Source organism: Canis lupus, chromosome 1 (genome assembly GCF_011100685.1).
Source record: "Canis lupus familiaris isolate Mischka breed German Shepherd chromosome 1, alternate assembly UU_Cfam_GSD_1.0, whole genome shotgun sequence".
NCBI classification, from domain to species: domain Eukaryota; kingdom Metazoa; phylum Chordata; class Mammalia; order Carnivora; family Canidae; genus Canis; species Canis lupus.
The window spans coordinates 25,764,494-25,836,582 of record NC_049222.1 but is presented as its reverse complement, the minus strand read 5'-3'; the positions used below and the strand labels follow the sequence as shown (position 1 = coordinate 25,836,582).

Below are 72,089 nucleotides of genomic sequence, written 5' to 3'. Positions count from 1 at the left end.
GAGGAGGTAGTAAGAGTATGATCACAACAACCTTGAGGATTTGATGTTTGGGCTAAACAGAAAGAGATTTGAGCTCAAAATGGATAGTCAGGGATGTATCTTTAAATTTTCTCTGCAGTATGTAGGTGCCTGGGTGGCTCAGTCAGTTAAGCATTTACCTTTGGTTCAGGTCATGATCCCAGGGTCTTGGGACTGGGCCCTGCTGAGTAGGGAGGCTGCTTCTCCCTCTCTTATTGTGTGCTTCTCTCCTTGTTTGTGTTATCTCCCTGTCAAATAAAATCTTTTAAAAACATTTCTCTGGGGATCCCTGGGTGGCGCAGCGGTTTGGCGCCTGCCTTTGGCCCGGGGCACGATCCTGGAGACCCGGGATCGAATCCCACGTCGGGCTCCCAGTGCATGGAGCCTGCTTCTCCCTCTGCCTGTGTCTCTGCCTGTGTCTCTGCCTCTCTCTCTCTCTCTCTGTGACTATCATAAATAATAAATAAAAGTTAAAAAAAAATTAAAAACATTTCTCTGCAATATGGACTAAGTTGGAAATGCCTAAATGAATTCTACATCATAATCATAGCCATAGCTACTTTGTTGACTACGTGCTATGAACTATATACTGTACATCAAGCAAAATGTGATAAAATATCATCTCATTTCATTTCCAAAAGCTTAGTTTTATTTTCGTAAAAATTCCAGAGGGAGAGGGAACATGTTGGCCTTGTTCCTGTTTGTACCCTTAGCATGTATCTAACAGATATATATATACTATATATATATCTGTTATATATATATATATATATATACTATATATATATACTATAACAGATGCTCAATAAATACTTGCTATATGAATGAATAAGTGATTTAAGGAATGAACAAATCTTCACAACACACTGGAAGTTACATATTGTCCACTTTACAAATGAGAAAACTGAAATTTAAAGAGGTTTAATAAATTTCTTTCTGCTACTAAACATTGCCAAACAGCAAATAATCAACAGTACTTTAATATAAACTCAGGCCTATATGTTTCTAGTGTGCATCACAAGCAATGATTCCAAGTCTCTTTTGCTTATGGTTTTATTTGGTGGTGGCAACAGGAGTCATGAGGAAGAGTTTAGATGACTCACCCAGGTAATGACCACATTTTTCACTTCACTTTTTTATATAGAACTAACCTGTCACCTAGCTGTACATGACCAAATTTAGCATTGTGGTAATCCTACATCTAGTCTACTATGTGGTAGAAAACAGGTGTTACTGCATGTTGTTTTGTTGTGTTTTAAAGGTTTTTTTTTTATAAAAAGATTTTATTTATTTATTCATGTGAGACACAAAGTGACACAGAGAGAGAGGCAGAGGAAGAAGCAGACTCAATGTGGGGAGCCCAATGTGGAACTCGATCCCGGGACTCCAGGATCACGCCCTGAGCCAAAGGCAGACAACACTCAACAGCTGAGCTATCCAGGTGCCCCTCTTTTGTTGTGTTTTATTTTATTGTTCCTTGTAATATGAACCATGGAAGGATGGTCTATGTGTTTTTCCTTATTCCTCAAACTTTTATAATTTTCCAAGCTTAGGGCAATTTACAGACAAGAGAAAAACTAAGCCATTTAAAAATAAAGTTAATGTATTTCAAATATATGATATCACTGTTTACAGACTCTTCTGTTTGTTCAAAGCCTTGTGAGAATCGCTAATAACAGTAATTAAATGTGTTGATTGGATATTTACCAATGTCCACTGTAATTCATTTACACTTTGACACATTGAAGGTGCAATTTGAATCCACATTCCAGAGGGACAAGTATAAGCACCTATCTCTTTCACTTTGTTCTCATTTGCAAAACTTCCAAGTAGAGACCAGAGGGCATCATTAACACATCTGCTGTTCTGCCTTGATCATGATGGGAAATAACTTCATGCTGTAAGTCATTAGGGAAGCAGTTGTACTTAGTGGAGCTAGGAAAACATTTGTCACAGAACTTTATTTGAGGAATTAAATGTTTGGGGAATTCTCAGACTACTAAGCAAAGGCAAAGTGTAAATCCGAGGAAGAAACCTTCAGCTGATGCAAGAGAAGCAAAACAGTAACTTCTACTTTAGTCTCCCTTCTTATATGATGAAACTGTTTACAAAGCTGGTATCATGAGCAAAGAAACAGAGTCAGCTATCTGGAAGATTTTAGAAGTCTCAGAAAAGTCATCCAACTAACATCACAACTTAGTCCTGAGTTGGCTGAAACAAGAGACTTCTTAACCAGATACTTATTTTCTCTGTCCCTTGAGTAATTTCAGATTTTAAGCTTATAGGTGAGTAAGACAGGTGGAATAAATTAAGATCTGTGGCAAAAAGGAGAATAAGACGGGAAAAGGCCAATTTTTGTCTTAGCAAGAATTATTTTGCATGTGCTTGGCTGTTGCCTTTGTCATCTGTTACCACTGATTGTGGCTGTGGTTTATTAGCAGTCCTTAGGACATTCATTTCTTCTGTGATTAGAGCTGACCAGATGCCACCCTGGTATATTTTAGGCCTACCATAAGATCTTGTTGCCAAAAACACCTTTCTTGCCATTAGAGTTAGTAACAGGGTAGAAGAGTGGATTTGGGAATTTCATAAAAATTAAAAAAAAAAATTTTTTTTAAACATGGGTGGTAAATGTAAGTTTGTCAGATAGTCATTTTAAAAAACCTTCCATCTATTATTACCATATTTTCCTAAAAGAAAAGAACATCTTAGTCCTGAACATTGAGCAAGGTCATGATCTTAGATAAAAGAAAATTTATTAGGGGCACCTGGATGGCTCAGTCAGTTGAGTGTCTGACTCTTGATCTCAGCTCAGGTCTTGATCTCAGGATGGTGAGATCAAACCCTGTGTTGGGCTCCATGTGGAGCCTACTTCATAAAAAAATAAAAATAAAAAAATAAAAATAAATCTATCTATTAAGTTGAGTAAGTATTCCAAAATGAAAAACTCACTACCTTGTTTTTATCTTATTTCATAATGATCTGTAAAATGTTTGTCACATCCAGCACTAATCCACAGACTGAGAGCGTTTCAGAAACTCTGAGTGGGACTCTGTCAAGTCGCCATTGATTTGAGAAAATGACATTAAAATGCCTAAATTTCAGGAGATAACTTGAGAAATAATATTTTTCTTGCTAATTTAAAAACATCACGTTTTAACTACTATCTTTCCCCTCTCCCTTCCCTGGACACACTTTCCTGGAGCAACCCCCCTGTATTGGGCAGGCCCTATGGTAGGTGCTGGAGATTCATGTGCCAGGGCTTCTGAGCTCCTTTATAAATGTGCTATAGTTATTTAGTATCTTCTTAAGTTTTCACCATACTATGCAAACTGAAAATTTTTGAATTCCTTTTTCTTAAGGAGCGAAGTCAATGGTTGTCAGAAGAAATGTCCAAAGAACCTGGATTGTGGGTTGAAATTAAAGACTTCTGAGTCTCAGTCCAAACATCCCAAAAAATTCCAAGCAATTTGGGCTTCAAATGTTGGCTTAGGCAGTAGACATAAGCTAAACCTAGATATGTTTTAGTAACTTAACTCTTGGGGCACGTTGGTGGCTCTCAGGTGGTTAAGTGTCTGCTTCTGACTCAGGGTCCTGGGATAGAACCCCATGTGGGGCTCTCTGCCCAGTGGGAAGTCTGCTGCTCCCTCTCCTTCTGCCACTGTCCCTGCTTGTGCTCTCTTGCTCTTTCTCTCTCAAATAAATAAATAAAATCTTTTAAAAATTAAAAAATAACTTTTAAAATCACTTCTATTCATAACAAATACACATTTATTGCCAAAATTAAACCCATATAGGCATATCAGCTTAGACTTGGCTGGGGATCAAACTGTGAATCCCTATAGTTTCCCCATTGTTAGTTCAGTGAGGCAGAAGACATCTGAGCACAATTAATAAATGCACCAGCAAGGATGTGCATAGGATATTTTGGGAGTTCAGAGAAAAACACCTACCTGATCTGGGGTGATTATAGATTCCTAGAGAAATAACCCTTAAGATGAGTCCTTTAAAATGAGTAAATGTCAGCCAGTTAAGGGAGGTGGAGTTAGGGAAGAGGCATTTCAGTATTTCAGGCATGGGGGCATATGGGAGCAAAGGCACAAAGGAAAGAAAGCACATTAACTACAAAGAGAACTGGGATTTGAACTCAGGTTTGCCTGGTTTTAAAGCCTGAGGACGTCCCTGTGTGTGGGTGCTGCAGGAACCTGCTCTACACCACTGTGCTTCTGGGCTTACAGAGTATCTGTTCAAACTCATTAGATAGGTAGATAATAGTTACTTTGCAAATAGATAGCAGTATTATATATATGCATATATAAATATATAGTTATTATATATATACATTTTATATAAATTATTTTTTAAATAAATAAAAATTCCCACAGCCTCTCAAACATACTGTATGCCAGACACTGACACATCATAGACCAGTGGCAAAAAAATGTGGCACCAGGTTAAATTTCTTTTTGTGTAGACCTTGGAATAAATCTTCTCTGTTATTCTTTTGCATAATTGTAATTTTGAAACTTATTAGGGAAGAGGATGAAATAATTCTGCATCACCTTTAAGGAAAAAAAAAAACAGTATGTAATGTTTGCCTGTATCAAATTCTTTGTGTACACGGCCTTAGCATATTCTGAATGAGCACCTCCATAGCACGTGCCAATAAAATGATAGGGAATAATACTAATAAAGTATGTTTGCTGAGTGTTTTTTTATGTGCAAATCTTCATGCTAGACAGTATCTCTCATCTAATAATCAACAGTCCGGTGAGATGGGTAATATTATTGTCCTTATTTTGTAGGTGAGTAAACTAAGGCTTAGAGTTTTGTTGGTTTTTTAAAAAGATTTTATTTATTTCTTCATGAGAGACACAAAGAGAGAGAGAGAAGGGCAGAGACATAGGCAGAGGGAGAAGCAGGGAGCCATGCAGGGAGCCCAATGTGGGACTCGATCCTGGGACCCCAGGACCACGCCCCGGGCCAAAGGCAGGTGCCAAACCGCTGAGCCACCCAGGGATTCCCCAAGGCTTAGAGTTTTTTTTTTTTTTTTTTTTAAGGCTTAGAGTTTTTAAGCAACTTTGTCCAAACATTAGCTGATAAATATGGTGTCAGAATTTAAATCCATGGTGTCTGGCTTCTAAGCTTTCCCTCTTCACCACAGATCATTTTCTTGACATAGGACCTGAGCATCCACATTATTTTTTATATTACTGCTCCCAGTAGCAGCCAGAGTTGAGGGACACTACTTTTTTGACACACCACATTGTGAAAACATTGACCACTAAACAAATATTAGAGTTTATCTTCTATCTCAGTTCTTGTTTCTCTAACTTGTACGTTTATGAAGATGGAAGTTTGCCATTGATGACTTTAAGCTTCGAAGTCACTTAACTTGGTAAATATGCTAAGAACTTTCAATTTGTATGAGTCAAGGATTTCTCTTTCTCAGGAAAAATAAAAGACAAAAACAAATTTTAGATGCTGATGTTGATATGCACAGGAGAATCAGCCTCAATCAAGTTAAAATGTTGGAGCAATATAAACTTACTCGGAGCTTAAAGATGAGAAAGAGGTTTTAGGGGGAGGAGGGATGTAGAAAATATAGAGTCAGGATCTTTCAAAGATAAATTTACCTACTTTGAATACTTTTTACTGCTGGCCATATACTCAATAACCTGTATTAAAACACTTTGGAAAATGCATATACACCTTATCTTAAAAAATACTTTGATTCTTACATCATCTAGATTGTTTAAGTGCAGCACTCAAAATATCTCTCTGGAGAGTTGTTTTGTTAGTACATTTTATAATCTGCTAATTTTTTTTAAAAACCCATTCTTCATATATCGACACATTGAAGTTCAAGCTCTTGTTAATAATGTATGGCTTAAACAGAAACTGCGACTCACCAGAATCTACAATAGATTAGGGTCATATGATTTACCTTATGTTTTGGGCAAGTACTTATGACTCTCCAAAGACCGTATTGTTTAAGAGTTCAAGAATCAAGTTTAAAATGGGGGTGGAAAAAAAATAAAAAATAAAATGGGGATGGAACTTCCAGTTTACTGACCTCTTAAGATGGCTTTGTAATTATTAATAATAAATTAGTTCCAACAAACTTCTTGGCTAATACACCTATTTTTGTCTCTTCCTGACTGGTATTTTATACAAGTTCACCTCTTTGAGAGACAAGTAGAAAATGAGACTGTTTTGATTGGAAGTTGTCTGGACTTGGGTAAAGGAATGTCATGTCATTGCAATCACTTTCTTGACATATACAGTATATCAAGTTAAGGTTCTTTCCATGGATGCAACTTAAAATTATTCTCAAAGAGAATTTACCAGAAGACTATCTGGAATAACGGAATACCTGAGATACTGGAGAACTTAGTTTGGAAATGGACAGAGTGTGAGGCAGCTCTGGAGTTTGGTAAGCAAGAACCCCAAAAAACCAAGAGCAATCTGGTCATGAGCTTACCACATGGATGGAATGGAACCCCACATGTCTTCATTGTTTTCTCTAACAATTCTGCTAAAGATCACTGTCTTTTCCCCTCTGCTAAAGATTCAAATTCTAGAGAGACTTTCTGGAAATATTAGCTTGGCTTGCCCACCTGTCTAGTTAAGGAAAAAAGCAGGGGCCTATCTTTTCACTAAAGTTCCAGCAGGCTATATCCAGTCAGAGCGGGAAATTCTAAAAGCTAACTGAATGCCAGTTGGAAAATGGACTCTGGATTACCAAAAGGCAAATATTCTTTCTGCATGAAGGAATGGAAGCTAGAGAGAAGTTGGGCATATGGAAAGGCAAAGTGAGCCTATCTTCTTCTTGTGCTAAGAGAGTGGGTTATGGGTATCTCTTATTGTATTAAAAACAGAGGCTACCAATGGGGCTGTAGCACTGAGTTAAAAAAGGTAGAATTATCTGAATCAGGAATTTGTCCCAAGAAAAATGTGGAATCAGTAGTAAAACCTGAATAATAATTTAAAATAGTTGTAAAACAAGGATGATTATTATCACCAACATCAGTATTACTCTAGCAATTCTGACTCATGAAGTATAGCAAAAAATGTAAATAAGAATCATAACTTTGGAAGGGAGATAAAACTTAACATTGTTTGAGGATAATATGACTACATAGAATGAAAGCCCAAACAAATCAACTCAAAACCAAAATAAATTTTACTGTGTGCCAGCAATAATGGTTACATAGAAAATATAAGGACTTTTAAAAGATTTATTCACAATAGGCAAAACACGCACACACACAGAACTACAGAACTTGTAGAAATAATTTGAAGAGGAATGTGTGGCAGCAAATGAAGAACACCACATAAACTTGCTGTAAGGTACAGAACATTGTCTAAATTCTTTTGTTTTCTCATTTAAAATCTGACAATATGATCTCACGGGTGGAAAAAAAGTCAAGGTCATGTTTGACAGTAGGAGTAATTTGCGACAATTTGTCTTACCATGTATTAAATGAAAAGGTAAATGTACCCTAACAAAAATCTAATCAGATAAATAAGGCATAGTACGTAGTTCTGAAACAGACTATGATAGGTGGAGGGATTTAACATATCCAACAACTTGGATGCAGAAAAGTGCATTGTCATTTCATGTAAAATTATCTGCCTTACCCTAACCTACTCATGAGCATAAGTCACTGTTATTAAATAACTAAATCCAAATCTCTAGGGCTACTCAACATGCAACAGACTACGAAGTCTGTATGAGAAACAGTTCAATTGTAGAATGTTTGCCCACTTCCTGTTAGGAAGTCTTTTTTGAAGCCACCATTTATTCCTCTTTTTCTTTTTGTATATGCCATGTTAATAGGCATGATTATATCTCTTGTTGATCCTCCATGTTTAGCTGCATTGATGGTTGGCTGCCTCTCTTTTGGGATAGCCTGGAGCCCAACAAGTGATTTTTTATTTTTATTTTTTTTACTTCATAGAGTTTATATTTTGAGTCCTGCCATATGTGGCACAATCTTAAAATATAGTAAAATCCTTCCAGACAGTTTTATAAACTTCACTAGCAAGTAATAAATAAAAATTTGGTTTAATTTCCATTATTAAAAAAAAAAGAAATTGAAATCTAAGAGGTCAACAATAGAGAAATGGTTTTTAAAAAATCTTTGGAAAAAAAAATCTTTGGGGGCACATAGGTGACTCAGTCAGTTTACCTAAGCTCTAGTCTCAATCTGAGGGCCTTGAGTTCAAGCCCAACATTTGAAAAAAACAAAACAAAAAAAGTTTTATATATAAATACAATGTAACATTATACAGTCACCAAAAAGTTATGTTTTTAAGAATTTTAAATGATATAGTCCTTTCAGGAGGTGAGCTATGAGTGATGTCTTTATTCTCATTTCATTTCTATATGTTATTTTATTTTTTATTTTCTGAATTTTCTAGAAGTATGAGAATCAAGAAAAACTATTATAAAAACATGAAAATTAATATATTTTAAAATTAGAATATATATTAATAAGAATTCATGATAAAGAGTAAATTATGTGTAAATAATTATTTAATAATATATAATGTGTACTTTCTTTGATTTTACAAAAAGACATATATATTCAAACAAATGAATGACAAAGCCATTCTAACTTGCATTCCCAAATGCAGCCCCTGAACAACTAAGTAAGATACCACTGTCAATTTCATGGCAGTTCATGTAAGGCCTGGAAAATTCATGTTCATTGTAGAGCCTTAAATTTTGGGCTTACAAAGCTTCAGTGTGTATAGTAAGAATGGCAAAGATCACATTACTATGTCTCAAATAGGAAGCAAAATGTAAGAATTATATCTCACTATACATTCTTTGGCTCCAATGACTGATAAAAGACCCACAATTGGTGCATGTAGTTGATCATGTTGTGTTCATAAATACAACCACCAGTTGTTTTGCAAAACAGTAAACAGTAGATATAATAATTCTATGAATGTGATTCTAAGAATAGTTTGTGCCTACAGGAATCTTTTTGGAAAATTTTACCAAATAGAATCATCTTCAGTGCTTTTCTGAACCAGGGATAGAAAAATGGATAAATCATTGGATTAAAAGTAAAGTTCAAATAGCCAAACCAAACCAATGCATCATTCCAAGTGGGTGGAATACTGTAGTCCAGGAAAGGATCCATGACCATGCAGACAAAGAAAGGACACTAGCATATTAGGAAGACTCCCATCATAATCCCTAAAGTCTTTGCAGCTTTCCTTTCTTTGCTTTGTAACATTCCATTTTTCTCTTTCAGTCCAATTTGAAGCATCTGATTTGCATCATTAATTGACCTTGCTTGTCCTTGAGCTATGAAATATATTCTGGAATAAATACACAACATAATAGATTCAGGTATATAGAAAGAAGTCATAAAGGCTAGTACCCCAGATGTTTTGCTGAAGAAGACAGAGCAACCTCCTATGCAGTGAATGTATTTGTAATACGTCTCTTCAGCTCTTTTGAAGTTTAGCTCAGAAAAATCATTCCAAGTGCAAAAAGAGCAGGGACACTCCAACTAACCAAGATCATCACAAAAATAACCAAGATACTCATCTTGGCTTTGTATCTCAATGGATCACACACAGCATAGTAGCGGTCCATGAAAATGAAGGACAAGTGGAAAATGGATGCTGAGCTCAGCATAATGTCAGTGCTGGTGTGAATTTTACAGAAGACTTCTCCAAAGTGCCAGCATGCTCAACAGATTTGACCATGCTATAAGGCATGACCAGGCACCCCATCAGAAAGTCTACGGTGGCCATGGAATGAAGGAGCCAATTAGTTGGGGTATGAAGTTGCTTGAAGTGCTATATGGAAATAATAACTATCAGATTATCAATGAGTGTGGTCAAAATTATGAGCACCATTAAACTATACAGGAAAGCACAAACACCATTTGACCTGCTGCTTTTCACACTGAAAATACTAATTATATTGTGGCAAAAGACATCATTCCTGAGTGTTATCCACCAGTTTACTTCTTAATGTGTTGAGGAATCTTTATTCAAAATCCATAATCAGGTTAGAGTTTCTTCTTTTATTTAATATACCTTCCCCAGAAACCCAGGAGGGAAAAAAAAAAAAAAAAAAACAGAGAAGGAGAGAATCATTGGCAATTTGATTCCTTTCACTTCTAACACACTTACTTATTACTTCTTGCTGAAAAATCGTTATTTTAGGAAGAGTGTTTATTCCTAAGTTTACTTCACTAGTTCAGTTCAATAATTTTTTAAACATCTACCTGATGTTGGATACTGTGCTAAAAATAAAAAGCTGAATTATTAGGTTGAAATATATGAAACTGCCACTTTTTTAGGTAAGAGAAGGTCAAATGATGAATTTTTCATATGGTTCAATCAATCTATGGAAATAGTCTTTGCTCAAAGGAAGGTCTTGGGAGGAAGATTTATATTCTAAAGGGTAGATATAAATTACCAGAAATTTTAGAATTAAAATATATTCAAGAGAAAAAGTGCAGTATTTTAAATGTGCCTCTTGAACACAAGTAATATCCACTAGTGCCTGCCTTTGGACTTGATAATATATATTTCTTATTTTATAATTAATTATAATGGAAAGAAGTTTACATACAGAGCACTTATTCATATATTCCAGGCATTACTTCACTTAACATTTTTGCATCTATGATATAAACATTATTCCTTATAAGGAAGACATGACATGTTTTGTTAGTATAATTATACTGGCAGGATATTGAGTCTTCATTCATGGAACCATTAAAGCTAGAATATGACCTGACATCTCAATTACTAGTACAGTTTCTTTTTTATTAATCCACATTTTCTTTCCACGGTAGAAAAAAACGATTCAAATAAAGTATTTTCAAGAACATTAAACTTTGAACTTTCATTTAAGAACATAGGATGTCTTAAAAAGTGGTACCTACTAGTGAAGTGTGATATTGTGGTCCAAATTATTAAGGATTTTAAATATACAGACCAAAGTCTGTGTAAGACATATTGTGGCACAGGTAAAAGATGGCTGAGGTAAGAATCCAGGGAAACTGAGCTTCAGTGTCATCAGTGGGCAAGGCACTGGAGCTCTTTTTTTTTTTTTAAGCTCTGAAACCCATTAAATTATTAAATTTTTTTTCATGCAATCCCAATTTTTAAAAAGATTTTATTTATTTATTTGAGAGAAAGAACACGAGCAGGCTGAGGGGCAGAGAGAGAAGCAGACTCCCCACTGAGCAGGAGCTGGATGTGGGGCTCAATCCCAGGACCCTGAGATCCTGACCCGAGCTGAAACCAGATGCTTAACCAACTGAGCCATCCAGGCACCTCTCATGCAATCCTAAATTTAAAACAAAAGTAAAATCTTGTTAAAACAGAGATGTCACCTTCTCCTCCACAGGTCCATTAAAAAACCAAGGCTCCATGAGACCTGGCTTAAAAATATTCACTTTGAAAATTGGACATCCACCTGCAGAAGAATGAAACTAGACCACTCTCTTGCACCATACAAAAAGAGAAACTCAAAATGTATGAAAGATGTAAATGTGAGACAAGATTCCATCAAAATCCTAGAGAACACAGGCAACACCCTTTTTGAACTCAGCCACAGTAACTTCTTGCAAGATACATCCACGAAGGCAAGAGAAACAAAAGCAAAAATGAACTATTGGGACTTCCTCAAGATAAGAGGCTTTTGCACAGCAAAGGATACAGTCAACAAAGCTAAAAGACAACCTACAGAAGGGGAGAAGATATTTACAAATGACGTATCAGATAAAGGGCTAGTTTCCAAGATCTATAAAGAACTTATTAAAATCGACAGCAAAGAAACAAACAACCCAATCATGAATTGGGCAAAAGACATGAACAGAAATTTCACCACAGAAGACACACAGATGGCCAACATTAGCACATGAGAAAATGCTCTGCATCACTTGCCATCAGGGAAATACAAATCAAAACCACAATGAGATACCACCTCACACCAGTGAGAATGGGGAACATTAACAAGGTAGGAAACCACAAATGTTGGAGAGGATGCGGAGAAAGGGGAACCCCATGCACTGTTGGTGGGAATGTGAACTGGTGCAGCCACTCTGGAAAACTGTGTGGAGGTTCCCAAAGAGTTAAAAATAGACCTGCCCTATGACCCAGCAATTGCACTGCTGAGGATTTACCCCAAAGATACAGATGTAATGAAACGCCAGGACACCTGCACCCCGATGTTTATAGCAGCGATGTCCACAATAGCCAAACTGTGGAAGGAGCCTCGGTGTCCATCGAAAGATGAATGGATAAAGATGTGGTCTATGTATACAATGGAATATTCCTCAGCCATAAGAAACGAAAAATACCCACCATTTGCTTCGATGTGGATGGAACTGGAGGGTATTATGCTGAGTGAAATAAGTCAATCTGGAGAAGGACAAACATTATATGGTCTCATTCATTTGGGTAATATAAAAATTAGTGAAAGGGAATAAAGGGGAAAGGAGAAAAATGAGTGGAAAATATCAGAAAGGGAGACATAACATGAGAGACTCCTGAATGGGAAACAAACTAGGGGTGGTGGAAGGGGAGGTGGGCAGGGGGTGGGGGTGACTGGGTGGTGGGCACTGAGGGGGGCACTGGAAGTTGTTCTCTATGTTGGCAAATTGAACACCAATAAAAAAATTATATATAAAAAAATATCCACTTTGGGGGCACCTGGGTGACATAGTAAGTTAAGCGTGAGCCTCTTGATTTTAGCTCAGGTCAGGATCTCAGGGTCATGAGATTGAGCACTGGACCCTGCCCCCACCCCAAGGCTCCACACTCAGTGAGGAGTCTGCTTCTCTCCTTCTCCCTCCCTTCTGCCTCTTCCTCCACTGGAGAATGCACTCTTTCTCTCTATTTCTCTCTCTAAAAATAAATAAATCTTTTTTTAAAAAAATCACCTTTGTTTCTATATGATTCTGTAATTCTCAACTGAATTCTGGAATTTTCAATATATTTTGAAATATAAATATACATGCACACATATATATGGCATATATAAATATATATATATATGTCTGTATGTATATGAAGAGAGAGGGAGAGAGAGTTTGGAGGAAGAAAGTGAATTTCTGGTAGTCAATGAGCAACCTGTCGCTATGTTGAAATGATAGAAAATAGCAACAAGTCTTAGAATATTCCAGGAGTCTGCCTTTCTTTTCATTTCCTCCCATTCCCTCTGGGCTGCCAGTTGAGATCAAGACTACACAGAAATCTAAATGTGTCCATAACCAGAACTGCAGGATAAAATATTTAGGTACTAAATATATATTTTAATGTATTTCAACACTTCTCCCCCAATCCCTTCCTGCCTTCTATTCCCAGAAGGAAACATCTTTACACCAAATGAATCTGTAAAATGTATTTCAAACAACACCCAGGCCGATTCCATGACAGAACAAAGAGCAGGCTAAAACTATATAGATTATCTGTACTAAGTAATATTTGAATTATAATTAAAATTTCACTAACAGAATAATGGATTTTCTTTTATTAAGAAATTTGAGTATGCACCCAAATAAACTTAAGTTATAAATCTTCTACTTAGACTTTTTTCTATATTCTACTTTTCCTTGTTTATTTACGCTTTATATTAAAGGAATCAACACATTCTAAGCACTGTCTAGAAATGTTTGCTAATTATTGCCAGTCAAAATAACATTCCCACCTGTTATCATACTGAATAGGGAACCAGAGTCTAAAAAGAAGTAAAAGAAGATGGAAAAAAACTTTGTTGTTCAATTTTAGAAGACTAAATTTGTAAAAGATGGAAATATCACGTGACAACTCTGTATGACCTGTTCATTATGCATCAAAATGTTGGTTTCCCAGATAAAAACCAAATGGCTCAGAGGCTTCCTCCTCATAGTTGTACATCCTAGTTTCAGAGAAGTAGAACCATAGGCATAGTATCTTGGAAATTATTGATAAATTAGTGACACTTCAGTAGAATAATTTTCCTACCTATCTTAAAGAATTTTACATATAATTTATGCAAGTATTTATTAAGATGTTAAAATTTATCTTTAAATAGATTTAATTGTTCAAATAAATGGTGTATGATGATATTATGAGTTGAATGCTTACCTGAGAACATGACATAATATTGTTTTTGTTTCTTTTCTTCCAGTTCTAAGAATTTAGCTAGCTAGAAATTATTATTATTTTTATATACAAATAATGCCAGCAGAAACTATAATAATAATATGGAAAGTTAATAAAGCTCTTTGATTAGCTAGCTAAACAAACAGTTCTGTTTTCCCTCCTTCTGTCTCAAATATCTTTCATCTTTACTCTGAACTTGGCCTTGCATCCTGTTTCACTGAGAAACAGACACAATCAGAAGAGAATGTCCACATTACCTCCTCACCTTCCCTCCAGCCTACACCTGTTTGGATACTCAACCGTCCTTCTTATTAGCACAAATGAACTGACCATCCTCCATCACATGTGTCCCTTAAGTATCTCCTCATGCCTGTTCCAGAATATACCGTTCAATTCTTCTCTCTCCCCTGCCTCTTCAGTACTTCCCTTCTAAATAATAATATTCAAATATGTGTAGTAATATACCATAAAAAGAATGAATACCCACAATTGTTTTTAAATCCACATCTTCTGATGAATTTGTATTTCCCCTTTATGAGAAAGGAAAACAAAACAAAACTTCTTTGAAAGAGTCATTCACACTCCTTATCTTTCATTCTTCTACTAACCTTTTGAATATAATGTAACAAGACTTTTATTGTCAATGCTTCACCAAAAGAGTGGTTTTTTTGTTTTGTTTTGTTTTGTTTTGTTTTTTCCAGCTAAGACAGCAGAAGAGATGATTCATTGCACACGTGTCACATTCGGCCCCAAATGAAAACAGAATTAGTCCTGAAAGTCATAGATCCAGGGCAAAGGAACAAAAGGGACTATCTGGGTATGAGGAAGGTGGGTCTTTCAAAGGTGGTCATTCAGATGGCAATGAATGTTCTGGATCCACTGAATCAAATTTTAGAAAGTAGGCATGCAGACCAAAAACTGATACCAGCATCCCTGGCCTCTGGCTTTCCTTATTTCTGCTCCTGTGGCTTCCACAGGTGTACAAGCAGTCTACTTGGACCTCTGCTCCATCTTTCTTCCTTTCCCCTTCAGCCTGCATGCTCATTCACTGCTTCCTCCACTTGGCTCTCATGGCAGGGGCTTTCCAAGAAGGGGGCCCTAAGGCTGAAAGCTCAGATCATGTTGTCCTAGGTTACTATACCCAGTAGCAAATTCTCAGGCTTCTTCTTGCTTGACCCCCTAGATACTTCTCAAAACAATTCCTTCCCTTGCAGCTCTGAATTCAATGACTCCTTTTTACAACCCCCCTGGCCAGTTCTTCCCTCAACTCACCTGTGGGTCTCTTCTCTACTTACATCTGCTCCCTAGGTGATTCCTTACAGTCTCCTGACTTTAAGCTAATCTATATGCTGAGGAATCTCAAATGAATATGTCCAGCCATGACCTCCCCCCTACCCTCTGGACAAACTTTTCCTGCTGTCTAGAGAATATCACCACTATGTCTAAAGCCTCAAATCTTCTCCACAGCATGTGTCCAGCTCCTCTTGCTTCCAACACATCTAAAAATGGCAACCCTGGGACACCTGGGTGGCTCAGCGGTTGAGTGTCTGCTTTTGGCTCAGGGTGTGAGCCCACGTCCTGGGATTGAGTCCCACATCGGGCTCCCCCCAGGAGCCTGCTTCTCCCACTGCCTGTGTCTCTGCCTCTCTTTCTGTGTCCCAAATAAATAAGTAAATAAAGCCACTCCATTCTTGAAAAATCCTCAGTCCAAAACCTTGAAGTAATTATTGGCTACTCTCATACTCAATAATATAACCAATCCATCAGTAAGTATCTTGACACTTCATTGGAAATATGTCCATATTTGGACCAGTGTTCACGGTCCAAGCTACCAACCACTATCAGGTTAGTAGCCTCCCAACTGGTTTCCCTGCTGCTTTTCTCCCCCTTTCCTTTCTAATTTAATTCTAGATTGATTTGAGTACATAGCTTCAAAGCCAAGGAATGGATTGGTTCCCTCCTCCCCATTCTTTCATAAAAAGTAAAGAAGATAGATGATTTCTGTGGATAGTGTGGAAAGTGTGTTCAACAGCTGATGTTAAGCAAAGGAGAAATTCATTCCGTTTGCCATCAGTTGTAATAATTAGTTATAAAGTTAAAGGAAGGGAGGCCCACAGGAACCTCTGAAAAGGTAATCATAGAGTACAGAGCAGTCATAGCTTTTTTTTTTTTTTTAAGGAAGAATTGCCTTCTATTGATACCTCATTTTCAAATTACTGATACAAACTTACCAGAGAATAATTATGTATTTTGCCCAACATCAATCTGCAAAAAGTATCCAAACATAGATACATTTCTTGTTCAATTTCCAAAAATAAATAAAAGCTTTCTATCTGAAAGCATTTACATTCCTAGCTCTCTAAACATTCAGAAACAAAGTACAAAAAAATAATCTTTCAGCTTCTGAGGAGTCCACTTAGTTACACGAAGTATTTTCTTTCACATTTTTTCAGATTCAAAAAATACTTCCTAAGAACATTTCAATCCCTTCAGTCCGTTTCCAATGGCAACACTGCAGAATTCTTGGTTACAGGAAGTCGTGTTAGTTGACTCTAGAATTTCTCAATCTTTAGGACTCGGGCGTGGTCCGTTCTATACACCAAACAAACTAAATCACCTTTTACTTTAATACACGAACTCACATCAGAATGCCAGTTTTTGAGAACCACACGTGGCTTCCTAGGGCCGGGGAGGCAGCTTCTCAGCTGTGCCGCTGCAGTGCTCGCAGGTCGGGACTGCAGCATCCTGCGCCGGGGCTGGAGCTCCAAGGAGGCCAGGCCAGGGCACCGCGCCCCACACCCCCTGGCCCACCTCCCCAGTCACGGCTTTTAAAAAACCAGGCAGCAGTCACTGGTGTCCAGGGGAACAGAACTAGGGACAGGCAGAAGTTATACAAGTCTAGATGAAAACTTTCTCAGCATGTCAAAACCCTACAGAAGACAGTCACCTGAGTTCCAAAGTACATTTAGGAAGACATCGAGATCTTCTGCCCTCTACCCCAAGGAAACTAGCAGTTATTCAAGGACAACAACAGTAAAGTAGTCTGGAGTTGTGACAGGGCAGAACCTTCTGGTATGTTCTAACGCAAATGCAGAAGCCAGACAGAAATGCAAAAGTAGTTTCCTAGTAGATGTAGGGCAATTGAATTCCTGGGGAATTCAAGGCAAAGACCACTTATACCTTAAAGGAAACTAAGGATAAACACTTGTCCTTGACCCAGATAGAAGCCAAAATCTCAACACCTTGTTGGCTTGTTTGGATTTATTTTTTTTAAGTGACTTTCTGTTTCTTCTAGATGGTGACTTTAGTTAGCACATAATATAAAATGAGGGATAACCCAGGATTTTATATTTTGTTCTAGAACTTTCCATGGATATTCTGTACTCGCTTTTATATGGAAAACTCTGAAGTATATAATATCCTGACTGACTTGAGGGAGGGAATTTAAAAGCAATATGGACCTAAAATTGCAACTAAATTTTGTTTTAACCCACATATATTGATGTTTACTACTTCTAGATAATATTCTAAACTATTGTATGGCCCTACATAAACTATTGTACTCAAACTATTGGTAAACTTTCAAAGTTTCAAATGATCCTTGACCAATATGTGACCATTTGAGCCTCATAAGAAAACATTGTCAGCTAATGCAACCAGTTGAGCTAATGAAAATTCACAAGTCTATGATGCTCAAAGGGGATAAAGGATCTAAAGTATAATAGGAAAAACCCATACAGTCTGTGTGAATCCAGTAAATAGTCCCCAAGTTTGTTTAGAGACCATAATTGCCTTCTCCCAATAGATGGGACTGGAAACCTGTTGATCTTGCATTTGGTTCCAGAATCAAGAAAGCAGGATGTTATTAATCATGTCCTAAAATGGAAAGATGATTTTTAGAATAAGATCTTCTGAAAGGGTTTTCAAGGCTCCACAGAGAGCAGTGGACATAGCAAGCCTGAACTTTCTAAACTAGCAAGATCCCACCCTGTGTGAGATTGTTGCCAGAGGCTATGTGTCTCTGTCAAAGTTTCTGGAGAAACTAAAACTGTTGACGTTTGTAGGGCTAGCTCACATTCTTCTCTAATTAAAGATACCTGGTAAGTTCATGCATTTACAGCCAATACAGTCCAGAACTTAACTTTGAAATACAGTAGATACAATGTGGTATCTTCCTAAAAATCCCAAACCTCAAAATAATGTACCTGCACAGGAACAAAAATAAGGCTGACCTCAGTATAAGGAGCTATGAGGAGAAAATTTTGAAATTAGAGAATTTTAAATGTGGAAATATGTACTTACAGACTGTGAAAGATGGTCTATTATATTCCAATATTCATAAAACATAGTACTCATGTACTATGGAAAAGTACTCATGTACTTGGAAAAAGGAAAACCAAATTATTTGCAGAGAAGCATCAGGTGCTATGGAAGGCATGAGAATTAGGATCTCAAGAATTGAGAAATGAAGCCATAAAAGGACTAATAATTAGCTTTCTGCAAATCATACAAAAGATTGAGTTTAAAATAATTTTGGCAGGGGCACCTGGGAGGCTCAGTTGATTAAGTATCTGATTTCAGCTCAGGTCATGATCTCAGAGTTCTGGGATTGAGCCCCATGTCCATGTCAGGCTCCCCCCTCAGTGAGGAGTCGGCCTCTCTGTCTCTGTCCCCCTGCTTGTGTTCTCTCTGACTCTTTCTCAAATAAATAAATAAAATCTTTAAATTCTGGCAAATTTTGCTTTAAGAAAAAAAAAGCTGAACAAGGAGCCAGATGTGGGGCTGGATCCCAGGATCCTGGGATCATGACCTGAGCCAAAAGGCAGATGCTTAACCGACTGGGCCTCCCAGGCACCCCATAAAATTTGTTTTGTAATTGAAATGCAGTTGATGAAGAGATACATGTTTTAAAAGCAAGTTAGAGGTAAACCATACCATTTATAAATTGGAAACAAGCATTATAAACAGCCTTGCTGGTGAAAGAAAAGCTTCCACCCAAGAGACTTTGACAGCCTGATCTTCATGGATGCCAAAAATGTCTACAGCCCTGACAAGAACTGTCAAAGTTCACGACTCATTTAGGAAAATAGCAGTAGTAGCACAAAGAAGGGTCAAGTCAATTAGGAATGGTGGCTACTCTAGGGGCAGAAAAGTGAGAACTTTAAACAAAATATAATAAAAAACAAGAAAAATTAAATAACAGCACAGAAAAATACTCTATAACCAAAGGAAATGATATCAGGTATTTTATAAATCCTTAAAGGATTTATAAAAGAGAATAATCACGGCTGAAGACCAAATCACTAACCTTGTGAATCAAGTGGAAGAACATCACACACACTAAGCTACAATACAAAGAAAGAGAAATTCACTATTTCTTTTTCATAAATATTGAGTGAATGCCTTCCCTCTGTCAGACACTAGGTGCTGCAATGAACAGGCACATCAAAACTTCCCGTCCCTTGGGGAGCTTACATTCCAGTGGGGGTGGGAGCCACAGATGATAAATGTGATCAATAAATAAGAAGTTAGATTGCAATGTTTGCTGAGGGGAAAAATAAAGCAAAGAGAGAGCTGCAATATTTAGGGAGAGGACTGAACTTCAGGATAAGGTAGCCATGGAAAACTTAAATAAGAAATTGACTCTGGAAGACATAGATATGGCCAACAAGCACATGAGAAAATGCTCTGCATCACTTGCCATCAGGGAAATACAAATCAAAACCACAATGAGATACCACCTCACCCCAGTGAGAATGGGGAACATTAACAAGGCAGGAAACCACAAATGTTGGAGAGGATGCGGAGAAAAGGGAACTCTCTTACACTGTTGGTGGGAATGTGAACTGGTGCAGCCACTCTGGAAAACTGTGTGGAGGTTCCTCAAAGAGTTAAAAATAGATCTGCCCTACGACCCAGCAATTGCACTCCTGGGGATTTACCCCAAAGATACAGATGCAGTGAAATGCTGGGACACCTGCACCCCGATGTTTATAGCAGCAATGTCCACAATAGCCAAACTGTGGAAGGAGCCTCTGTGTCCACTGAAAGATAAATGGATAAAGAAGCTGTGGTCTAGGTATACAATGGAATATTACTCAGCCATTAGAAACGACAAATACCCACTATTAGCTTTGACATGGAGGGACCTGGAGGGTATTATGCTGAGTGAAATAAGTCAATCGGAAAAGGACAAACATTATATGGTCTTATTCATTTGGGGAATATAAAAATTAGTGAAAGGGAATAAAGAGAAAGGAGAGAAAATGAGTGAAAATATCAGTGAGGGTGACAAAACATGAGAGACTCCTAATTCTGGGAAATGAAAAAGGGGTAGTGGAAGGGGAAGTGGGCAGGGGGTTGGGGTGACTGGGTGATGGGCCCTGAGGGAGGCAGTTGGCGGGATGAGCACTGGGTGTTATGCTATATGTTGGCAAATTGAACTCCAATAAAAAAAAAATTAAAAAGAAAAAAAGAAACTGACTCTGAATGAAATATCTGAATATGAACTCTGGAGCTAACTGCTTGGATATGTGCAAAGGGGAAGAGCAATCAAGGGAGAGGATGCAGCAGCCAAAGGCCCTGAGATGGGAACATGCTTTAGTGTGTTTGCAAAGTTAGCAGGTGTCAATGTGGTTGGAGCAGACCCAGCAAAGCAGCAAAGAAGAGATGGGGAACCTGTGGAAGCGTATAAGGCTACACTGAACAGAGCCTTACATGTCACAGTAAGAATTTTAGCTTCACCTTTGAGTGAAAAGGGAAGGCACTGGTGGGTTTTGAACCCAACAACATGATCTGAAGTGGAAAAGATGGCGGTTGGAGAAGGATAAGGAGCTACCCAACCTCTTGGGGTTTCAGCTTTCTCATGCAAGAAAGCCTAGAAAATTGCTTGCTTGCTTGCTTGCTTTTCTTCTTTCTTGTCTGCTTGCCTGCTTGCTTGCTTGCTTTTTCTTTCTTCCTTTTCTTTCTTTTTTGCATGAGAAATCTGTAACCTCAAGAGGTTGGGTAGCCTGACCAAAGGTGCAGAATGGGTGAATGGTGCCTTACTTTATATGGGCCACAGGGAGCATAGAACAGAGGCAGTGGGCACTATAGGCCACGCTCTTCAGCACGCAGTTCCAACTTCACAAATTCAAAATCCAACTCCCAATTTCCTCCTGCTCCTTATCTTTCTCCAACCACCATCTTTTCCACTTTCATAAATGGAAGACCCCTTCAAGCTGCTTAAACCAAAAGCCTTGTTGTTTCCCATGATAACTTCCTCCCAGCCTGTACTCAGTCCATGTGTGAATTCTCCCTGCTGTATCTTCAGAACATTTCCAGACTTGGCCACTACTTCCCACACTCAGAACTGCTGCTTCCTTCACCTTTGTTCTTACTTTCTGCTTCTGTTCTCTGCACAGCAGCAGGGTGAATCTGTCAGATCATGTTGCTGGGTTCAAAACCCACCAGTGCCTTCCCTTTTCACTCAAAGGTGAAGCTAAAATTCTTACTGTGACCTGTAAGGCTCTGTTCAGTGTAGCCTTATATGCTTCCACAGGTTCCCCATGTCTTCTTTGCTGCTTTGCTGGGTCTGCTCCAACCACATTGACATCTGCTAACTTTGCAAACACACTAAAGCATGTTCCCATCTCAGGTCCTTTGAGCTGCTGCATCCTCTCCCTTGATTGCTCTTCCCCTTTGCACATATCCATGCAGTTAGCTCCAGAGTTCATATTCAGATATTTCATTCAGAGTCGTTTCTTATTTAAGTTTCTTAAGTCAGTTTTATATGGGTATGACCATATAAAGTAAGGCAAATACACTTAGCCTGGCTCTGATTCCAAAGAAAGGAAACGTTGTAGCTATCCAGTTAGAAATTCCTTCATTGTGGTGATAGTATCATAGGTACTTGCATATGTCCAAACTCATCAAGTTGTACATATTAAATATATGGTTTTTTACATATCAGTTGTAAGTCAAAAATGCTGCTTTAAAAAAAAACAAAGAAAGAAAGATGATCAGGCTACTGTAGAATTTATTTGTAATTTTAGAAGCCAGTGGGCAGTGGAATGAGTTTAGAAACTATTAAGGAAATAGCAACTCAATCATCTAATCTTCAGCCAAAATGGTAGTCATAGAAAGGCAAAAGAAAGATAGTAAATGTGCATTTATAATCACCTTCTGAGAAACTCTACAAAATACTCCAGCAATATAAAAATTAAATCAAACCAAAAATTTCTAAATAGCAAGAGATGAAGAAAAAAAGCCACAACTGTGAGTAATATTACCAAAATCAAGATTTATTTAAAATCAAAAAGGAGGGATGCCTGGGTGGCCCAGCGGTTGAGCACCTGCTTTTGGCTCAGGGTGTGATCCTGGGTCTAGGGATGGAGTCCTGTATCAGTCTCCCTGCGAGGAGCCTGCTTCTCCCTCTGCCTGTGTCTGTGCCTCTCTCTGTGTGTGTCTCTCCTGAATAAACAAATAAAATCTTTAAATCAATAAATAAATAAAACCAAAAAGGTTTATGATCATAGGACAGAAAAGAATGCTTGTTGAATGAGGATTTTTGAAATAGAAAACATGTATTTCAAGAAAACACTTAATATTAACCTGGAACTTAAATTCTCAACTATCTCAGTGACCCCCAATTGTTATCAGGTTGATGAGGGGCTAGCAAGTTAAACTTCTTGACAAGATGACAAGATACATAGCTAATCATTTATTTTGGCAACTTTTCTAGCAGTATTTTTTAAAGTTTTAAATGCCCGTGTTGTTCAACCCAGCAGTAATTTTTGTAACAGCAACAGAAGTAAAAACTAAAATAGTCTGAACTTCTATAAGACATATACACTTCAGTAGATATGACATATATTAAATAAGTTGTTAAATTAAATGAATTGGTTCTTTTTAATGTCCAACTCCATTGGAATGAAACAAGACACATCTTCACAGCTTTTGACAGGCACTATCGTGGGTATTTAGCTTTGGAAGATTTCAAGAAAGCATTTAGGCTGGTAGTTCCCAACTTATCAGAAAGGACTATTCTGGATGTATTTAGGACCTATGTGGATTTTTGACAAAGGTCCTCATGATCTCTGAAAGCCCAGAATTATTATGAGCTGGGTGTAGAACTGAGTTGTCCATCAAGAGACCTGGTGTTCTATCCTGGTTTTGTTGCCAGTTGGATACGTAACTTTAGGGAAGTAGATCAAGACTCAGATGGTCTTTTCAGCTTTAAAGACTTTGAATATGCCATGAACCATGGACAAAATGAAGCCTAACTATTGTAAACTGGTTTTGGCAACTTCTGGGGAGACAAGTAGATTGTAATATATATTTAAATGTCAAATTCTGTTCTGCTAGTTATGTAATAATGCTGCATATTTGTGATTAAACTCTCCGTCATGGTTTAAAAAAAAAAATGTGGAGACATAGAAAAATTGTTGTGCCCAAGATTGCGAATCTGAGAAACCACCGAGGAGCCAACACCAATGCAAGTACACGAGGATTTATTAACAAGCTCGAGTTTGGGTCCAAGTATACCTGACACAGCGGAGCAGGGACATGGACCCCAAAGTGGGTTCCAGCTTAGTTTTATGGGCTGGTCTAGGGGACCTCCAGAAGAGGTGGAGGAATTTCTCAAGTTCTGTTTACATTCTGATATGGGGCTTTTAAAGGCATTAAATTCTGTTCTTATTCTGATACGGGACTTTCTGCCATGGGGCTTTTAAAGGCATTAAACTCTGTTCTTATTCTGATACGGGACTTTCTGCCATGGGCCTTGAGCTCTGTTCTCATTCTAATATGGGACTTTCTAGGGCATTAAGCTGTCCCCCGTCCTCCCCCCACACAGTAACTGAAGTAAGGTAAAGTTCAGCTCTTATTCACAGGGGCCTGAGATGGATGTACTTATGCTAATGCTGAACTTAAGGTGGAATGGCCTTAATTTTCTCAGCTTCCACAAAAATGTCAAGCACATGTTGTCAAGTAAAGAAAAAACATTTATACAGTGTTTTAAAATACCATATATAGGGACACACATACTAACACACACAAATGCACACAGCCACACACACATATTTGTATAAGCATGGAAAATAGGTGTGGAATGGTATACTCCAAATGCTCAATATCATTTATTCAGAGATGTTGAGATTGAAACTAAAAAAAAAAAAAAATTAAACAACAACATAAAAGAAAAATAATATCAAATTTTAGCAATAAGTTTTCCTGGCTGATAAAATAACAGGTGAGTTTTACTTTCTTCTCTATTATTTCTACATATTCCAAGTTTTCTACTATGAGAATGTCTCACTTTCATAACTAGAAAAATATTATTTAATAAAATTAAATTGCTCCAAATGACAGTTTAGTGAAACATAAAAAAACCAGTGGCGAATAATTATTTACAAATGATACAATCTGTGCTCTTTGCACTTGCATAATTTTGAGTTACTCATCCATTTTAGCATCATCTTAAAATTAAATTTTTTGCTAAATATCTGAACTAAACCCATATCCTGTTTTTGTCCAATACAAATTTAGAAATAGAGTTAGAAATAAACTTGATAATAATTGTATTTCAAAAATATGTTTACAGCTGTGTAGTTTATCTTATTAAAATGCTAAAAGTATTTTTGAAAAATACTTATTTTAAAGGAGAGATAATGTCAAGGGTCAGGAGAAACCATATTTTCAAAAATTTAAGTCCTGAGTCTCAGTGGGGGGACATCACTGGAAGCAATCTGTTTCCATCTTAAAGAAACAGGAAGCCTGGCAAATTCCATTTGTTTGCCTATCCATCAACATGGACTGACAGGAGAAAAAACAATCTCCAGCAATATCATGATAGGTAAATAGACTATACCTGAAAGTTTTTCTGCTGTGTAGACCTGCATAAGATAATATATATTAGCTTTAGGTCATCATAACTAAAAGATTTTTAAGTTAGTCTAATATACGGCATATGGATACACACACACACACACACACACACACACACACATAAAACACACCCCACCCACTCAGGAATAAAGTCACTCGACAATAGGCCAGGAGTGTTTAACTTCAAAACCTGTAAAAATCTCCATGAATACTTTCATAATGTTAAAACCAGTTAACATACACAGAATGAATTTTCTTCTTCATTTACAAGAAAAGGAGATAAAAAATTGTGTTTCAACTTTTCAAGTTTCCTAGGTTTTCATAGGTGAATTTTTAATAAAAGCGAAACATTTTAAAAGCACATGTAAAGCAAGTGATTTAAAAATATGTAACTACTAGTTGACCTCTCTTACTAACACAGGATTTAAGTAACTAAATTACAGAAACTTTGTTACTTTTCTATTAAATGATTGTAAATTTTAATGTAGGAGTAAGTACTAAACCATTGATAACTTTTATGGTCTTCAGCATTCTCTCAATAAAAGATTCCCTAAAGCCCCAGGCTAATCCCTGCTTTTTTTTTTAATCCCTGCTTTTTGATGTGGCTATTGAGTGCCCTCAGACCTACCTTCTTAGCTAAGACTGAACAGAATGGATGAGCTGGGAACAGAAACACAGCCTTTGGGAGGAAGTCCACTGCATCTGTGTCCTGCAGAGCTACTGCTGGCTATAGCCACTGCTGCGCTGTGGTAGGCCACAGTTCACATAGACAAATGATACAGATATTAAAATCTGGAAAAGATAAGCTGATAATAAATCTTTCTGAAGCAAAGTAACAATATATTATTGATACATATAACTGGGAGAGGTTTTTATTCCAGCATCAGGAAGCTAGCAGTGAGCAAGCTAAAAAGAGAAGGTAAATAATACCATTACTTTCAAAATAATCTCAAACATGAGCCACCAGTCACGGGTGTTAGCAGCATATATATATAAAAACACATGTCTGTTAAAACTGCCTTAATTGTTGATTGATTTGAAAGAAAAGAACTATATTAGACATCTTTACAAAGGAAATAACTAGCACTAAAAAACACTTCAGTTTTGAAACAGGTAACTTATACCTGCCAAAGGACTATTTTGAAAAATTAGAACATACTTAAACCCAATAACATCCTATAGATGGAAAATAAGTTAAAACAATGGCTTTCTCAAACTTTGTTTTAACCACAATAGGAAGAAATATATTTTATATCATGACTCAATATACATGTAGGTAAGCATCCATAACAGAAGCAAATGTTTTCACTAAAAAATATGCTTACTTCATTCAACCCATTCTGATATTTTCTATTTTATTTCTTTTTTTAATTACTGGGATTTATATTACAATAATGTTACTAATCACAATTATAGAAGCACTGCTTTAGAGCTTAAAGGGTCACATATATGTAGTCCACCAATGTTTTTAATTGTGTAAATGTAAATGTAAATAAAATGTAAATAATGTAAATAAAATATTATGTAAATAAATTTTCCAAAATGACATTCTTCCACAGGGATCCAGATCCTTCTGACAAAATAACTAGCTTAGCAAGTGCAATTTCTTGTCTATGTCTATTTGTTATTCTGCCACAGAAATCATAAGATCATTATGATAGACTATTACTGGTCCTAATTCTTCACTCTCCTAGCATCTACACTTGTGTCTTGTCTTCATTGAGAATGGAAGGTTCTTCCCTATCCTTCAAACTTCAGCTTTCTTTGCCACTTTACTTTTTTGGCCAAAAGAATATAGACAGAAATAAAAGTGTGCCAAGTTCTAAGCCTTGTCATTAGGAGGACTTTCATATTTGTGAATGCCTTCCATGCCCTTCCACAAGGAGACAATTCCCCAGTGAAGCCCACTGGTCCAAAAAGGATGACATGTGGACCAGATTGGGGTGTAGAAATATGCAGTATAGGGCAGAACAAGCCACTCTAGCTGATTCCACAGATTCATGAACATAAGTTACTATTATTTTAAGCTATTGAGTTTTGGGGTGGTTTGTTATACAGCATTTTCATGGCAACAAATTACTGGGTTAATTGTGTTCCTGAAAGAAGCCACTGAGATCTATTACCCCATTCTCCTGCCTTGCAGAAACACTGACACCACACGTTGGGTCACCTGTTATCTAAATAGCCATTAACAAAAGCTGCCTTTGCAAAAACAAAAACAAAAAAAGCATAAAATGTAGATTACCCTTTACTAAGTGAAGTTGGCATTTTACTGGGTTAATATAACTCCTTTTTCAGAGATTTCCAGATATTAAAGGTTGGTTCAAGGAATAACATACAAGTTCACTTTTTATAACAGTAAATAGAAAATTTCATTCATCTATCCAAACATGAGTTCAGTGTTTGTCTGAATCATACACACATCTGTCATTTTGTGAGTTTCTTTGTAAGCAAGCACAAGGCCTCACCTAGTGGAGTTTATTATACTCTTGGAAATCAGAGATCTCATCTGCTTTGTTCATTACTGTTTCCCCAATTACCTGAAACCGTGCCTGCAAATCATTTGCTTAATAAATATTTGTTGGTTGAAAGGTAATAAATTATAATTAAGTCAATTATTCATTTTAAAGGTTTTTCAATTAAAGTATTAAGTGAATATGGAATTCTCATAATTTCACTTGTGTTAAATATAAAACTGCTCTGCAAGTTTTCTTTTCATTTTATGTCACATTCTTCATTTTAACCTGAACACTTATTTAGTTGACTGGGTGGTAAGCTTGTGGGATAAAATATAATTATGATTCTTCCTTCCAGGAATATGTAGCTAATGGTGAGTTAGATGGGCAAATGGACACAGTGTGATAGACAAAGTGCTGACTGGAAATAGAAAGGCTGAGTTATGGGAGCACATAAGAGAGATTTGGAAACCACACATGGTAGCTGGGAAAGATTGCCCACGGGAGATCACATAAAAGCTGAATCTGGAAAGGTCTCAGAGAATTTCACAAACAGGCTAAATTTAGAATAGAGAAATATAACAAAAATCTATTATTTAATTTTAATAATATAATCTCATAGTGGACAATTAAAATATTTTAATTGGTAAGAATCATATTTTACATTTTTATTATCTTATTCTAGCATGATTTTTATCAACAAGTGTTTTGACTATGTGCCTTAGGCATTCAAGTTAGTTTCTTTTTCCTTCTTGTTACACACACACACACACACATACACACACACTTAAAAAAATAGAAACTAAGGACACCTGGGTGGTGCTGTGGTTGAGTGTCTGCCGTTGGCTCAGATAGTGATCCTGGAGTTCTGGGATCGAGTCCCACGTCGGGCTCCCTGCATGGAGTTTGCTTCTCCCTCTGCCTGCATCTCTGCCTCTCTCTTGCTCTGTCTCTCATGAATTAATAAATAAATAAAATCTTTAAAAAAAAAAGAAACTAGTAAATGTCTTAATGTCCACTATCTAAGCCCAATGAATTACAAGTTAATTATTAGCTTTATCTCTCTTATCATATTTGCAAAGAACAAAATTGAGGTATCTTTGTATTTGGAATAACGATATCATTTTTACAAATGGCATGTTTCTGTGGGTACACTGATGTTTTCAAAATACATAGAAATATTTTTAAGGATTTTAAAGTTTATTTTAGAGAGAGAGCATGAGCAGGAGGGGCAGGGAGAGAATCTCAAGCAGACTCCAAGCTGAGCATGGAGCTCTACATGAGGCAATTTCATGACTCTGAGATCCTGACCTGAGCCAAAAACAAGAGTTGGACATTTAACTGACTGTACCACCCAAGCAACTCTCAAAATATATTTTTAAAGTTATTTCTATTATATATGAATAATACTAATTGAGAACTTATTATGAATAGAATTAAGTGCTAAAGTAGTATTTTCACTTAATCCTCACAATAACCAGATGGAATAGATATCATTACTCCCACTTTACAGGTTATGATGAGTTTGGGAGAATTTAAGTTGCTTTTCCAATGTCATATTACCAGCAAACAGCAAAGTCAGAAATCAAGTTAATATTTCTTAAACACCTGACCCCATTCTCTTAAGGAAGATTCTACACTGCCTCCAGAGACCACTTTCGTAAGTTGACTGTTTCATTTGCAGTTCACAAGCTTTTGATCTTGATGAAGTCCCAATAGTTCATTTTCCTTTTGTTTCCCTTGCCGTTATAGATGTATCTTGCAAGAAGTTGCTGAACCCAAGTTCAAAAAGGCTGTTGCCTGTGTTCTCCTTTCGTATTTTGATGGATTCTTGTCTCACATTTAGATCTTTCATCCATCTTGAGTTTATCTTTGTGTCTGGTATAAGAGAATGGTCTAGTTTCATTCTTCTGCACGTGGCTGTCCAATTTTCCCAGCACCATTTATTGATGAGACTGTCCATTTTCCAGTGGATAGTCTTTCCCACTTTGTTGAATATTGTTGGCCATAGAGTTGAGGACTCATTTCTGGGTTCTCTCTTCTGTCACATTGATCTATGTGTCTGTTTTTGTGCCAGTACCACACTGTCTTGATGATCACAGCTTTGTAGTACTACTTGAAATCTGGCATTGTGATGTCCCCGGCTCTGGTTTTCTTTTTCAATATTCCTCTGGCTATTCGGGGTCTTTTCTGATTCCACATAAATCTTAAGATTATTTGCTCTAACTCTCTGAAGAAAGTCCATGGTGTTTTGATAGGGATTGCATTGAACATGTACATTGCTCTAGGTAGAATTGCCATTTTCACAATATTGATTCTTCCAATCCATGAGCATGGAATATTTTCCCATCTCATTGTGTCTTTCTCAATTTCTTTCAGAAGTGTTCTTAGTTTTTAGGGTATAGATCCTTTACCTCTTTGGTTAGGTTTATTCCTAGGTATCTTACGCTTTTGGGTGCAATTGTAAATGGGATTGACTCCTTAATTTCTCTTTCTTCAGTTTCATTGTTAGTGTATAGAAATGCCACTGATTTCTGGGCATTGATTTTTGTATCCTGCCACATTGCCGAATTGCTGTATGAGTTTTAGCAATCTTGGGGTGAAGTCTTTTGGGTTTTCTATGTACAGTATCATGTCATCTGGGAAGAGGGAGAGTTTGACTTCTTCTTTGCCAATTTGAATGCCTTTTATTTCTTTTTGTCATCTGATGGCTGAGGCTAGGACTTCTAGTACTATGTTGAATAGCAGTGGTGAGAGTGGACATTCCTGTCATGTTCCTGATCTTAGGGAAAAGACTTTCAGTGTTTCCCCATTGAGAATAATATTTGCTGTGGGCTTTTCATAGATGGCTTTTAAGATGCTGAGGAATGTTCCCTCTATCCCTACACTCTGAAGAGTTTTCATCAGAAATGGATGTGTATTTTGTTAAATGCTTTCTCTGCATCTACACTTGATCTTAGCCATAAGGTGGGAAATGATGCTTTCTCTGCATCTATTGAGAGGATCATATGGTTCTCTTTTTTCTCTTGTTGATATGATCTATCACATTGATTGTTTTACAAGGGTTGAACCAACCTTGTATCCCGGGGATAAATCCCAGTTGGTCATGGTGAATAATCATCTTGATGTATTGTTGGATCTTATTGGCTAGTATCTGTTGAGAATTTTTGCATCTGTGTTCAGTAGGGATATTGGTCTATAATTCTGCTTTTGGGGGGGTCTTTGTCTGGTTTTGGAATTAAGGTGATGCTGGCCTCATAAAACAAGTTTGGAAGTATTCTGTCTCTTTCTACCTTTTGAAACAGCTTTAGTAGAATAGATATTATTTCTTCTTTAAACGTTTGATAGAATTCCCCTGGGAAGCCATCTGGCCCTGGACTCTTGTGTCTTGGGAGGTTTTTGATGACTGCTTCAATTTCCTCCCTGGTTATTGGCCTGTTCAGGTTTTCTATTTCTTCCTGTTCCAGTTTTGGTAGTTTGTGGGTCTCCAGAAATGCTTCCATTTCTTCTAGATTGCCTAATTTGTTGGCATATAACTGCTTTTAATACGTTTTAAAAATCATTTGTATTTCTATGGTAATGTTTGTAATCTCTCCTCTTTAATTCGTGATTTTATTAATTTGAGTCTTTCTCTTTTGTTTTTAATAAGGCTGGCTAATGGTTTATCTATCTTATGAATTCTTTCAAATAACCAACTCCTGGTTTTGTTGATCTGTTCTACAGTTCTTCTAGTCTCTATTTCATTGAGTTCTGCTCGAGTCTTTATTAAATCTCTTCTTCTGCTTGGTGTAGGTTTTATTTGCTGTTCTTTCTCCAGTTCCTTTAGGTGCGAGGTTAGCCTCTATATTTGAGGGTTTTTTTCCAATATTTTGATGGATGCTTGGATTGCAATGTATATCCCTCTTACGACTGCTTTTGCTGTATCCCAAAGATTTTGAATGGTTGTATCTTCATTTACACGAGTTTCTATGAATCTTTTTAATTCTTTTTTAATTTCCTGGTTGATCCATTCATCTTTTAGCAGGATGCTCTTTAACCTCCACATGTTTGAGTTTCTTCCAAATTTCTTCTTGTGATTGAGTTCAAGTTTCAAAGCATTATGGTCTGAAAATATGCAGGGGACAATCCCAGTCTTTAGTATCTGTTGAGACCTGATTTTTGACCCAGTATGTAGTCTATTCTGGAGAAAGTTCCATGTGCACCTGAGAAAAATGTGTATTCAGTTATGTTCGGATGCAAAGTTCTGTAAATATCTATGAAATCCATCTGGTCCAGTGTATCCTTTAAAGCTCTTGTTTCTTTGGAGATGTTGTATTTAGAAGATCTGTCATTTGCAGAAAGTGCTGTGTTGAAGTCTCTTACTACTAACGTATTATTATCTAAGTATGTCTTTACTTTGGTTATTAATTGATTGATATACTTAGCAGCTCCCACTTTAGGGGCATATATATTTATGATTGTTAGGTCCTCTTGTTGGATAGAGCCTTTAAGTATGATATATTGTCCCTCTTCATCTATTTAGTCTTTGGGATAAACTTTAATTTATCTGATATGAGGATTGCTACCCCAGCTTTCTTTTGAGGACCATTTAAATGGTAAAAGGTTCTCCACCCTTTCACCCTTTCATTTTCAGGCTGTAGGTGTCCTTATGTCTAAAATGTGTCTCTTGTAGATAGCAAATTGATGGGTCTTGCTTTTTATCCAGTCTGCATCTTTTGATGGGATCATATAGCCCATTCACATTCAGAGTTACTATTGAAAGATATGAATTTAGTGTCATCATAATACCTATTCAGTTTCTGTTTTTGTGGATTATTTTTTGGGCTCCCTCTTTCTTTTACAGGGTCCCCTTAATATTTCTTGCAGAGCTGGTTTGGTGGTCACATATTCTTTCAGTTTCTGCCTATCTTGGAAGCTCTTTATCTCTCCTTCTATTCTGAATGAGAGCCTTGCTGGATAAAGTATTCTTGGCTGCATGTTCTTCTCATTTAGGACCCTGAATGTATCCTGCCAGGTCTCTGTGGAGAGGTCTGCTGTTAATCTAATATTTCTCCCCATATAAGTTAGGGATCTTTTGTCAATTGCTGCCTTAAGGATTTCCTTAGGTTTGGAATTTGCAAGTTTCACTATTAAATGTTGAGGAGCTGAACGGTTTTTATTGATTTTTTTTTGTGCGGGAGGTAGGGGGGGGTAACCTCTGTATCTCCTGGATCTGAATGCCTGTTTCCATCCCCAAATTAGGGAAGTTCTCAGCTATGATTTGTTCAAATATGCTTTCTGGCCCTCTGTCCCTCTCGGTGCTCTCTGGAATGCCAATCATATGTAGATTTTTCCTTCTGAGGCTGTCATTTATTTCCCTTAACCTTTCTTCATGGTCTTTTAACTGTTTTTCTCTTTTTTTCCTCAGCTTTCTTCCTTGCCAACAACTTGTCTTCTATGTCGCTCACTGTTTCTTCTACCTCATTAACCCTCATCGTTAAGACCTCCAGTTTGGATTGTATCTCATTTAATTGATTTTTAATTTCAGCCCGATTAGATCTAAATTCTGCAGTCTTAAAGTCTCTTGATTCCTTCATGTTTTTTTCCAGAACCACCAGTATCCCTATAATTGTGCTTCTGAATTGGCTTTCTGACATCAAATTGTAATCCAAATTCTGTAACTCTGTGTCAGAGAGTACTGTTTCTGATTCTTTCTTTTGTGGCGTGTTCTTCCTTCTTGTATTTTGCTGAGTGCAGAGTGGCTGTATGAGTGGGCTGAGTCAAGAATGTCTACCACGAGCTAAGTAAATTTCACCCTAGATGATTCTGCCGAAGTCAGAGACCTGAAATTGAAAACAAAGATCAGAATGAAATAAAACAAAAGAACCACTAAAGTGAAAAACAAATTTTAAATTAAAGTAGTAAAAAATAAAAGGCCAAGAATCCCAAAGAAGAAGAGAAAAAATTTAAAAGAGGAAAAAAAAAAAAGAATAAAAGGGGGAGGGGACTGGGAGATGGTGGTGGTGACAAAGTTGTAGTGGAGGGAGAATGTAGTGTACCTGAGGGTTCCTGGAGGGTAATCCTCTTGGTTCTGAGTATATTAAGTTCTGTATGTCAGAAATAATGCTCAGTCCCAAATTTATATAAACCAGAAATACTTGTAGAAGGCCCCACCATTGACCACCAAAACATTTGAGATAAAAGAGGGAGGCAGAATGGGAATGAGGAATCTCACATAATGAACTGGCACAGTATACCACTTGGTTCTGGGTGCATGCTGGTCATGTTTTAGAAGGTAACTTCCACCACTGTAGAACAAAATGAGGCAGAGAAAACAAAAAAGACAAAAAAAAAAAAAAAAAAAAACCAAACTGAAACAAAACAAAACAAAAAACCACATATCTTGTATATCTCCCCAAATTAAGCTGAGTATGTTGAAGAGAATCTAGAAGTGGAAAATATATCTAGGACCTCTAATTGTAGAAATATGAAAGTCAAAAATGAAGAATCTTAAAAATGAAGAGGTGGTAAAATACTGTAGTTAAGGTGGGAAGAGAGGAAAAAAATTGGAAATTTACAGTCTGATATAAAAACGAGTCATAATGGGCACAGGCCCAGTGGCATAGTGGTTTAGCGCCGCCTTCAGCTCAGGGTGTGATCTTGGAGACCCGGGATCGAGTCCCACATCGGGCTCCCTGCATGAAGCCTGCTTCTCCCTCTACCTGTCTCTCTGCCTCTCTCTCTCTGTCTGTCATGAATAAATAAATAAAATATCTTTTTTTAAAAAAAGGTCATAATGGAAAAAGGAAGAAAAAAAATAGGATTGGTACCCTCTGGTTCTATATACTGTGAATCCCTGGAGCTTTCCAGTGCTGCTTGGTCCAGAACTTGCTGTTCCCCTGTCCTTCCAGCTGGTCTTCTGAAGCAGGGGCTGCTGTGCTGACTCTCAGGTGTATGCACCTGGGGGAGCTGCCCCGCCCCCTGCCAGGTGCCGGACTCAGTGGGAGCTGTTTACCCCTTGATGCCTCCGGTCCCTGGAGGCCCCTCCTCTCCCAGGCTCGGGTGACACCAGGAGGAACAACAACACTGCCGGGGGCCAGCTCTCCAGCTCTGGATCAGGTCCCCCAGTAACTACCGCAGTCTCCCAGTCCACACTGGCCTGGATGCTCCGGGGCGTTGGGGGGCCCTGATCTGCACAGCTTGGGAGCCCCGGTGGCAGGAGCATCCTCGCTGTCCTGTGCCCTCCCCGCCTCCGCCTGTCCCGGGGGAACTCGGGATCCTGGGCTGTGTCCCCCGGCACCCTGGGATCCGGGGCCTGTGCTGCTGGAATCGCGCTCCCGGGCGGGGCTCCCGAAGGCAGCAGGTGCAGCCCCCTCTGCGTGGAGCCCGCCCGACCCCCGGCTTCTCCCCGAGGCCCCGCGGGGCGCTCCAGCCCCTTACCGCGCTCGGCCCCGCGGTGTGGCGCGTCTGCCCCGGGGCCCCTCATCTATTAGTGACCCCGGGAGACTGGAGGCCCCACTGCCCCTCCCGCGGTTCTGCCCGGGTTCCCTGCTGAGCGCCTTTCTGTCCGGGAAGAATCCGGTGGGGATTTTTTAAGTTTTGCTTCTCGGAGTTGGGCTTTCCTGTGCTGGAGGCTCCCGCCGCCCCCTTAGCGCGGCTCCTTGCGGGCCCCTCCCCCACTGGATCCTTTTTTATATTATTTTTTCTGCCTTCCTACCTTGTTAGAAGCGAAAACCCTTCTCTCTGTGGCTTCCGGCTGTCCTCTCTTTAAATCTCAGGTCTCATTCATAGGTTTTCAGGATGTTTTGAAAGTTTTCTAGGTAAGTTGATGGGGCCGGGTGGGTTGAGGACCCTACTCCTCCGCCGTCTTGCCCCGCCCCCTCCTTTAAATAAAACTTTAAACCTTATCCACAAAGAACTTTCACAACTCTTTTTTAAGGTCCTTTATGTATTTTTTGATTATGTTGTAAAGATAAACTTTTAAAAGGTATGATTTCCTAATCCTTTTTCGTTAGAAAAGCAATATATTTCTGTACACTGATTTTTAGTAGCAACCTTATTAATCTCACTAATTCTGAAAATGTAAACATATATTTTGAATATTTTACATAGATATTTGTATCAGTTGTCAATAATAACATTTTTTCCCCCATTACCAATCCTTATACATTTTTCTTCTGATTTTCAGCGCTGGCAAAAGCCTTCAGCAAAAGGAGGAAATTAAGTGGTTTTAGAGGGCTTCAGAGTGTTCTCCTCATTCTTAAGAGAATAATGTTTCCTCATTAAGTAAGATTTCTGTTGTAAAGTTTTCATTTTTGCAGGGATACTCTTAATTGGGTTTACAAAAATAACTTTTCCCCATAGTTTGCTGTAAGTTATTTTTTAAAGTCATAAATAGATCTGATTTTTACCATGTGTCAAGTGAGATAATTGAATGATTATCTCTGCTCTTATTCTGACATTCTTGTGAATGACTGCAAGTCATGTCCTAAGTCAAAATGTCAAACCATGGTTACATACCTGGATTAAAATGTACACATAATTTATCTTTTCTTTAAATTTTTTTAAAAATTTTATTTATGATAGTCACACAGAGAGAGAGAGAGGCAGAGACACAGGCAGAGGGAGAAGCAGGCTCCATGCACCGGGAGCCCGGTGTGGGATTCGATCCCGGGTCTCCAGGATCGCGCCCTGGGCCAAAGGCAGGCGCCAAACCGCTGCGCCACCCTGATCTGTGAATAAATAAGTAAATAAAATCTTTAAAAAAAAAAATAAATAAATAAGAAAATCAGTAGTCTATTACATTTCTGTTTTGGGGTAAGAATAAACTTTAATTTTTCTATCCTATATATCCTTGTGTGGATTTGGTAACCTCATATGTTTATTCTAACCTCATAAAATCAGCTGACAGACTGACCATTTTCTGTGTCCTAGATGGTTTGTGTAAGACAGGCATTTGGTTCTGGAATGTTCAGTAGGTTTGCTATTAAAACGATCTGTACATGAAATTTTCCTTATGAGAACATTTCAAACTATTTATTTTAATGGTCCTAGACTAGTCACAGGTGTTTCTACTCTAATGTAATATGTGGGTACCAGAGAAACCAATGCTATTAAAATTGTGCTCTATGAATGAATAATAGAGCTAATGGGGTAATAGGATTACTGGCAGACCACCCAAGCCCCATGTAGCACTGTAACTGGGGCCCTAACAAAAGCAATAATACTTTTAACAAAAGCATTAATACAGTAAATTTCCCCTGGAATTTGTACTCAGTTTCACAGTGAATTTCTTTGATGGGTCTTCTGCTTGTGCCTTTGCTTCTGGATTCATTAATACATTTGCTTCCAATAGAGATCAGTTTAATAACAAAATCTAAATTAAAAATATAACCTCAGGCATGCCATTAATTATCAATAAAAAAAGTTAACATTGGAGGAAATACCTCTGTCACCTTTTTTTCTTTAAGATTTTATTTATTTATTCATGAGAGACAGAGAGAGAGAGGTAGAGACACAGGCAGAGGGAGAAGCAGGCTCCATGCAGGGAGCCTGACGTGGGACTCAATCCCAGGTCTCCAGGATCAGGCCCTGGGCTGAGGATGGCGCTAAACCACTGAGCCACCGGGGCTGCACCCTCTGTTACCTTTTTACATATACTCTCGGCTTCCCCAGAAAGATTCATGCTGCTGCAAGGAAAGCCACTCTTCAAAACCACCAAAGCAGCTATACTACTTATGCTTCAGGAAGATCCCTAAGACCTATATATATCTCGCTAGGGTTCTTTTTTCAGTTGTGAGGAAGCTTGTCATAATTACTTCAAAACATTAATGTGTTGGGAAAGATCACATGAGAATCAACATATAGTTCTGAATTACAAGGACATCAACTGACATCATCTTGCTATGGATCAACTGGATATGAGCAAATTTATAGTATGGAAACACACACTGTCCAACAGACTATCTCCCATTTCTCCTTGAGTCAGTTTCTATGAAATATATTTTTCTAGGTATTTCTAGGGTTTTCCATTTTTTTGGTATAAAGTTGTTTTTTTTTTTTTTTTTTAAGATAGTATTTATTTGAGAGAGAGAGAGAGAGCACAAGCAGGAGTCGGGGGTAGGGGAGAGAGGGGCAGAAGAAGAGAGAAGCAGACTTGCCCCTCAGTGGGGACCCTGCAATGGGACTGGATCCCAGAACCCTGGGATCATGACCTGAGCTGGAGGTAGCTGCTTAACAGACTGAGCCACCCAGGTGCCCCTGGTATAAAATTGTTGATAGTATCCTATTACCTTTTTAATATTTGCTGAATATGTAGTTACACATAGCCATAAGTGTTTTTAATTTCTAATATTATTTTCTTTCTCAAAAATATCTAGACTTTACTTAGACTTTCTTTTGTATGTTGGTTTCCTGTATCAAGTACTGCTCTTATTTTATTATTTTTTCCTTCCTTTTCTTTGGGTATTCCATTGGTCTTTTCTAACTTCTTAATTTGAATGTTTATTTAGCTAATTTTCAGTCTTTCTTCTTTTCTAATATAAGCAATTAAAGGACAAATTTCTTTTTCAGTTTTATTTTTAGATGATTCTTTCAAGCCTTAATATATTTTATCATTGCTTGGTTCAAAATAAGTCCCAGTCTTACTCTTTGATTCTCTTTTTAGGTAGTAAGTGATTTAGAAGTATATTTTTAATATCCCAAGGGGGTATTTTTTAGTTATCTTTTTATTTATTTCTTACTTAATTGCTCTGCACTTAGACAACCTGATACATATAATATCAGTCCCTTGAAATTAGTTGAGATTTTACTTTATATCCCAATATTTTATCAGTTTTTGTAAATGTTTTACGAATATCTGAGAAGACTGTTCTGCAGTTGTTTTGTTGTGTTCTATTATTTTCACTAGGTCTAGCTTATTTAAAATCTTACTGATGTTTTGTACTTATTCCTTCAATTATTGATAGATATATGTTAAAATCTCCCACAAGGATTGTGGATTTTTTCTATTTTTCCTTGTAGTTTGGTCAGTTTTTTCCTTTATAGATTCATAGACTGTGATTAAATTTAGATACATTTCATCATCTTGGCAAATGGAATTCTTTTTGTTATGTATCCTTTTCACTAGTAATACCTTTTGCCTTAACATACATATTATCTGATATTAACATGACTACACAAGCTTTCTTCTGATATATATTTTTTGGAATATTTTTCTCTTTTTTCATTTTCAAAATGTCTGTAACCATCCCTATGTTTTAGATGCATTTCTTTAAAACAGCTGGATTATTTTCTATTGAATCTGATGCTTTCTTTTAAGAAGGGGAGTTGTAGAAGATAAGTTCAAATAGATAGCCAGAATAGCTGACCTTTTAAGCCAAAATTGGAGCTTTGAATGTTATTTCAAGAAGGGAAGCCATTGGAGAGTTTTGAGCATGATCATATCACACATGTCTTTCTCCTTTCATGCCTCTCTCATTTCTTTTCTCCCCCCTTCCCTCCCTTCCTTCCTTTCCTTAATTCTTTTCTTTTTCATAGTATAAAAATTCTTTGTTTAAAATCTACTTTGTTAGTATGTGTTTGGGGTGGGAAAGGATAAGGATAAAAATAAAATGGAAACAGAGTACAGTCATGCAGTGTAAACTGAAAATCTCAGTACAAAGCATTTGAGTGACAAGGAAAGTTGCCACGGTAAGTATTTTTTTAATTCAGAGCAGTCGTTATCAGACTAAAGTAAAAGTACTTCTCTTTTTTGCAGATTAAAATAGCTAATATACACTTTTTTTCCCAAAGATTTTATTCTATAATTTATTCATGAGAGACACAGAGAGAGAGAGAGAAAGAGAGAGAGAGAGAGAGGCAGAGACACAGGCAGAGAGAGAAGCAGACTCCACGCAAGGAGCCCAACGTGTGACTCGATCCTGGGACTCCAGGATCACACCCCGGGCCCAAGGCAGGTGCCAAACCACTGAGCCACCCAGGGATCTCTGTGAAAGGCTACTATACACTTTTAAAAAATCTTTAATGTGAGTTGGATTTTCAGAAACAGTAAGAAACACTTTAAGCCGAAGTGATTTGGCTGGGTAATAAGCTGTGGTATTTATTTCCTAGAAAGGAACATGAACTACCCTAAAATGGCTAGCTTTTTGTGTCTGAATCTAAGACTAGTGGAAAGGAGTTTCCAGAAGGTTTTGAATCATATTATCTCTAAAAGACTTTCTGAGTGTCATAAGACGTATGAGTTTTGTTCTAAAAGCAACTTCATCATTTCGTAATTGTGCCTTAATCAACATTGTTCTAGAGGTCTTAGCACTATATATTAAGAATAAGAAACCAAAAGCCTTGGAAAGGAGGAAACAAAGCCGTAATTATTTATAGATAGTATTATTAATTGCGAAGAAAATCCAAAAAAAATTTTTTTCTAAGTAATAAGAGAATTCAGCAACTTGCTCCATTCTTCCAGATCTCAGAGAGTTGATGATATTTATTCTTTAGTCACATTTATGTGGGGGCAAAAAAAAAAAGAAAGAAAAAGAAAAACAATGGATAGTACAGCTTCTCAGTGACTGGGATATGAAACAAATGTGGACTGTGACATTCTCAGATTTTCCTTTTTAAAAAAATTTTTTTTAAGATTTTATTTATTTATTCATGAGAGACAGACAGAGAGAGAGAGAGAGAGGCAGAGACACAGGCAGAGGAAGAAGCAGGCTCCACGCAGGGAGCCTGATGTGGGTCTCGATCCCAGGACTCCAGGATCACGCCCCGGGCTGAAAGCAGGCACCAAACCACTGAGCCATCCAGGGATCCCCACATTCTCAGATTTTCCTAAAGAGATGGAGGACACATATGCATTTTTCTACTGGAACCACTGATCCCATCCCTGTGTGGTTGGGATCAGGTCCCTTAAGGCCACCTGTAATGCAACAGTTCAGATTTGCTTTTACAGCCATTATGTAATGGCAGACTTAGAGACCTCAGGTCAGGTGACAACAATTTAGGTAAGCAGAAATTCCTGAGAGGATGGGGGAATGCTTTAGGTTTATTAAGCTTTTCAACTTTAGAACAGAGAGGGTTTGTTTTTACTTTCTTTCCCCCTTAAAATTTTCAGTCCCAGTTCCCTCGAGACTAATTGATAAATTCTGAAAAGCACAATTCACATAGTTCAGATCTTCTAGTTGCATATAAAAGAAAAAAGGCAGTGAAGTTCCTTCCAGAAGGAATTGAAATAACAATGGCATCTTCTGCAGTACAACAGGTTTGTGGAGAAGGGATTAAGGACAGACCTGTCTTTTCTCTCTCTTGAAGTTTTGTTAAGAACTAAATTGCCACTCTAATTATGTGATAGCATTACTTGTTACTTGATTCTTCTTTTCTGCATTTTTGTCATGTACAAAGAGAATGGAGGAACATGAAAGATGGTAGGTGCTGGATTTAATATGAATTTGTAATAAAAGGCAGAGTCTTTCTGTTATGTGAACAGGATAATACGTTTCCTTTTGGCAGTGCAACAAGTTTCTTGGGAAGAAGATATGGAATCCTGGAAAGGGTTACCTCTTCACAAGTGACTGAGTACATTATCACTGGTGTTCACCTAATTAGTGTAGAGAGAGTTGATGGAGACCTAGGATTTTACATGCAATCTTATTCCTTTACTTGCTTAGGAACCGTATTTTTTAGTCAAATGTATTCTTGAATGTGGTGTTCATCCCAACAAGGAAGGAAGAAAGATGAGAAGAAAGCCATCTTGATAGTGTTCTTTGTATATGCCTGATACAGAGCTAAGGCTGTTCATGTGTGTTATTTAATATGCTATGATTCATTGACATGGAATATTTGATAGGAGCTGAAAAACTGAAAGAAATCAATAGCTTGAGTTAAAGTAGAATAATTCCAGAAAGGTCAAAAGAATGATTAATAGGAAGAAGGACTTTGTAAAAATCTGTTAAAAGTTTAAAAAGTGGTTGCTAAAGCAAAGAAATATTTACTATGGCAGCACTTACCAAATTTAAAAAGATAAAGAGAAATGAGATTGCATTAGAAAAATCAGAAAATTCCTTATTATTGTGGTCATGGTCCTGCAATTTAATTACTTTCCCAGGGAATGTAGAAAATACTTTTATTTTTAGCAATTTAATAGAATACACTTTAGATATGGTATTTATTTATTATTCATGAACAGGCAAGCAATTTGTTATGTTCTGAGTCTAATTTTGTGCTTCTTATAGATAGAACAATAATGGAGAAAAGACTAGACTTTAATTTTCTTGCCATTCATGTATCTATGTATGCTTATATTGACACTTGAAGAATATAGCCTTGAAAGTATTTTATGCATTTAACATCCACAGACAATGACTGTGAAAGATATGAAAGATACGGCCATCAAAGGGTTTAAATTGATGATGGATGTCACATTCAAGAAACATGCCAAATACACCATAGAAGACAATGATTCTCAGAGAGAAGTTACTTCAAAGTTTTGTTTGATGAAGTCACCAAATAGTCATCTGCTGTACCCCTCCCTGCTCTATGGTGAGGGTATGAGGAAGACATATACTAATGTATGCATCATGCTATGTGTTTCAAAGAACTTTCTTAGAGTTCTTAGAGTTGATTTGCTAATTAAGGTTCCTGAATTCTAGACAAAAGGGAGGTCAGCTCATGTCCTATGATTTGAAGCTTAGAAGGATTGAGTATGACTTTCCAAAAATGGGCAGTAGGATGATCATAATATCAAAGTCAGTAAACCATGATCACAAAATTTGCAATTAAATCTTAAAATATATTGTCACAGAGTTGTCTTTAGCATGAGAATACTATGTGTGTGCCATTTTCATTAAAATGAAATTATTTGTTTCTTTTAGCTTTACTTCCTTTTTTAAAAATATTTGAAAAAAAAAATATTTGATTATTCGTGAGAGACACGGAGAGACAGGCAGAGACACAGGCAGAGGTAGAAGCAGGCTCCTCATAGGGAGCCCTATTTGGGACTCAATCCTGGATCCTGGAACCACAATCTGAGCTGAAGATAGGAGTCCAACCACTGAGCCACCCAGGCATCCCAGCTTTACTTTCTAAGAAGTAAAGTGACTTAAGGGGTGTCCAGGTGGCTCAGTTGGTTAAGCATCTGACTCCTGATTTCAACTCAGGTCATGATCTCAGAATTGTGAGATAGAGCCCTGCTAACCCACTGTCAGCATTCTACTCTGCACGGAGCCTGCTTGAGATTCTCTCTCCCTTCCCCTCTGACCCACCCCCCTCCTTTCCTGTCTTAAAAGAAAAAAAAAGTAAAGTGACTTAAATATAAATCTACAAGGTTTTCTTTGGCTTTCCTATGCTTTTTGATGAGTATACTGAAGGTTATTAGAAACTTCCTTTCTATTTTATAGTACAGTGGACTCTTGAACAACTTGGGAGTTAGGGGCACCAACCCTCCCACCCCACAAAGTTGAAAATACACTTCTGGTTCCCCCAAACTTAACTACTAGTAGCCTGCAATTGACTGGAAGCCTTACCAGGAACATGAAGAGTTGATTAACACATGTTTTATATGTTATATGTACTGTATTCTCACAACAAAGTAAGCTAGAAGAAAGAAAATGCTATGAAGAACATCATTAGGAGGAGAGACTACATTTACAATAGAGTACTGATTATTGAAAAACATCCACATATAAGTAAACCCGTGCAGTTTGAACTTGTGTTGTTCACGGTTGACTACTACATTTTCTCCCAGTATTTTCTTCCATGCTGATGCTTAACTGGTAAACAGGTGGCTAACAAGAATGGTAATTAGCGATTGTTCGACTGAGCTCGGTCGGGAGCTGTCTCCACCGGCTGTGCGGGTGTCAGTTTGTCCTGCTTCCTCTCGGCCCTTAAGTGTCTGCGGCTGACGGCCACGGCTGCGGCGGGCGGGGCCTGGCGTTTCGAGGCCGAGTGGCGCCGGGGTGAGGGGCGCGGAGGAGGAGGAGGAGGAGGAGCAGTAGCAGGAGGAGGAGCCGTGTGCCCTGGCACCGAGCGGCCGTGGCCGTGGCGTACGCCTATCTCTTCAGGTACATCATCATCGGCGACACAGGTGTTGGTAAATCATGCTTATTGCTACAGTTTACAGACAAGAGGTTTCAGCCAGTGCATGACCTGACTATCGGTGTAGAGTTTGGTGCTCGAATGATAACTATTGATGGGAAACAGATAAAACTTCAGATATGGGATACGGCAGGGCAAGAGTCCTTTCGTTCCATCACAAGGTCATATTACAGAGGTGCAGCAGGGGCTTTACTAGTGTATGATATTACAAGGAGAGATACATTCAACCACTTGACAACCTGGTTAGAAGATGCCCGCCAGCGTTCCAATTCCAACATGGTCATTATGCTTATTGGAAATAAAAGTGATTTAGAATCTAGAAGAGAAGTAAAAAAAGAAGAAGGTGAAGCTTTTGCACGAGAACATGGACTTATCTTCATGGAAACTTCTGCTAAGACTGCTTCCAATGTAGAAGAGGCATTTATTAATACAGCAAAAGAAATTTATGAGAAAATCCGAGAAGGAGTCTTTGACATTAATAATGAGGCAAACGGCATTAAAATTGGCCCTCAGCACGCTGCTACTAATGCCACACACGCGGGCAATCAGGGAGGACAGCAGGCCGGGGGAGGCTGCTGTTGAGTCCGTTTTTACCGTCTCGCTGCCCAAATGTGGCTCCTCACTTCCTCTTTCACTCTCCTGCTCAGCTGAGACATGAAACTATTTGAAATGGCTTTATGTCACAGGAGACTCTAATCCTTCGAAATTCTTGTATAACTTTGAATAAATGGTTAATGTTCACTTAAAAAAGACAGATTTTGGAGATTGTATTCATATCTATTTGCATTTGATTTCTAGGTCAATTGATGTGATTATTTTTGTTGAATGTTGTCTTGTGCCCTTACCTACGAACTGAACTGTATTAAACACTACAAAGTCATCTTGAGTATTTTAAATCAGTTTGTGTGGTTAGGTTTCCCGACACCTGTGGACCTAATGTTTAATATTCTAGAACTGTCCTCAAAAAGTTTGTCAGTTTTCAAGGCTATAAGGAAAACCAGAAGGACTCTTTTAATTCTGTATTTATCATTTACTTTCTGTATATACAGTTTAACCTGCTTGGGTGTAATTTGCCAAGCTTGAATTCTTTAATGCATTTGCATAAATTCTATACTGTTTAGAGCTTAAAGCTACAGAAGCATTGTTAGGAATTGCTTGGACACTGAATTTTAAACTTTTTGACATTGTTTTTTTTTTTTTTTTTTTTTTTTTTTTCTTTTTAAATTTATTTATTCATGATAGTCACACGGAGAGAAAGAGAGAGGCAGAGACACAGGCAGAGGGAGAAGCAGGCTCCAAGGACTGGGAGCCCGATGTGGGATTCGATCCCAGGTCTCCAGGATCGCGCCCTGGGCCAAAGGCAGGCGCCAAACCGCTGCGCCACCCAGGGATCCCACTTTTTGACATTGTTAACAAGCATGTTCATCTTTTCTTGTCACTAGTCCAAGAAAATATGCTTAATGTACATTACTAAAGGCTATGTATGTGTTAACCTGTTTTAATGCCAAAAGTTTGCTATATGTCCACAGTTTCTTTAAGACCTCCTCAGAAAAGGATTTGTTTGCCTTAATGAATACTGTTGGGTAGAAACACAGTATAATGAGTGAAATGGGCAGAAGCAAGAACTCCCTACACCTAAGCGACTCCAAGAAGAATGAATGTCCACATTTAGATGGCACATTATGAGGACTTTAATCTTTCCTTAAACACAATAATGTTTTCTTTTGCTTTTATTCACATGATTTCTAAGTATATTTTTCATGCAGGACAGTTTTTCAACCTTGATGTACAGTGACTGTGTAAAATTTTTCTTTCAGTGGCAACCTATAATCTTTAAAATATGGTAAGCATCTTGTCTGTTTTGAAGGGGATATGACAATAAATCTACCAGATGGAAAATCCTGTCAAAAGTAGAAAAGCTTTAGTAATTTACTCAGTGTGATGGTTTTATCCTTTTTTTTCTCTCTCTCTCTCTCCCTTGGTCTATAATGAAATTGTTACAGCAGTGCAAAATAAAATCCTATGTATAAAAAAAAAAAAAAAAAGAATGGTAATTAGCTTAAACACACACACACACACACACACACACACAAAACAAAAAACCTTGGTACAAGAAAGGGAATGAAATTCCTCACCTTCAGTTTTTTTCATCTTCCTTTTTTTCCTATGAGGATGTAGGAGGAGCACATGAATGTTATATGCATATTAGAAACCCCTATAGTAATTGCTTAAAAAGAATGTAACTTGAGAATTAGTGGTACTTACTTTAGAAATTTTTAGGTGAAAATGTTTGCTAAATCTATCTTTCAGGAATAAATCTGTCATTTCTGTAAACAGGAGTTGGGGGATTAGCTGGCAGAGATCCCAAATGCAGTTTGGTAGCATCCCTATATGGTTGTAAACAGCCATGTTCCTCCTTCTCTATCTTTAATTCCATTGCTAAAATGTGTCCCATAAAATAGTTAGGCTATTATTTCTCCACAGGGGGGATAAGACGCCAGAGCAGGAAGGATAAGTAGGATAGAACTGCCTTGGATTCAACAGTTAAAATTAGTTGGAGAATTAGCATCCAAAAATATCAGTTGGAGGGCCAAAACCCAACTCATAATTCAAAATCAAAAAGAAGAAGGAGGAGAAGCAGAAGAAGCAGAAGAAGAAAAAGAGAAAAGAAATAAAAGAAAAAAGAAAAAGAAAAAACCCCAATCCAATTAAAAAATGGACAGAGGACTTGAATAGATATTTTTATTTTTCTCCAAAGAAGATGTACAGATAGCCGATAGGCACATGAAAAGATGCTCTCAACATAATTAACCACCATGGAAATATGAATCAAAGCCACAATGAGATACCATCTCACACTTGTCAGAATGGCTATTATCAAAAACATAAGAAATTACAAGTGTTGGAAGGATGTGGAAAAAAGGGAGTCCTTGTGCACTGTTGGTAGGAATGTAAATTGGTGTAGCCACTATAGAAAACATATGGAAATTCCTCAAAAAACGACCATGTGATCCAGTAATTACACTTCTATTTATTCGACGAAAACAAAAAAAAATCATAAAGACATATGCACTCTTATGTTTACTGCAGCATTAGATTAATGGGTAAAGGAGATGTGGTATATATATTTACATTGAAATATTATTCATTCATAAAAAAATGAATCTTTGCCATTTGCAAACATGGATAGACCTTGATGGTATTATGCTAAGTGAAATAAGTCAGACAGAGAAAGACAAATACCAAATGATTTCATTTATATGTGAAACATAAAAACCAAAACAAATGAACATATGAACAAAACAGAAACAGACTCATAGATACAGAGAACAAACTGATGGTTATCAGAAGGGACAAGGGTGGGGATGGACAAAATAAGTAAATGGAATTAAGAGGTACATGTCCCAGTTAAAAAATAAGTAAGACATGGGGATGTAATGTACAGCATAGGAAATATAGTCAACAGTATTGTAACAACTTTGCATGACGACAGATGATAACTAGACTTGTGTTAGGATCATTTTGTGATGTTTATAAATACCAAATCAGTACTTTGTACACCTGAAATGAATACAATCTTGTATGTCAATTATTCTTCAATAAAAAAAGAATCAGTTGAAGAAAGTTTTAAATTTCAAATCTGCATTCATCATCCTGCAGCTCTCTTAATTGTTTTATGTATTTTTTAAAATCATTTTTCTTTTTTTAAATCATTACTTAAATGTAAGAACAAAATGGGAAACTCCTTGACTACTGGCTAAGACCACTGGTTTAGGGGGCAACAATGAAACTAGAAACCCTCTCTCCTCCCATTCTATTCTCTCCTCAACCTTTATTTTCTCTGTTTCAGAGACCCTGAGAACGAAGGTTTCTGAACAACCTCATGCTTTTTCTTCAGCTTTTCTTCTGCTTGGAACCAGCTTTCTCTCTTCTGTTTAAATTTCACTCATCTATTGAGAACCAGATGGAAAGTCTTGCCCCCACCAGATCATTCTTGTCTACCTCAGCCTGAAATTCTCTTGTCCATATTTTGTTTTACATATTTTGCCTAGACCTAGTTGTTTTTTATCTGTGGTGCAGAATCATTTAGGTTTTAAGTGTTGGTGTGTTTTGCCTTATCGGCTGATTTGTAGAATCTCTGCAGCCAGGGACTAGTTCATGCTTTCTTGTTCTTTCACTATGTCTTGTGTGTTGTGGGCACTCAGTAAATAGTTATTGCTCAATGCGTGATGGTGCTCATGGGTGCTGAGGATCTATCACTTGGTCTATTAGTAACTGGTCATGTCTGATATTTGTGAAATCTTTAATGGCCAAAGACTCTCTACAGTATTAAATGTTATGCTTTGTAGTAGATAGTGCTTTTTTCTCCAATGTACTTTAAAAAGGAAAGTTATCCTAATTCATGAGCATGTTGCCTTCCAAAAGAACTTATCAAAATCTACCACCCCAAAAACAAATAATCCAGTCAAGAAACGGGCAGAAGAAATGAATAGACATTTCTCTAAAGAAGACATAAAAATGGCCAGCAGACACATGAAAAAAGGTTCCACATTACTTGTCATCATAGAAATACAAATCAAAACCACAATGAGATACCACCTCACACCAGTGAGAATGGGGAAAATTAACAAGACAGGAAACGACAAATGTTGGAGAGGATGTGGAGAAAGGGGAAGCATCTTGCACTGTTGGTGGGAATGTGAACTGGTGCAGCCACTCTGGAAAACTGTGTGGAGGTTCCTCAAAGAGTTAAAAATAGACCTGCCCTACGACCCAGCAATTGCACTGCTGGGTATTTAATCCAAAGATACAAATGCAGTGAAATGCCGGGACACCTGCACCCCAATGTTTATAGCAGCAATGTCCACAATAGCCAAACTGTGGAAGGAGCCTCAGTGTCCATTGAAAGATGAATGGATAAAGAAGATGTGGTCTACATATACAATGGAATATTCCTCAGCCATCAGAAAGGACGAATGCCCACCATTTGCTTCGATGTGGATGGAACTGGAGGGTATCATGCTGAGTGAAGTAAGCCAATCAGAGAAGGACAATCGTCATATGGTTCCACTCATACAGAGAATATAAGAAACAGGGCAGAGGATCACAGGGAAAGGGAGAGAAAACTGGCTGGGAAGTCATCAGAGAGGGAGAAAATCCATGAGAGATTTTTAACTATAGGAAACAAACAGGGTTGTTAGAGGGGAGGTGGGTGGGAGAATGGAGTAACTGGGTGACGGGCATTAAGAAGGGCACATGATGTGATGAGCACTGAGCATGTGATGTGATGTGATACACAACTGATAAATTGTTGAACACTACATCTGAAACTAATATACTACATGTTGGCAAATTGAATTTAAATTTAAGAAATATACATGTAAATGGTATTTTGCAAATTTCTGTATGCAGAATGAAGATACTGGGCCAACAAGGGGAGGGAGTGGAGACAGCCTGTCATCCTAAAGCTCACTTAGTGTCTGCTGCTAGCTCTCTATGTGACCCGCATACTAAAACATCAGGCTTTCATTTTTGCCCATTCTGTACTGACCAGAGCTCTGAGAAGTACCACAGAGGTGTGCTTGCCCCTCACACAGAAGCAAGGGTGGCCCACCTTTGGCGTCTACCTGTGTCTGATTCAGGTGCTCTGGTTAGTGAGATGCTAGTCAAAGCTCCACACCTGGCTGAAGACGAATGTCTCCAATCATTATACATCCTTAAGTGATTCCCCCTTTCAAAATAAAAGACACCATGAAAAGAACACAACACATAATGAAACAATTTTCAAGTGAAAATAATTTCCTGGTCCCACAAGGCAGTAGACTTCAATTAAATAAAATCTGATTATTTGTTCCAGACTTATTTGAGAAAGAAGTGACTGTATTTTCTAATACATATTCAGTCTTTCTATGAACATAAGGAACATCAGTTACAATAAATTAGATAATTAATTGGTTGCTTCTCTTCTCCTTCACCTCCCCTTCCAGTCTTCTGGACTTTTCTTCTTTTTTAAAATTTCTGGCCCTGGCATAAGGAAAGAGCTTGCTAAATGTGAGTGATATAATTTGTAACCAGGAAAGTATACAGTGAATAACGACCATTTAAACTCAGGTTAACATTCTATGAACTTGAAAATAAAGTTTAAGGTAAATAAATGAGAAAGATCATAACTAATATTTTAGCATAAATTAAATCTCTTCCTTGAGTCTTCTATATTTTTCTATGAAAATTTATATAAAATATAGACTATTTTATGTATTATGTACTGCATTATGTATCTTTTTTAAAAAGATTTTATTTATTTATGCATGTGAGACACAGGCAGAGGGAGAAGCAGACGGGACTCGATCCCAGGACCCTGGGATCACGCCCTGAGGCAAAGGCAGATGCTCAACTGCTGAGCCACCCAGGTGCCCCCTATATTATATATCTGACAAAGTTTCATGTGTCCTTGCTTTTTCTGAAGGAAATATGGGATTGCTCTTCATATGGAAATGGATCTTGCCCAGGATATCAAAATGGATCTTGGACAACCACTGGGTGTCCAAGCTGTTATGTTTTCATTTATGGCAGGAGCCATATTCATCATGGTGTTTGGCAATCTTGCCATAATCATTTCCATTTCCTACTTCAGGATGCTTCACACACCAACCACCTTCCTCATCCTCTCCATGGTAGTCACTGGTTTCCTCCTGGGACTCACCAATCATGCCCTATAGTATTGTCAGATCGGTGGAGACTTGCTGGTATTTCGGGTTTACATTTTGCAAGATTCATTACAGTTTTGACCTGATGCTTGGCATACCATCCATTTTTTTATCTTTGCTCTGTGGCCATTGATAGATTTTATGCTATCTGTTACCCTTTATGTTGTTCTACAAAAATGACGATTTCCCTCACTAAGCGGTTGCTACTTCTCTGCTGGTCCGTCCCCCAAGCATTTGCTTTCTAGGTGGTCTTCTCAGAGGCCTACGCCCATGGTATAGAAGGCTATGATATCTTGGTGGCTTGTTCCAGTTCCTGCCCAGTGATGTTCAACAAGCTATGGGGAACCACCTTGTTGATGGCAGGTTTCTTCACTCCTGGGTCTGTGATGGTGGAGATTTATGGCAATATTTTTGCAGTATCAAGAAAACATGCTCGTACAATCAATAACTTGCCAGAAAATCAAAATAATCAAATGAGGAAAGACAAAAAAGTGGCCAAAACTTTAGGAATAGTGATGAGTGTTTTCTTATTATGTTGGTTTCCCTGTTTCTTCACAATTTTATTGGATCCATTCCTGGACTTCTCTACTCCCGTGGTTTTGTTTGATGCTTTGATACGGTTTGTCTATTTTAACTCCACATGTAATCCCTTAATATATTGTTTCTTCTATCCCTGGTTTTGAAGAGAACTGAAGTACATTTTACCAGGTAAAATTTTCAGCTCACATTTCCATAATACTAATTTGTTTACTCAAAAAGAAACCGAATAGACTTCTGTATGAATGAATTGAAGAAAAAAACCTAGAACTTAGAAAGTCACTTAAAGTGTGTGTGTGTGTGTGTGTGTCTGCTTTTGGCTACCATGGCAAGCTTTTCATTTCTAAGACTTGAGGAAAAAATAGGAATTTTCTCTTTGAACTCCAAATCCCTCTTATTCAGAATACATGATACACCCACTACTTTTAGGTATAATAAAAAAGAAGAAAGAAAGATAAAGAGAAGATGAGGAAAAGTCTGGAATGGTGTGAAGAGAACACACAGGACTTTTATACCAGTTGGAAGGGATCAGGGCACAAGCTGAGCTTAATGACTGCTGCCCCCTCCTACCAGCACCAGCACTTTGTGTGCTATTTCTATTCGCTTTTTGTTCCTTGGCACCTGACCAGATATATTTTAAAACATCAACTAATAATCACAGATAAATGAATATAGAAATAATTTAAAAATTGCATAATCTGTCAGAAACCAATCATTGGTTACCAGAGAGTTAAAGCTTTACTAGATTTTACTGTGGTGAGGTTAAAGTTTTCTTTAAAAAAAATAAGGGCAGCCACACATTAAAGACCACAGATTTCACACATATATCATCTTAACCACAGCCGCTGGCAGTTTTCTATTTATTTGCAGGAGACTTCTACTCTGTGTTTCCTTCCTCCCTGAGACTCATCCACATTTTGTGGATTGGTGTTCTGATTTATTTATTTATTTATTTATTTATTTATTTATTTTAAGAGAGAGAACACATGTGCAAGTGGGGGTTAGGGTAGAGGGAGAGAAAGAGAGAGTGCCAGGCCGACTCCATGCTCAGTGTGGAGCCCCACTCATGTCTGGATCTCACAACTCTGAGATCATGACCTGAGCTGAAACCAAGAGTCAGACACCAAAGGACTAAGCCATCTGGGTGCTCCTGTATTCTGATTTTTAATAAATGTAAATATATACCAAAAAGTTGTGTTTTGTTTGTTTGTTTGCCTTAATATTTATGCATACATTTTTGAATCTTAGAGTGGTAGGAGGAGAAAGCTAAAAAGAAAACTAATATTTATAGTGTGGGGGGGCTCTAGGTACTGGAAACTATATATTTGTTAATTCAGTGTCCTTTTAACTGTAAACTAAGATCCATAAATAACTCATGAAATGAAGTTAGTGGTCTGCAACTGGTGGTGTGCTGCTAAGTATTTAACACCTGGCCCTGAAAAGAAAGAAAGAAAAACAAAGAAAGAGAAAGCTTTGATTTGTAGAATTTGACAATTTTTCTTTCTTTCTTCATATATATATATATATATATATCAAGAAAATTGTCAAATATATATATATGTCAAATATATATGTATATATATACATACAAATATATAAATATATTGTATATATATTGCCCTTTACATTATTCCATGAAACTGATTCATATATATATATATATATACATATACATATATATAATGTATATATACATTTAGCTGATTTAGCTAAATACATTTAGCTGGTTTTAAGTTATGATTGTAAGATCACCTGGCTTTCAGAATTCCTGAAAATTTAACCTGTTTTTGTCAGTGGATATGAGTGGTGCCAGTACACCACTGGCTGCAAATGACATTTTTCATGAAAAGCAAAGAACAGAAGAAAATAGATCTCAGAATATGTCACTTATATTAAGGGTAAATATTACCTTACAACATTTTAATTTTAGTTAGTGTGTGTGTTAACCGCATTCCACTAAAATTTTTTTGGTTAATTTCTTTACACTATATCAATGAACAGATTAGCAATTTTTCCTCTTTGTGGAAGTTTACATAACTGCCTGTAAGTCTGCTTTGATTACTTAATTGCACAAATCACAAACAATGACCATTCAGCGATCAGCTGAAATATTAGTTTTGCCCACCTGCCCAAAGATAGCCCTGCCACTTATGGTCTAGACCCTCCATCCTTGCTAGCCTGCCGATAGGTTGGTCCCTCCCTATAGCCTTAACTGGAGGAAAAATGGCAGAGATCCTTTGAGATGGTGAAAGAAATTGCAAGTACAAAATAAATGGAAACAAAAATTTTTCAAGAAGAGAGTAATTAAAGCCATATGCAGTTATGAAAGCTAATATGGTATGTTGGATGCTATTGAGTCTATTTGGTAATTCTTTTTAATGAAATACTGATGTTTATGCTGTTTGGTATTTGAACACATGCACACAGATGTCCCTATCTTTATTTTTTCTTTTTATTTTAAAAGACCAATTGCTAAAATACATAAGCAAAATAGATTTTAGTTTTATTGTAAAGTAGAATCTTTTTTTTAAGATTTTTATTTATTTATTCATGAGAGACACACACAGAGAGGCAGAGGCACAGGCAGAGGGAGAAGCAGGCTCCATGCAGGGAGCCCAACGTGGGTCTTGATCCCGGGTCTCCAGGTTCAGGCCCTGGGCCGAAGGCGGCACCAAACCGCTGAGACACCTGGGCTGCCCAAAGTAGAATCATTTTGAATTAATATTTATTAAATTTTCTCCCAATTCTTTGACATATGACTTTAGAAAATAAAACTAAATATCTTGGTGTAAGTTTGCTGACATTTGTTGAAGAGGTTTAGACATTCTTTTCTTTCTTTCCTTTTTTTTTTTTTTAACAGAAGGATAATGTTTGTGATGGTGGTTGATGTTTATGCTGGTGCCTACAGATGTGATAAAAATTTGGCAGCCCAGGGATGCCTGGGTGGCTCAGTGGTTGAGCGTCTGCCTTTCGCCCAGGGCGTGATCCCAGGGTGCTGGGATCGAGTCCCTCATTGGGTTCCCTGCAGGGAGCCTGCTTCTCCCTCTGCCTGTGTCTCTGCCTCTCTGTGTGTGTCTCCCATAAATAAAGTCTTTAAAAAAATTGTTAGCTCTATGTGCACCATAAAGTTTTTTACAATGCTTCTTTTCTTTTTGTTAGATATCCTATCCATATTTTAAAAACATCAAATAGTTCCTCCATAAAGTTCTGCTCAGTTAGTCCCCTTTCATTGAAACAGATCATTTTTTCTATAGGTTTTCATGGCACTTTTTGGTTTCAGAATATAGTCATCCTGACTTGTTTGCTAGTGAAGGAAGTAATACATCTTCCTATATACTGTCTGGCTTTCATCATTTCCCAGATTTAGTAAAGTAGTCTCCCTTCCACAACCAGGATTTTTAAGGAATTTGCAAATGAGAAAACTGAGCCCAGACATATTAAATGATCTGTCCTGGATTATACAGACAGTTATAAAAACGGAACTAGAACCTGGCTCTTCTTACGCAGTGTTCTTTGTCCACTGACTGAACTGATTTTTTTCAAGATTTGTGAGACTTTAATTGGCTTTTCTTACTAAGGATTTTAGTCAAATTGATATAAATCACTAAAGCAAAAATAAATACTTCCCTCTTCCACCAATATCTTAATACATTCAGGAGTCAAGGTCTAAACAGCAATCTTTTCTAAATCAGACAATTGTCCCTCCTTTGGATATTAGCCAATGTTTAATTTAGCCTACACATATCTGTGTATTTTTAATATATAGAAGGATACCTTATCTTTGCTACCTTATCCTCCCAGAATGAAGCCAAAATTCCCATGAAACTGATATAAAATTGTCCTTCATATGGGAAAAAAAAAAAAAAAAAAAAACCTGAGAAGTACTTGGGACATTAAAAATACACAGAATATTTCAATATCCTCCAGGAAAGAGAGTTAGAAGGGCAATTACACTGGGGCTCTGCACTTTACTCCTCTGTTGGAGCTCCTGGATCTGAATACCCCACTTCAGGTCTCTTGAGAGCAGAGGCAAACTTACATGAATCAGATATCTCAATCCTTAACACTGCACTTCCTAGAACTTCCTGACATCACACCTGTAAAGCCACCATAAGAGACTCAATGGTTCCCAACTAACTTTTCAGAAGAGGGAAGGTACTGGGTCAATTTAAAAAATTGGAAATGTACTATCCCTTTAAAAAAAAAAAAAAAAAGCCAATTTACTCTCTTTTACAAAATAGTTGGACCAGATCACTAAATTTCATAGAAAACCAGAAATTGTTGCAGTAGAGGATGTAGGATTTTTTTCCTAACTGGAAAATGATTATTATGAAATTTAAGTGAAAGAAACTTTGTAAATTTTCCTTCAAACTTTATTTGGCAAGGTTTGTAAATTTCTATGTGGTGGCATATAAAACATGTTTTTATAAAATTCAAGAACTATGCCAAACTCGATTTAATAAATATAAGGTACTTAAATGTCTCAATAATGCTAAATTGTACTCTCCCCTTTAATATTATAATTTAATAAACAATTCTTGTTATATTCTACTTAATTCACTACATATTTCAATTTTGGTATTTTTCTCTTGCCAGCAGCATTGACTTAAGGTATTCAGCTGTTCTTTGCTGCTCAAAATTATTTACTCACTTCAGATACAAAGAGTCCAAACAAAAAATGCAGTTTCCTTATTGTCTAGAATTGTTCTTCTGGAATTCATTGAACATACAAATAACATAGGTATCTTGCTAAGAAGTGCACTTTGGGATAGCTTAAGATTTTTCATTTCCCGGGGATCCCTGGGTGGCGCAGCGGTTTGGCGCCTGCCTTTGGCCCAGGGCTCGATCCTGGAGACCCGGGATCGAATCCCACATCAGGCTCCCGGTGCATGGAGCCTGCTTCTCCCTCTGCCTGTGTCTCTGCCTCTCTCTCTCTCTGTGACTATCATAAATAAATAAAAATTAAAAAAAAAAAGATTTTTCATTTCCCAAAACATTTCTGGGAGATGACAATGTGGCTGTTCTATGGAACATGCTTTGATGAGCAAGGCCGAGTGGGAGAAATGATAAGCAGATGAAGCCATAGACTTTCTGCTGTCCAAATAGCTCAGATGTGAATTGTTATCATAATTAGAGAAAGAAAGACATGGTGGGAGGGTCACTGAACAGGAGCCAAAAGACCTAGGTTATAATGTTGGTTCCAGCCTTTAATGGCAATAGTTACTTCAAGGCTTTAGTTATAGTGGGAATGTGCCTTTCAAGTAATTTAGAAACTTTAAGACATAAAAAATTTTAATTGTGGACTGGGTTTCATTTAGCATACTGTTTATTTTGGGAGGAAGTTTATTACCTACGTTCTGAGCAGCACTTAACTGTTTTCCTGATATTTTAATCATTCCTAAACCAGATGTCTCTACTACCATGAGAGAAGATGCTTATTAACCAGATTTCGGGTGTTGTTGGGATTAGTGTCCTTGCATTTAACTCAACAAGCTGTTACTACATACCTGCCATGTACACAGCTCTGTAGAAAGTGTTGCAAGAGTTGGAAGGGTAATGGGGATAGACAGAAAATTTTTTCAAGAAACTTACAGTGAAGGGGCACCTGGGTGGCTCAGCAGGTTAAGTGCCTACCTTTGGCTCAGGTCATGATCCCAGGGTCCTGGGATAGAGCCCTGCTTTGGGCTCCCTGCTCAGTAGGAGCCTGCTTCTCCTTCTCTCTGTTCCCTTCACCCGCATTGTGCTCTCTGTCTCTCTCAAATAAATAAATAAAATCGTATTTAAAAAAAAAAAAGAGATTTACAGTTAAGATAAGGCTATTTTAGAAAACAATTGTGCCAGAAGGAAACAAAGGTATTTGAAATCAAAGTCCCTGTAACATGAGGAAGTGGAATCACCTATCTCTGGGATCTTTGGCCACCCTAATACTGTATAATTTCATGAGGTTAACTCCAACTGGGAGAGTCAAAAAAAGATCCTGGAAGGAAATGATACTTCTGCTGAGCCTTGAAGTGGTCAGAGATGAAAAGGGCAATCAGGTGCAGGAAAGGGGATTGGCTAAGCCATGGAGTGAGCATTTGCAGGGCAGTATGGGGACCGCTGTGGGCAGAGTGTCTGTGCTATTGCCAACTGCAGGAAGAAGAGGCAGCAGACAGATGCTGGTAACATATACTTGCAGCGTGCAGAAGCATGCTCTGCTGTTCTAGCCAGGGTGTGCTTTCTCAGGCTCTTTCCCTTGTGTCCAACGGAAAACGTGTATGTGATCTTGATAAAAAGTATACTTAGAACAGTTCCTCTTGGGTCCTCTAACACTTTCTCTGATGCATAATTTTAGCAGAGATTCTTCTGTTCTGCTGGTTTTCAAAAATGCCATTGTTTACAGCTAATTATAAGAAAGATGTTTGGCTTTGCTTTTTGTTTTTGCTCTTCTTTCTGCCCTCGCTTTCCGAAATGCAGGTTGCTCTGCCTGTTCTCCGTGCATTTTTACTGTCACTTTAAATGTGTTTCCTGATGCCAGCTGCTTTTGAGAAGGCAACATGCTCAAGAGGTCGCCTCTACCCGTGGCCAGCTGCTATGTGATTAGACAAGGCTGACTCACGAACTGTGAGCCATTTGGAATCAATCAGTCATTTACGTGCCAGATGCTACTTTTACTTTTTGGTGTCATCACATGTAAACTACTACAGTTATAAAGTAGCCTTACAGAAAGAACTATTTTCCTTCTGGTTTTTAGTTTTCAGTGTTATATTTGAATATAGTCTACCTGTCATCCTTGAAATGTCTTCCAAGGAGTCTTTGTGATTGTAGTCTTTAAATAGTCCTTATAGACTATATTAGGTATTAAGGAATTAAGCAGAAAAGATCCAATATATGAATTTTCATAAATTTCAAACCTTTGCTTTTTGTTTGTTTTTATTATACTACCTATACTATTTACACCTTGTACTGTCACCCTGCTGTCTTCGTTTAACAAATTCAATAGAAAATTAATACAAATCTGCTCTTTGGGTAAGATTTACTATCAGGCTAAGCATGATGATAGAGCATTAAAAACAGAATTCATATTTGAGACTTTGTAGCTTAAGATAAATTTCTTAGAAGATTATATTAAAATTGACATCATTTTTTGACTTGTGGTAAGAGAAATGAAACACTGTTAGCGTTAGTTCTAGGCCTTTGAATCAGTGCCGGTTTTGATAAGAGACTCTTTCTTACTGGCACACCATGAGCAGACTTTCAGAAGAGTGCATGGTTTCAGAGGCTAGTTTGAAATTTTATGTGGTTTTCTTAAGCAGTTGGGCAATCAGTTGAAATATGCAAGGCTTCAGCCTTAAATTCCAGGACAATCAGAATTCAAAGGAGAAAAAAAAAAAAGAAAGCACATTATTTATTAATGTTATCCAAATTTTTTTTTTGTTATCCAAATTTGTGTTCAAATTTTTTTAAAAACTTTAAAATTTCCTTCTTATTACATTTAATTTGAGTCAGTGTATTAAAGAACAACAGTACTAATTATTCATATCTCCCTTTGCTGATCCTTCATACTTGATATTTCTCAACAGTTAAAAATGAGAAAAATCTTAATTTGGATTACAGTGTATGTACGTACATACATACATAGATGGCAATGGCGATTTTAAGTTCTTTACCAAATAGGATCCAGAACAGGATATTGTGTTTTCTAGCAGTGGTGATACTTGTATTAGTTGGTGCCTTACAGATAGCATGTACAAATATCTGCCTCCTTCTGTTAGAACCATGGATCATAAATTTCCCATTTTCTACTACATCTTATATAATACTAGCACTTTAAGGTTATGGAAATTTGATTCTGAACCTAAAATTTGCTGTTGGGCTACCTTTTCCTCCTACTAAAATCAATGTGTTCACTGAAGATTCTCTTCAATGAGCTTTAGCTCCATGATATAATCTTGCATTGAAAATCTGACTTCTTACACATGTATGTGATTGGAGATACGCCAAACTTTTTATCAGTCGGTGCTTGAAAGTGAAACTTAAGGGAGAAAAAGAAAAAGATCCCCAGAGTAAGTTCCTCAAATTATCAATATTTGAACATTTTAAACTTACAAAAATGGCAATTTCATAGAGGCATGTAGTTCAACATAGTAAATTACATGGAAGATTCAAAATAAGGCAAACTTGGAGGAGATGCCATAATTCTTAGGAGGAAAAGCAGGGAGGAAGGTAAAAATAATGCTAATGGTGTTAAATATTTTCAGAGACAACTTCTCCACTTCATAGAGGAAACTGAGGCTCTGGGACACTGAAAAACTTGTCCAAAGTAATATGGTTAATAAGTGGTTGAGCCAATCATCAAACCAGGTCAGCCTGATTTCAAAGCCCTACTGTAGGATGTAAGACAGCTAGGAGACTGGAAACTGCATCACACAATACATCTTTGTAAACATTCATTTGAGGTCTTCTCCAGTTCTGAAAGTACCGAAGTACTGAAAGTGAAGTTTCCCTTGTATAAAATAGTAATGTGCAAGGTGGAAAATTTGACCTCATGTCAAAACGCCTCCTAGAATCCTCTCAATCCTTAAAGTGGAGCAGTTATTTATATGCAGTACTCCCATGATGTTGTTTCAGGGTCATAATTGTCATCATTAAGGTCATATGGGCAATTGAGATGTGACAGGGAGTTTCTTGGGCAATAATATACTTGAAGTACATAAGTCTTCAAGGACTTACATACTGTGCAAGTTTAATTGTGAGTCTGTGCTTTCCATACACTATTTAATTTATGAGAGTATGTGAGTTTCAGCTGGAAGAAAATCTCCAACTCTGCGAAGTGATTAGGTAAGGTGCTAAAACATTGCATAAATGACTGGAAAGAGCCAGTATAACCCCATCTTAATGCATTCATGAAACGCCAAGGAGTCATGTGCCATCACTGTCACCACCTCCCAGGTGCATTTAGCTGAAGCAGTTAGGAGCCCCTGCCCCCACTGACTCTTTTGTATTTATCTAAACTCAGTATCTTGAATCCTCTTCTCAGTAGCCTAAGGGATCAGTAAAATATGTCTACAGTAATCTTTCTACTTGTCTAAATGTTGCCTAAATAACAAGAGATTATTTTATAGCACCATAGAAGCAATTTAGTCCTGGAAGATAAGCTCATGAACTGTGCTCTTGGATCTAGTCTATTTGTTTATAGCAAGGTTTCAAGCATATTGAAGCAACTGCTTTTATTGGAAGAATGCATATATTTTTTTAAACAAACCAAAACTTATCATTTACTTATATTTTATTCATTTGAAAATTTATATTTTTATTAATTCGAAAATATTTATATTTTTATTCATTCAAAAATTTATATTTTTATTCATTCGAAAAGTGTCTGTCATAAGCGCCAACCAAGGTGCTGAGAATCCGGAGGTTAATAAGATATACAGCTTCCTTGCCTCATGATAATATATTAAAAAGTTGTGCCTGATAAGATGTAGTTGTTACTTAGAGTTTATTTTAGGAGATAAAGTCAAGAAAATACAAGATGTGAGTTGGTGTATATTTTAACACAGATTACATTCAACAATTGTTTATCCAGTGCTATCACTTGTATGCTAAAGTGGGGTCCAGGTTAAATGCTCATAGCCTTTCCTTAGTGAAAAAGAAGAAAGGAGTGGAGGAGTATCTACAGAGGTAGAGACTTGGTCAGATGTACCTCAGAATTAAAGTACTATTCAATGAATTCCTACATTGGGCCACATCCTTTATTCCTTGTCTTTCTTTCATCTTATTTCTGTTTTTCTTCTTTCTATTTGTTTACAGAAAGATGATTTAAAACTGATGCCCTTTTGGCTACCTATCATTCACAGACTTTCAGAGCTGAAAGAACCTGTAAGGTCCATCTAGTCTAGCATACCTCCTTTGACCAGAAGCTCACAGGTAGGGAGAGGTGAAGTTCAGACTAGAAGAAAAACCCGGAGTCCAAAGTTCTAGTTCCCTCTTCTTTGGAAATAAACCCTAAACTAGAGCAAACAGGAGAGCCATGTGGAAGCCAGCTCAAAAGAGATCCTCTAAGACTTTGTAAAGAGAAATCTTCCTGAGTCTTGAGAAAGGAGCTTCTCCATCTAACATGACACAGGTTCCTCTGTCATGACAAATTCTTTTTTTCTCTGGGTTAGTCAGGAAAGAATGATAGAATCAGAAGGAATGAAAGGAGCTTCTGACACTTTGAGACCAGAGAGGGACTTTTTGTGCTCTTTCTTAGGGTTCCAAAGGCAAAACTAAGTTGAGTCTGCCAAAATGCTTGCCTGCACCAAGGTGCACTCTGGTTGAATCTCTATGGCTTGGGAGAATCTGATGTAGGTCTAGAGTCTCTTATGTCTGACTCAGTCAAAACTGGACTTGTTTTTCTGTAACCCACTAAGTAGATATGATACACTGTGAGAGGTATACCGTCAAGTGTCTCCAGAACCAGCCAGTGAACTTATTTTTCATGGTAAGGTGTATGTCCCCAAAGTAAATAGCAAAGCAGGTGCAATAACTTACTAAGAGTTTGGATTTATGCCAATTTGTCCATTATTTTTCATTCAGCCCACTGTGATCAATAAGGGGAATCATGTGAGATTTACTGGCTCAAGTCTGTGAACGTAAAATTGGTGGTCCCTATGAGTCACTCAGGGATGGCATATATGACATGGCTCCAGTAGTTAGAATTTCAGATGAATAATAAAATTCAAGCAACATAGGGAAGAGAAACAAGGATGATAGGGAAAAAGAGAAGGACAGAGGAGAGGACAGGAAGGGAATAGAGAGTAGAGAAGCTATGAAGCATTGACCCAGGTTCATGGTTTGACCCATAGGTACATGATTTTCCTTATATTTCGTTTTTAAAAAAAATTTATTTATTTATTTGAGAGGGAGTGCACAAGCAGGAGGAGCAAATGCCCCAGTTTTCCATATATTTCAACAGTCATATCCATTTAAAACTCTTACAACATCTACAGACTCTTTAAAAAGAAGACTTTGAAATATTGAAAGAATGCATAAAGAAAAACACTGTGAACTCACTTAGTTTTCGTGTATTAAGTATTTTTAGGAGAGATGTTAACTTGTAGTTCAAAGGAGTTTCTAGAAAAGTCATTGTTCAAGGTAAAAGTTGACCACAAATTCTTTTTTTTTTTTAACAGCTTTACTGAGGTATAATTGGTATACAAAGAACTGCACAATTGGATTAGTTTGGACATACACAAACACCTGTGATACCATCTCCATAATCAAGGTAATGGACATTGCCAACACCTTCTGCCCATCCCTTTTTAGTTTTAGTTGTTTGTGTGTGCGTTTTGAGAACACTTATATGAGATTTAGCCTCTTAACAAATTTTGAAGTACACAATACCATATTGTTGATTAGAGGTACTATGTTGTACAGCAGAGCTCTAAAATTTCTTAATCTAGCATAACTGAAAGTTTACATCCATTGTACAATAACTCCCCACTTCCCCATTCTGGTAATCACTACTGTATTCTCTGCTTCATGAGTTTGACTATTATAGATACCTATATAGGTAGAATAAACTCTTGAGGAGCTTCCAATAAATTAAAAAGAATAGAGCACTCAATAGATAAACCCATGTTGAGTAAATAAATGAATGGATGGAATAGAATAAACAAGAACAGGAAAGAATAAGCAGTTGAAACTTTTCTTTCCTTAATGCAGCAGATAACTCATTCCTGAGTTATTTTAAATGATTACATAAATAAATATGGAAATGAATTAGTAACAGATGACTTTGAATCTTATTAAAATCTCAGGAGCTCACATTTATGGGAATCATTTTAAGAAGAGAAGAAACACTGATTCATCTTCCTAGAAAAAGGGTTTTGAAGTAATAAAGCACCATGGATCTAAGTTACATTCCTGAAGACTTACCAGTTGTCCAAAATTTGGAAATAAATCCTGCCCTCCCATCAACCATTCTTTATGTTGAAATGCAAAGGATATAGAAAACAATTTTGAAGAACAAACTTAAGGACTTCCCCAGCAAGTATTCCATACTACTATGCTACAGTAATTGCACAGTTACCATGGTGCAAGGATAGAACACAGCAGAAATTCCAGAACCAGATCCACATATATATGGTCACCTGACATAAGATTGCAGCACCACTAAATGTATACATATTGTAATCCCATCTATAAAAATTGTAGGAGGGGTGCCTGAGTATCTCAGTCAGAGAAGCCTGCAACTCTTGATTTCAGGGTTGTGAGTTTGAATCTCATGTTGTGTATAGAGATTACTAAAAAATAAAATGAAATAAACTTTTAAAAATTTGCAAGGACCGGAGAATCTAATCTTCGATGAAAGAAGACAGAGTAGTGGTTATGAGGGAATCATCTGCATGCTGGAAATATTCTCTTTTTTTTACGATTTTATTTATTTATCAATGAGAGACACAGAGAGAGAGAGAGAGAGGCAGAGACACAGACAGAGGGAGATGCAGGGAGCCCGATGCAGGACTCGATCCTGGGACTCCAGGCTCATGCCCCGGGGCCAAAAGCAAGTGCTAAATCTGCTGAGCCACCCAGGGATCCCCACATGCTGGAAATATTCTATGTCTCTTCTGGATTATGGCTATGTAGGTCTATATGCATTTAAAAACTCATAAGCTGTATGCTTGATATTTGTGCACTGGGTATGTGTACTACAATAAAAAAAACTTTTAAGAATGTAACAGAAAAAAATAATAACACATTTTAAGTGGGAATCACAAAGCTATGGTGATAAAGGTACTAATCTGCTAAATTCTCTTAAATATTACAAATACTGAAAATGGCAAATTTACAAAGATTACTTTTAAGCTGAACATAGATTATACTAATACTATGAATTTGGATGACAGCATTCTATAACTAATTCGGAGCCTCATGCGCATGAGTTATAAGAGTATTTTTTTAAAGACTTTTATTTACTTATTCATTAGAGACACAGAGAAAAACAGACATAGGCAGAGGGAAAAGCAGGCTCTTTGTAGGGAGCCTGATGCGATACTCGATCACATGACCCTGGGATCACGATCTGAGCCGAAGGCAGACGTTCAACCACTGAGCCACCCAGGTGTCCCAAGTTATAAGGGTTTTTAAACCCTGCATACAGCTAGATAAAGTTCTAATTAATAGTTTGAATGACATATATAAAAATAAAATAAAGAAAAGCTTGTTTAAAAATCTATTTTTTAAAGGAATGCATGCATATTAAAAAGTGCAAAAGGAACCAAGGTCTGTACATTAAAAAAAATAAATTTCCCTCTAGTCTTTGTCCTTTCATCTTATAGACCTCTTTTTTTTAGAGGCAATCTCTTTCCTACATATCTTTCTGGACATACACAGGCATCTCCACAAATAATCATAAATGTACATATTGTTCTCTCACAATTTAAAAAAAATGGCAAAATATCTATACATGCTGTTCTGCCACTTAGTTCTTTCACTTAGTACACATCTTAGGGAGTCATTCTATACTGGGGAACAGTTTTGCCTAATTGTTCAAAAAGTCTGTAAAATATTCCATTATTTGGAAATATCATAATTTATTTAACTGGATCCCTACTGTTTCTGATTTCTGCTGTAACAAGTCATGCTGCAATAAATATCCATGTAAGCACATGTATATTCATCATTGGATATCAGTAAATACCTTAGTTGTTAGCTTTGTGATATTTGTTTTATCGCATTTCAACGATTACAGTATATCACTCCTCCTTCTGTGACTGAGCACAATGCATAGTTATTGATGCCTAACCAGAGGGATCCAGAACAGACACAGTGATAAACTGGAATCAAATCCTGTGCTCTAGAAATTTGAATCCTAGAAAAGAAACATAAGAAGAAAGAGAAGAAAACATAAAGGCAAATGAACACATATTTCGCAAAGCTTCTCAGGTATAATATACCTAACCTGATCCATTTAAATTTTGTGTTTAATTTAGATATGTTACTTTTTTAGTGTATGAAGAGAATCCTGTTGAAAATTCAAGTGTGCTGTTTGTATCTATTAATTGTCTGCCTTTCCCTCCTTCTCTCCTTTCCTTCCCTCCTTTTGTTTTTTTACTTTAATCTTTGATCTTTATTTTATTCTTTATTACTTCATTCTTATTTCTTTTATTTTAATTTATTCTTATTTATGCTTTGTCCTATACTATTCTATGCATCTTCGGGGATGAACAGCTGAGAGTGGTTTACTGGTAAATTAATGCCAAGGAAAGAAAAAAATCTTCCTACGGTCATTGTTTTTCCTTTTGCAAACTAAGTTCTTTTAGTAATAATTAAGTCCTGGTGCTCTAAAAGTCCTTTTACCCTCTGTAGAGCCCCAGAAGAGCTGTGACCATTGGTCAGACAGCTCAGAATCTGACTGCAGCAGCCAAGTCAGCCAAGCCTGTACTTTATGCTTTATCAGCTCGGAAGCTCACTGAGGAGTTATCTTCATGCTAAATAATTTTGTTGAGTCAAACACCATTGAAGCATTGGAGCCTCAGCTTGAGACTGGACAAACTCTTAAAGCCATTAAGAGGTCACACATCCTCCAATATCTCTTAAGAAAATTTCATGATTAATTTCTTTTGGTTAAAATAACAATTTTCCTTTCTACTCTCCTGACAGGACCCGGCCTGATACAATGAAAATTTATAAAAATATACTATAGTTACTGGTGGTCCGTCTAGGAAGAAGCTTAGAAAGAGAAGTTTTATAAACCCAGATAAGCATTAAAAGAAAACCCAACCTCTTTTAACCATCCCTATTTGCTGAGGCTTTTCATTTTATAAAGAAAAATCCTCAGAGGATGAAATAAAGTTAGTTTTTACTAGTTAATTTAAATACAAATAATTTTATTCTTTTTTTTTAAATATAAATACTTAAGCTCTGATGCTGTCTAAAGCATTGAGTATTTAGATATAACAGTTCTGTGTCCCTGATGGATGACAAAATTATCAATGTAAACAAGCTGAAGCTTAGTGTTCAGAACTGAGGTAGCCTAATAGAAACACTTTCCCCCAGGGATCACATGACACCTACATGGTGCTGGGAGTTTTCACTTTTCATTTGGTTGGTTTGAAACATGGTTCTTCTTACTTTTGTTTGGCTGAGACCTTCATATGGAAAATTATGGATTTCAGTGCAGTGTGAATATCACTGAACTGTGGATGGCAGTAAAAGGAAAGGGTATAAATGAGTCAAATTTTCACTAGGGATTAAACTTTTTTCTATCATTTGGTAATAAGTGGAGTGAGCATTTTTTTTGGATTTTAACTCATTATTTTTCCTTCCTTACTCTTCCTTCTTCCTTCCTTGTCTCTCCTTCCCTTTCATTTTTCTCCGCTTTGGCCTTCTGTGAAGCTAGTCTATGCTGTTTCTTTGAAGTCAAAGGGAAAACCGCACAAACTGATTCACTCCCCAAGAGCCAATTCTCTGGTGACCTGCTGTAATCGCTTTGCTGGTAGCACATTGAATCTTGTTAAAGGGCACACCCATCCAAAGTAGGACAAAAGTAGGTAATGCAGTCTCAGGAGGCATATTCTGTGGATATGTACTGATGACAGCTTAGCCTGCTGAGAGTCTACCCAGAAGAGCTTGGGCCTACGTGCCTTTCCTGGTCGGTATCAGCAAAGAGGAGAGCCATGAGGCACGATGCCCAGTTGCACAGTAAGAAACCTTAGTACAACAGATAATTCATCTCTCAATGATTTTAGCTCCAAATTACCTAATGAGACAAATTCTGGTGAGCCAGAGAAAAATATAATAAAAGAAGGAAAAAATTAGATATATTTATTTATTGATTGCACATTGAAAGGAACCAAACTTAAAATACTGATCTAAAAAATATATCTCGATACTTAAAAAAAAAAACACAGAGATTCTAAAGAGGCAATGATAAGAGGACCCACAGCTCTTCTTTCTTGAATATACTTCACAAGTAAGTGCCCTTATGGGAGAAACTACTGTGTGAGTGAGATACATCAAAATAAGATAAAAACTTTTTTTTTTTTTTTTTTTTTCGCAGAAATAGTCTCAGAGGTAAAACAGCTGAGGTATGTCACCAGCTAAGAGAAGAAAAATCATGCCTGGTAAAGCAGGTATGTTATGTCCTTCCTAAAATTTCCACTTTATTTACAATACATTATTGACCTTGATGGATATTTCCCTCTTATTTGAGAGAAATGCAAATATATTAATATTTAATTAGTATTTAATGACTAGGGAAAATTATTATGTAGGTCCTTTTCCATTTTTTCTTTGCAGTGCTGGGGAAATCATTCTTTCAGAGTCCTTGTGTCTATTTCCTTACTAGGTTATCTTTTCCTTATTAGGTTATCTTTTCCCTTAAGGAATTCTCCAGAGTTGTTTGCAACTGTTTCTTATTACTTCCTAGCAAAAATAACTAGCAATTTCCTATGCTTATATCTGGTGATTGTTTACAATGTTGTCATTCATTTGGCATCTGGAAATGTTATTGTTAAAAATCAAGAAATATATATATATCATATACATGTGATAATATTCTCTAATAAAAGTGAGATGTCATAGTAGATTTAACTTTGTTTAATCTTATTAAAAATGATTGTATCTTTTTTGAAGGTGAATCTTCAAAGTAAAGGAATCTATTTTGTTACAGTTTTAAATAACAAACAAAACCCAACTGTGCTTGATTTCATGACAATTTCCTTGTTTAAGGAAGCAGTAGACCAGCAGCCATGTAGGCATTTGTTTACTTGCTTTTGTGATTTGTGGCCAAGAACTTAAAAGTATTATTACCTTTGACATTACCTTCACAATTCACCTCTGTAATAACTTTTTAAGTAAACGTATGCATTATTCTTTTAGTCTTATTATAACACTTAAATGTTTAAACACTTACCTGATATATGTAACCTTGCAGCACAATCTTTAGATGATGCTATTTCATTCAGGCAGCTGTTTTATACTTTGTTTCCTCCCACACAAAATAAATAAATAAGGTGAAATCAATGATACTCACTTTGCAAACCTAGAAAGTTATACCAATTCTTTCAGGCATTAAGTTTTCAAAAATGAAACTTCAGACTCTCCAAATTATACCATCAACTAGTGAAGGGTGTATATTTTTTTTACAAGGAATGCTGTGTCTGTGGATGTACAGTGACAAATGCTTAAGTAATTTTGTGATACCTGTTATCCACCTTTAAAGATAATTTTTTAAAGAATTAAAAAATTTAAAGTCACAAAAATAAAGAAAATAAAAATCAGAATAAAGTTAATTTATTAAGAAAGTTAATTTGGTGTTTAAGATTTCATTATATTCAGTATTTTATGGCTAAAGTGATTAAGTAGTGAAATTATTTGTACCGTGTGTTCCAAAATCGATAATCCAATTTAAATGGGACTTGAATAAGTTTTTGTCCTTCTTACCTCTTACTTCTCCCTATGTTTTGGTTTCTCAAGTTCAACTCCATCGCATAATATTTGATTGGATAAGTGTATGATTAGATAAAACATATCTAAAGAAAAATGGTAATCTGAGACATTAAGTTATTATGTCTAGAGCAAATAAAATGTGTCATAATGTTAACATTTCAAATAATACACATTATAAAAAAATTATTGAGCTATAGTAGCAAGTACTGTCAATATTTTCAAAGTTATTGCATTCTTATTTAATGTATTCTTCTCAAGCCAAAGTCCACTTCTTCAACCTGGCCTTATAGCTCAGTAACGTTTGTTCTTGGTCATCAGAGTCACACATCCAATTCTGGCATTGGAAAAACAAATCAAACCTCAGTCATACTCTGGGTGAGTCAGTCTCATTATTTTCACATTTTTAGGTCAACAGCATAAATTATGTAAAGTGACAGTTTAAACAGTGAGCACGTCTGTGTGTCCAATTTGTTACCAATATTAGCCTTGCAATCTATGGACAAGGAGACCTCAACTTAAATTCAAATTCATGGATGCAGTTGCTAAATGGAAGGAGATAACCTATGAGATTTACAGAATCTATCATTTCGGCATCCCCTTCCCTATTTTTAAGATTACTCGTGTATATAAGTTTGTAGGCTTTAGCACATTTTTAGTTTACCATAAATTGCTCTAAATTCTAAAAACTATATTGTTCACATTGGAAAGAGAAATGTTTCTTAAATTGAGTAGATGTGTCAAGCAATGGGATCCAGAGCATTTGCAAATACCCACAAGAGAAGTTAACGGGGAGAAAAAACACAATTTTTAGATTGTTATTATTGTTTGAGCTAAACACTAAATGATGGTTTCATAAATCCTGGTTATTCAATAATCCTAGTTATTCCTGGCTTTTATCAGCAAACTGGTTAATGTAAGTGGAACAGACAAAAGTCTTGATGTGTCTATAGATCTGGAATCCTGAGTAAGGACTACATATTAGTGCAATCAGAACATGGGCACTTACCTGGGTCACTTAGGTGGTTTTAACTGGGTTACTCAGACATTGGGTGACAATATTCATTTAGTTGCTTTTAATCTCTTCCTAGTTAAGAGGCATTCCTTAGATTGATAGTATTGGCATCTCCCAAGAGCCAATAAGAAATGCAGACTCTCAACCTCCATTCCAGAATCAGAATCTGTGTTTTAAAAAGATCACTAGGTGATTCCTATGTACATTAATATTTGAGAAGCAATGCTTCTGGTAGATAGGGAGTTCGATCTGGGATCGGATATGCAGCTAGCTGGGCCTTTCTGAAAAATTGCCAACCAACAATTTTTTATTGTTTTTCCTCTTTCTTTCACAGAAAGGAGAGAACCATAGTACTTTTGCAAAAGACTAATAGTATCCACAGGACAAAGATGATGAATTCACCTGACATTTACAACCCTCCAGAACTACAATTTTGCTTTGCCTTGGTCAACAATTCATGCCCTAGAAATATGAGGTCTATGCTGAGTGTGTGTACCATGTATATTGTCATGATTGGTGCTATAGTGATGACCATGTTGGGCAACCTGGTTGTGATAATTTCCATTGCCCACTTCAAACAGCTCCAGCATCCTACCAACTTTCTGATCCTATCCATGGCCACCACTGACTTTTTGTTGAGCTGTGTGGTCATGCCTTTCAGTATGGTCAGGTCCATTGAGTCTTGCTGGTATTTTGGAGACCTCTTCTGCAAAGTCCACAGCTGCTGTGACATCATGCTCTGTACCACCTCTATTTTTCACCTCTGCTTCATCTCAGTGGATCGCTACTATGCTGTCTGTGACCCTTTGCATTATGTCATCAAAATTACCATCCCTGTAATAGAGGTCTTTCTGCTCATCAGTTGGTCTATTCCCATCTTTTTTGCCTTTGGCCTGGTATTCTCAGAGTTAAACCTAATTGGTACAGAGGACTTTGTTGCAGCCATTGACTGCACAGGTTTGTGTATATTGATATTTAATAAACTCTGGGGGGTGCTGGCTTCCTTTATAGCCTTCTTTCTCCCTGGAACTGTAATGGTGGGGATTTATGTACACATTTTCACAGTAGCTAGGAAGCATGCTAGGCAAATTGGCATGGGTCCTATCAAGAGACAAGCTGGGTCAGAAAGCAAAATGAAAGTATCATCCAAAACAGAAAGCAAGGCCACCAAGACATTAAGCATAGTCATGGGAGTGTTTGTGTTGTGCTGGCTGCCCTTTTTTGTCTTGACAATCATAGACCCTTTCATTAATTTTACAACTCCTGAAGATTTGTACAATGTCTTCCTCTGGCTGGGTTATTTCAATTCCACTTTCAATCCCATTATATATGGCATGTTTTATCCCTGGTTTCGAAAAGCATTGAGGATGATTGTCACTGGAACAATCTTCCACCCTGACTCTTCTACCCTAAACCTATATCCTGCAGATACTTAGGCAATGTTCTCCATTCTCCAAGATTCTTTCCTAGTAGGGAATCTTGGATGATCTTTTCCCAAAAGTAGGGCCATGAACTTACTGGGTAAGGAGATTCCTCCAGTTGGTGTTATGGACACTTAAGTAGGAGCAATAGATCTAACCTTCTGGGTGTACCAGAGCTACCAAAGTGGTTGGTTTCTGGAGTTCTGGGGAAGGCACCTCCAATAAAAAGAAACTCTGTCGCATGGCCTACTAATTCCTGAATTTACAAAATCAGGGATTTAGAATTTCATTCTTTTGGCTTAAACCCAATGGGGGATCCTCTTTTTTTTTTTTTCTTATACACATCAGAAGAAGAGACACAGTTGGTTGTCACACTTATTTACAGCCACACCAAGTTTATCTAAATCTTTCTTAAGATAATTGTTATATCTGGGGCACCTGGGTGGCTCAGTTGGTTAAGCATCTGCCTTTTAGTTCAGGTCATGATCCCAGGGTCCTGGGATCGAGCCCCGACCTGCATCAGGCTCTTTTCTCAGCAGAGAGCCTGCTTCTCCCTCTGCCTCTGCCTGCCACACCTGCTTGTGCTCTCTTTCTCTCTTTCTGTCAAATAAATAAATAAATAATAAAATCTTTTAAAAAAAGATCACTGTTATTGTATCTTAGAAGAGTGGGGGAGAGAGCTTGAGAACACTGGGAACCTGGATTATTGAGCATGTGAGTGATGTGGAAGGGGAGAAGAAAGCAGACAAGCGCAACTACTTTCATTTTTTGTGTTCTGACTTTAACCTCTTTCAAAAAGAATTGATGTGAGTTTTGTAATATTTTCATAAAATTGAAATGTCTTATTGAATAAGAAGAATAAATAAAGAGTTTGGGAATATATTCTTTCTTTCTCCCAATATATAACTGTGTGTGTGTATATGTATATCTATATGTATATATGTATATGAGTGTGTGTGTGTGTATATATATATGGCCTGTGTATATACATATAGGTGGTATTGCCACATATTTGGGTTTCTGTGTGTACATAGTAATTATTCACCGAGCTTCATTCACAAACTTAAGTTCCTGCCCTATCCCAGAGTTTTAGGATAATACTTAATGCCTCAAATCTCTCTTCATGTCTTTTTCTTCCTTCTATCCCATAAACTTGTTTTGTTACAATCTTCTTTTCATCCTTCACACCATCTCTTCATCTCTCTAACCTGGTAGTTTTCAACCAGGGACAGTTTTGCTCCTTGTGGACATGTGGCAATGTTTGGAGACATTTTTGGTTTTCACAACCAGGGAGGGAGGACTACTGACATTGAGAGGGTAGAGGTAAGGAATGCTGCTAAACAGTCTCCAACTGCTGCACAGTTGGAGCTGCACAGACAGCTACAACATTAAAGGATTATCTGGCCCCAAACTTCAATAGAGTTCATGGTTGAGAAACTTGTTTTAACCTTAG

At 37.1% G+C, this 72,089-nt stretch overlaps 2 protein-coding genes and 1 pseudogene across 2 annotated transcripts; all 3 read left to right on the top strand.

Annotated features, from left to right (window-relative positions):
• Nucleotides 1–41,806: 41,806 nt before the first annotated feature.
• On the top strand, nucleotides 41,807–44,730 carry LOC119874067 (ras-related protein Rab-2A-like). Its single transcript, XM_038525477.1, has 2 exons — nucleotides 41,807–41,993; nucleotides 43,408–44,730. Exons 1-2 carry the CDS (start codon nucleotides 41,807–41,809, stop codon nucleotides 44,121–44,123), a joined length of 903 nt encoding a protein of 300 aa, XP_038381405.1. The 3' UTR covers nucleotides 44,124–44,730.
• A 5,260-nt stretch (nucleotides 44,731–49,990) lies between these two features.
• On the top strand, nucleotides 49,991–51,018 carry LOC119875955 (annotated as a pseudogene).
• Nucleotides 51,019–69,604: 18,586 nt separating this feature from the next.
• Nucleotides 69,605–70,651, top strand: TAAR4 (trace amine-associated receptor 4). The gene has a single exon (NM_001197192.1). The coding sequence runs from the start codon at nucleotides 69,605–69,607 to the stop codon at nucleotides 70,649–70,651; it is 1,047 nt and encodes a 348-aa protein (NP_001184121.1).
• The last annotated feature ends 1,438 nt before the right edge of the window (nucleotides 70,652–72,089 follow it).

Coding starts and splice junctions, on each gene's coding strand:
- TAAR4 (NM_001197192.1), top strand. CDS start 69,605: ATGATGAATTCACCTGACATTTACAACCCTCCAGAACTACAATTTTGC.
- LOC119874067 (XM_038525477.1), top strand. CDS start 41,807: ATGACTGTGAAAGATATGAAAGATACGGCCATCAAAGGGTTTAAATTG. Junction 41,994..43,407: donor CTCCCTGCTCTATGGTGAGG/GTATGAGGAAGA, acceptor CGCCGGGGTGAG/GGGCGCGGAGGAGGAGGAGG.